The sequence below is a fragment of the Clarias gariepinus genome, chromosome 10, assembly GCF_024256425.1.
Source record: "Clarias gariepinus isolate MV-2021 ecotype Netherlands chromosome 10, CGAR_prim_01v2, whole genome shotgun sequence".
NCBI lineage: Eukaryota > Metazoa > Chordata > Actinopteri > Siluriformes > Clariidae > Clarias > Clarias gariepinus.
In genome coordinates this window covers 3985126-4056833 of record NC_071109.1, presented here as the reverse complement: position 1 = coordinate 4056833, position 71708 = coordinate 3985126, and the positions used below count along the sequence as shown (strand labels likewise).

At 36.0% G+C, this 71708-nt stretch overlaps 7 protein-coding genes across 7 annotated transcripts; 1 reads left to right on the top strand and 6 right to left on the bottom strand.

Annotated features, from left to right (window-relative positions):
* Positions 1–2277: 2277 nt before the first annotated feature.
* LOC128531430 (uncharacterized) lies at positions 2278–4924 on the bottom strand. The gene is made up of 6 exons (XM_053505262.1): positions 4855–4924; positions 4429–4773; positions 3341–3676; positions 3089–3205; positions 2774–2817; positions 2278–2680 (listed from the first exon to the last, which is right to left on the bottom strand). The coding sequence occupies exons 1-6, from the start codon at positions 4907–4909 to the stop codon at positions 2549–2551; spliced, it is 1029 nt and encodes a 342-aa protein (XP_053361237.1). The 5' UTR covers positions 4910–4924; the 3' UTR covers positions 2278–2548.
* A 16247-nt stretch (positions 4925–21171) lies between these two features.
* LOC128531787 (uncharacterized) lies at positions 21172–23471 on the bottom strand. Its single transcript, XM_053505936.1, has 5 exons — positions 23465–23471; positions 22121–22456; positions 21873–21986; positions 21630–21661; positions 21172–21542 (listed from the first exon to the last, which is right to left on the bottom strand). The coding sequence occupies exons 1-5, from the start codon at positions 23469–23471 to the stop codon at positions 21411–21413; spliced, it is 621 nt and encodes a 206-aa protein (XP_053361911.1). The 3' UTR covers positions 21172–21410.
* A 7155-nt stretch (positions 23472–30626) lies between these two features.
* LOC128531786 (uncharacterized) lies at positions 30627–34062 on the bottom strand. Its single transcript, XM_053505935.1, has 6 exons — positions 33921–34062; positions 33191–33535; positions 31956–32291; positions 31704–31820; positions 31393–31436; positions 30627–31299 (listed from the first exon to the last, which is right to left on the bottom strand). Exons 1-6 carry the CDS (start codon positions 34060–34062, stop codon positions 31168–31170), a joined length of 1116 nt encoding a protein of 371 aa, XP_053361910.1. The 3' UTR covers positions 30627–31167.
* Positions 34063–38966: 4904 nt separating this feature from the next.
* On the top strand, positions 38967–45720 carry LOC128531785 (uncharacterized). Its single transcript, XM_053505934.1, has 5 exons — positions 38967–39033; positions 43011–43379; positions 43463–43579; positions 43713–43802; positions 45521–45720. The coding sequence occupies exons 1-5, from the start codon at positions 38967–38969 to the stop codon at positions 45718–45720; spliced, it is 843 nt and encodes a 280-aa protein (XP_053361909.1).
* Positions 45721–50527: 4807 nt separating this feature from the next.
* Positions 50528–55368, bottom strand: LOC128531783 (uncharacterized). Its single transcript, XM_053505933.1, has 9 exons — positions 55254–55368; positions 54987–55030; positions 54442–54504; positions 53137–53506; positions 52706–53053; positions 51292–51627; positions 51044–51157; positions 50755–50798; positions 50528–50659 (listed from the first exon to the last, which is right to left on the bottom strand). Exons 4-9 carry the CDS (start codon positions 53189–53191, stop codon positions 50528–50530), a joined length of 1029 nt encoding a protein of 342 aa, XP_053361908.1. The 5' UTR covers positions 53192–53506; positions 54442–54504; positions 54987–55030; positions 55254–55368.
* A 129-nt stretch (positions 55369–55497) lies between these two features.
* LOC128531782 (uncharacterized) lies at positions 55498–61070 on the bottom strand. The gene is made up of 3 exons (XM_053505932.1): positions 60869–61070; positions 57508–57855; positions 55498–55856 (listed from the first exon to the last, which is right to left on the bottom strand). Exons 1-3 carry the CDS (start codon positions 61068–61070, stop codon positions 55498–55500), a joined length of 909 nt encoding a protein of 302 aa, XP_053361907.1.
* Positions 61071–62848: 1778 nt separating this feature from the next.
* On the bottom strand, positions 62849–68411 carry LOC128531781 (uncharacterized). The gene is made up of 6 exons (XM_053505931.1): positions 68339–68411; positions 65851–66198; positions 63823–64176; positions 63605–63718; positions 63444–63490; positions 62849–63202 (listed from the first exon to the last, which is right to left on the bottom strand). Exons 1-6 carry the CDS (start codon positions 68409–68411, stop codon positions 63071–63073), a joined length of 1068 nt encoding a protein of 355 aa, XP_053361906.1. The 3' UTR covers positions 62849–63070.
* Between the last annotated feature and the right edge of the window lie 3297 nt (positions 68412–71708).

Genomic DNA, 71708 nt, shown 5'->3' with positions numbered 1-71708 from the left:
ATAATAATAATACATGTTATAGTGTTACTGTGCAAAGATTGATTCAATTTTAGTACAACTATTTGCTTTTACATGTAAGGCCTCCAGTATAAGGCATTTATTCAGCCTTAATACAATAATGCAAGTTCTTAATATATGACACTACATACTTTTTTCATGTTTACATTAAAGGTTTTTAAATGAGTTGACGTTTGCTTACACATTTATCTGGAAATGGCACAGTGTAGTTATGCTGTACTTACAATTGCCATTTTATCACATGCAATTCTACTATAAACAGCACCAAACAGTGCCAAGATGCTGAACCATCTACAAACTTACATATTTGTCTACAAAATACAGACAACACCTCAGAATTTCCCATAAATGCTTAAGACTTATAATAGCTGTAAAAAGCTGCTATGATTTCTCACCTGTTAACAACAACCTCCATAACTGAACTGTGTAGTTATACTGTAGATAGATAGATCTTACATATAGTCAGAATAATGTGAAAACTGACTTAAAGTTACCTGGATACTTGTGACTACAGAAACTTATCACTTATACTACAGAACATATTAAATGTCACTATATGCAGAGTGCTAACTAAAAGAGGGCACTATTTAGTAGTTCAGTTGGTCTGTATACGATGCCACAGCCTTTATCTCCTCCGCCTCAATGTTTACATAAGATCTGCTCTCAGCCTCAGACCACAGGATGCTTCTACTCACAGCCACAACTTTGTTGACTTTGTCACTTCAGTAAACCCTTGTGAAAAAAATAATATTTTAGTGTATTACAAATATATTGAAATCCTCGATAATACACTGCAAATATACTAACAAAAAAAGTCAGTTAATATATAAAACGTATAGTAACATCATACTTTTACCAAATTTTGGAATTAAACTTAAAATATACTTCAAAATAATTGTATTATAGTACACTTTCAAAAAATATGATTGGAAAATATACTTTAAGTGAAAGGTTGGTCTAATTTCCAAAGTATACTCATTTAAACTTTGTTTTTCTATGTATTTTTGATATATTTAAAAATAAATATGCTCGAAATAATCATTGTACACATGTACAGAGAGTATACATTAGAATACAATTTTTAATATTCGGTAGTCTCAGTATATTATCAGTTAAATTTAAATGTACTTATATTTAGTGCACTACTCTCTCGTGTGTGCGCGCTTTTAGACTCGTTTTTGCACACTGAATCTCTCTCCCTCGCGTTCTCAAACTTGTTTTTGTGCGCTAAAAATCGTTTTTGCCCGTTCAAGATCATTTATGTTTGCACTCTCTCACTCTTCTGTGCGCTCACTGTCATAAAGCAGGAGACACAGAGCAGGGACTCAAAAACCAAGTGAGTAAGAGGGGAGAAAATAAACAGCTTAAATACACTGGGAGGAAACAATACACAGGTGATCTGAGTAACTAATGAGGAAACACAAGGAAGAACTTAGGCTAAGGGAAACACAACTGACCTCTAGAGGCCTGGAGACAAATTACAGGAGGAACACAAGGCTGACAATTTCTGCATATTACTGAGAGTTCAGGACATTAAACGATTACTGCAATTACTGTATAACCTCTGAATTAGCTCCACTGGCATGCTACTGTCTAAAAGCTATTATGTCTTGTACTAAATGTGACTAGTTCAGAAATTTTTGTGCACATTATTCTATTCATATTCAAGCTTCAACATTTGTCCAATACGTTCCACTTTTATTACATTGTCTTAAATGGTTTAACACCAGTGTGTGTTGCTGCCTCCCTATTAATGATATACTACAGTATAACAAAATTGTTATACAAGCTTGTAAATTAATACATCACACCGCTCAACACAGCAACTGGCGACTCTTTCATTCCTCTGCTGCCAAACTTACCTGTGGCTTTGGAAAACAAATAATGAGTATTTCATTTATTTATTATTTTTATTTTATTTAAGTTCATTAGTTTTTTAAAGGTAGTTATGAATTTGAAGATCATGGTAATCTTGTAATATTAAATTAATATATATTTTTTTGTTATTCAAAATATGCATCACTACCGCCAATGTACGCTTTTTTTTTAGTTCAAAATGATTTTTTGGAGAAATGGTTTTTCTTATTTTTTCTGTAGCAGTTCATTTATTTCATAAATGCAAAACACTATACTTTTTGCATACAGTACATAGCATAAACATAAAAACAATACATTCAGTGTTATCTTTTAGATTTTAAAGGGTTTTGCAGCTCCCAGTGTTTTCTTCACTGTGGGAAACGACTCCAAATGGCTCTTTGATTGAGGTTGCCGACCCCTGGACTAGGTTAAAAAAGGACAGTCTATCAGGTGAAAATAGTAGTTTCAGGTATCATTACAGCAGAATGAATCATAATGTATTTTTTTCATATCATAATAATCATTCAAGCAAGTCAGATCTGTCCCATATGTAATTTAAGTTTATAATTTTTCATTCTCAATTGATTTTACGAGGGGGTCAAAAGTTTCAGTCAAACATTGCTTTAAAAAAACAATAATCTGTTATATAAGTTAGGGATAAAGTAACGGTGATCTAAGTATCAGGAGTAAATATGACTTCAGAATAAACGCTATGATGAGGTTGTCCTCTGTTTGTTCTTCCACTTTTAGTTTTCATCTCGTTGAAACTCAGAGCCGCATAATTCAGATCCACAGCATTTTGATCCTTAAAGGAACAGATATAAAAAGTTACCCGGAGGTTAGACAATTAGTGCACATTTTTATGTACCGTACGTATACACAGTTCCTGATTAGTTACCTGAATGTGTGGTGTCCCTATCAAAGAACCATGTGGTCGTTTCACTATAGAAGAAAACAAAAAAAAAAGCTGTGTCCTAAACTGTACATGAACTTGCAGTTATTTTTACATGTTTTAACTTGCACTAGATTATGTACAGGAAAAATGCATTGACTTAACAATTTTGTCCCAAATTTATTATATGATAAGTTTATTTTTATTTTTTAGCTGAACTACTGTACATGGCTAGATTTATCAATATTTTGTAATATTTTCAAATTTATACTTTTCTCATTTTAAATGAATGCTTACATTAGATATGATGTAAAAACTTACCTGAGTTTAGCTTTTTACAGTATAAAACTGCTTGTGTAAAATTCACCACGACACACACTGCCAACACCACAACCAGGCAGATCACTACAGGATCAGGTCTGTCTCTCTGTCTGTCTGCTGAAACATGAATATTACTGTATGACAATTGCTGTTTACTTACAAACACAACTGTTTCAGTACTTACAACAAAAAAACAAGCAAACAGGTCTGTGCAAAGTTTATTAAAATGTTGGTGAGAAAATTCATTCTTACCCAGTTGTACTCGTGTCCCGTTCCCAATAACGATCTTCCCACACGTGGCCACAGCGCAGTAGTAAGTCCCAGTATCATTGAGGCTGAGGATGTTCTTGGAGAAGTTGTACACACAGGTGTGTGTAGAAGAGCTGCTCTCACACTGATGGCTGCTGTTGTGATGAGTGTAAATGATTTGAGGATGGGATTGTGGTGGAGCAGCTCTGAACCAGAGCACTTGGAGTTCTGCTGCTCTGCTCTCAGAGAGAACCGAGCACTGCAGAGTCACTGACGCTCCTGCAGGAACCGAGTCCAACACACTGCTCTGTGATACTGAGACTTTTACAGTGCTGTCATCTAGTGGGTATAATATAAAGAGTGTAAAGTTTGTTTGCATTTACTAATACACTGATCTAACATTTTTCTTTACTAAACACTGAGCAGTTACTTAATAAATTACACTGGAATCTAACAGTAACTAGAGCTTACAGTGCTTTACCAGGGGGAAAAGCATTCGCAATATAGGCAGTGTAAAGTATATCTGGGAATAAATGGTAACTACTTCTAAAACTCCTGCTACTCCTGCTAGGAATCAAAAGTCTAAGAATAAATAAACATTTTGCATTGAATGTCAAACCATTTAACAGTAAAACTTTTTTGTATAAATAAATTAATAAATAATGTATCCAAAATATCTTTAGCACTTTTAATAATAATAATAATAATAATAATAATAATAATAATAAATAAATAAATAAATAAAAAATTGGGGACACATATACTACAACTTTTCTTTTTCCACCTTTAGGAAATACATTGAGGAACTTTAATATGCACAAAGCTTCAAAAGCCTGTGCTGTTCTGAACACGGCAAAATATTCAGAACAATGTTTTCAATAGCTGCAGTGGTTCTTGCTTAATGTTATATAATGAAGAAAAAAAAAAATTGAAAATTCACTAAAGATTTTTTGTTTTTATTCACATGCTGGCTGATTTCTTCTTTTTTAAAATACTTTTTTGCTCTTGTATATTGGATGAAGCTTGTAAAGAGAATTTTGAACACTCTAATGATATAAATGTATAAATATCTGTGTATGTCAGGGATTTACCTGTCACAGCTACAAATGTTCCATTAGAAAATTCAACTTTGCTCCAGAAAGAAATTCCACAGAAATACAGTCCTTCGTCAGATTTTTTTGTTTGTAGAATTGATAAAGAAATACCATTCATGATGTTCTCTATTTTAAATCCAGATCTAAACTCGAGTGACATTTCAGTATCTTTATGTGCTATCATTTTTCCCACTTCCACAGGCATCTCTCCAAACTGTTGCTTGTACCAAACAAGAAGGTCTTTATTGTGTTCATCACGAAATGTGCAGTTCAGAGTCACACGTTCTCCAGACTTCACCGAGACAAATGATGATCCGTGAAAATTCACAGCATGGCCTGGAACTAGAAAATCAATTCATGTCACGTCCAATGCAGAAAATTAAGTTTGGATGACTTTTTTAGGTAAAGCAAAAAAATACTTACTTAAGGTGAGAGATAAAATAAGAGTCCAAAGTGGAGCCATCCTCATAAATGTCATGATACTTGGGTGGAGGTGTTTAAAAGAATTTAGAGAATGAGTATTGTGTATTGGAGACTTTCATCTCGTTAGCTGCTACAAGTCACATGATCATTTTAAATTTCCACTCCACCCACGTATGTTTGAACAGTAAGTCAGGCCAAGAGAAGTCAGAGGTGAAAAGTGCACATGGTACACATGATACAGTATATAATGTGTTTGTATGCTAATTTATGTTTTACCTAAATAGTAGAACCGAATTGACTGTATGTCTAAAGAGTGTATTTGACTAAAATACAAATATCAGCCTTAACAGTAAAACATTAACATTATAACCACCTAAGATTTGGGTTCCCCCTGTGCCCTCAGGAGATCTTTGAAAACCTCAGGGTCTCTGGGGGTGTGCTTTGGGGACTGGCACCAGGAGGTTCGCAGCAGACCCTTTGGGTGCTGTGGGTTTGAGGGTGGAGCCTCTGTATCCATTGGACGTATTTGGTGCAGTGGGTGTTCTGGTGCCTTTCTATCATGGATGGCATTCACTTTTGGTAATTTGTTCTGCCCTGATTTTTTAAGACTGACCTTTGTTATGTAGTTTTAATATTAATTAAGTCTGTAGCTTATTTTAACCGTTCATGTACACAGTCCTTGTCAAACACATAGATATTACAACAACTGCATGGGTTTCTATCTTGGTAATATCAAAAATAATGTTTAGAATGTTGAAAATAGAAAATAAATTATTGCCAATGTATTTACTGTCAGGCCAATAAAAAGTCCTGCATAAGGCAAAAAAATGTTGGGGTAAATATTGTTAAACACATTATTGAAACCTGAATGAATGATGTTTAACTGTCAACTTCACAGAAGTAATTTAACATGAATAAACACATTAAGTATATTGTTAAAAATATATATATATAATAAATAAGTTAGTTAGTCATTAGTTAACTGTATTATTATTATTATTATTATTATTATTATTATTATTTTATTATTATTATGAAGGAACATAATTATTATGAAGGAACAAATTTAGCCAATCTAAGGCAGTGAATTGGAAACATTAATATGGATATTATTAATGTAGAAAACCTTCTGTCCTGAACACTGCAAAATATACAGATTAATGTTTTAAATGGCAGCAGTGGTTCTTGCCTAACATTATATAATGAAGATCAGCGGTATACTGTACATCAGTGGTGTATGCAAGCACATTATGGCACGTTATCAAAGTCGTATTAATGATGGAATATACTGTAGGCCTGTTTAAGAGTTTAATTTAATTTTATATCAGAACTAATAGAGTGACTTTTAATTAGCCTATTTCATAATGTAACTAATGTATTAAAATTGGCAATCACTTTTAATATTGAACAGATGGCAAACAATTTGGCTCTAAATGGCTAAGATCGCATAAATGGGTGGCGTCCAGAAAGCAACAGATATGGCAGCGATACAGCGTTTATAAGATCGGAAGGGGGGTGCAAATTGTTTTCAAGAAATAACAGAGACAATGCATTATTTGGGCACTGGGTGTATTTTATTGCATTTCATTTTATTGCATGTAGAATACATATGGAAAAATGGAAAAACCCTGCTTGATTTGGAAGAAAACATTCTCAGCTTGGATAAATTCATTACACGTACGAAAAGGAGTTGTGACAATGCGTCGTCAGCTCCTACTGCTAAGAAGTGTAAAATACGAAAGTATGACATTAGCTATCTTCAGCTTGGCTTTACGGTGGCTGAGACAGATGTTGAACCGCTGCCCCAGTGTGGCATTTGCACAGATCTGCTGGCAAATGTTAGAATGAAGCCATGCAAGCTGAAGCGCTATTTAGAAACTAAACATCCAACACTTAAAGACAAACCTTTAGATTTTTTTTAATTAAAGTTATTTGGCCTTGAACAGCAGAAACGCAACCTCAGCAAACAGACATCAGTGTTCAACAGGTGTCTAGAAGCATCATACTACATCTCTTAACGTGTGGCTAAATTAGGAAAACCTCACACAATCGCGGAGAGGCTAATCTTACCTGCTGCCAAAGATATCTTCTGTCAGATTATGTTTGGAGAAACGTTAGCCGCCGCATATCTGACATGGCAAGTGACGTTAAAGAGCAATTGCTAGTTAACATCATGCAAAGCCAGTACTATGCCCTACAGCTTGATGATACAACTGATGTTGCAGGGCTAGCACAGTTGCTTACCTATGTCAGATATGTAAAAAATGCTAATATTTGGGAGGACATTCTTTTCTGTTGCCCCCTTCCAGAGCACACAACCGGCGAGGCATTGTTTGAAGTTCTGGATAAATATTTATGAGATGCAAGCATGTCATGGGATAAATGTGTTGGCATTTGCACGAACTGGGCTCGCTTAATGGCTGGGAGGATTATTGTAGCAGCCTTGTCACTCGTGTCCAGAATTTAGCTCCATTAGCCAAGTGGACCCACTGTATGATTTATTATGAATCTCTCGCATCAAAGAAAATGCCTGAGTGTCTTGAGACAGTTTTTAATCAGGCAGTGCAAATTGTCAATTTCATTAAAGCACGCACATTAAACACACACTCGTTTTCCTTTTGGGAAATTGGGAGCTGAACATGAGCAGCTCCTTTTTTATACTGAGGTTCGCTGGCTCTCCAGAGGTCAGGTTTTACATCGCCTCTACGAATTACGTCCCGAAGTGAAGACATTTCTTGTAAATGTAAGTCCGACCTTGCTGGATGACCCTCTTTGGTTAGCGCAGTTGTCATACCTTGTAGACATTTTCGATAGGCCGAATTCGCTGATCACATCTATGCAAGGGAGAGATGCCAACATCTTGCTTTTTTCAGAAAAAGTCAGTGCATTTGTTGGCAAACTGGATCTTTGGCGTAATCGTTTGATTCATAAAAATGTTGACATGTTTCCCAACTTCGCTGACTGTGTGCAAGAGACAGGGATAAATACTGTATCTGTCCTTTGATTGATACAGTCGCTCAGCATGTAGAGAGACTAAAACAACAATTCGGCCATTATTCTGCTGAGAATTTCAGTTCATTTGCTTGGATCAAAGATCCCAGGGAAGACCTTCCAGTGCGACACGAGACTGTGAGACTTATACAGCTCTGCCTCTCTGCCGTCATTTTGGTTGAGCATGATACCTGAATATCCCCAGTTTTGGTTCCAAAAAGTTGAGAACATCTGGGTTAAAGGGATCATTACCCTCATCGTCTCTATATTAGAGTTGTCCTATAATTGGTAAAAATCATCTTTTTTTTTTTTTTTTTTAACAGCTCTGTCCTTTAGTGCAAATATTGTAGATTCTCATCTGCACATTTAGTAACATACTTCAGTTAACTGCATTCTAATGATTATATCTATAGAATACTTTTTTCCTGTAAAACAGTGACATCATAATATTTTGTATTAACCACACTACAGAAGTAAAATTGAGAATGTACGGTGAGAAAAAGTAGGTGAGATGTGGGTGGATGAGAATATTGCACTGGGCCTCACATTTTTCCCCCCTAAAAGACATGTGACCCCTACAACCAATCACATGTTTCATTTTGGAGCATGCTCAGTAAAGACTGCCTGTATTATAAATGCAAACCTTGGATCATATACATTCTGTTACATGTGAGTACCTGAGATGGCTGGTTTCTTTGTTTTCTTCTGTATCTTCTGCACTTTATGTAAGTAATAAGGATTTAATATACTGTATAGTTTGTCTGCAATCCAAGGTTTAATGACTCTAATTCATTTTTTTATATATTCATCTTATACCTTAAAAAAATATTTGTCCACATTTCTCCTGCTACAGCTTTATAATAATGATTTATTAACTCAATAAAATAGATGCATTAATTTACCTAATTAATCAATTCCTTTTCTAGATGCAGTCCAAACTCTTAAGAGGAGTTCATTTTCCCCTGCAGAGATAGAAGTTTATCAGCCCGATAAAGTACTCTGTGTGAATATCTGTGACTCGGCGACTCTACACTGCTGTGTTTCTGGTTCAGATGTCGGACTAATTTTCTGGTATAAACAACCAATAGGAAAACAGCCTCGGATTATGAGCAGAGTGCAAAAATCTGAAGCCATTCTTTATAATCAATTCCAAAATCATCGGTTTCAAGTAAACAGATCTTCACACTGCTCCAGTATGATGATTTCTAACATCATCCAGTCTGATGAAGCCATGTACTACTGTGCAGTGTTATTACCATACAGTGTGTTTGGAGGTGGAACATATTTAAAAATTAAAGGTAGAATTTGCATTAATACTAGTAGTGATATTTTCCCCCAGGACCTTTAGCTTGTTTAACCTGAAATACAAATAATTATGAAGTACAATAATGAAAACAGTGTTTTCTTTAACAACACTTACATACAGACATTTTAGTAAGAGAATGATAATACATGTTTGTAGGTGAACATCTTACCAATACATCAGAAACATCTACACCAGCTCTGTGGGAGAATTCAGTGGTGTGTGAACCAACCCTGCGTGAAAACTACACTAACACACAAGAGACAACTGGTAAGATGTATAATTTAACAATAATTAATTACATTTAATTCATAAAGCATCATTTGCCTACAAAATCAGTTATACTAATGTAAATAATTACATGGATTAACAACAGAAGCAGAAATGATCAGATCTCTTACATTTAACAGTAATGATTTTAGGAACGACTTTGGGCTCGTGTGCACTTCTGATTGTCTGTCTCACTTATTTCATATTAAAAAAAAGTAAGTGCTTTTTATTATCCAATTATACTTACTGCAGTGCAATAATATAAATAATAATAATAATAATAATAATAATAATAATAATAATAATAATAATAAATGCTTATGTCTATTTTATTAGTGAAGCCTTCTATAGAACATTTGTCAGTAATGAGGCAGGTATGTGTGCATATTTATAAGTACTCTGTGCTTTACTTTTTCTGTGTGAATTAAGTAAAATATAAATTTATGCCCTGTGTTAATGCTTAACAATAATTTTATATATATATATATATATATATATATATATATATATATATATATATATACAATCATACTCAGTACTACATACCTCATAAATCATACTACTGTATATACAGTACAGCATGTAATGTATACAATAAAACAAACTTAATCAGCTTTACTGGTAATGACATATTTATTTTCACCAGGAAACTGAAGCTGAACATCTCCGTTATGTAGCGTTGCAATTCTCCAAAAGGAAAACGAAACCTGACAGTAGCAGCACTGAGGTTATATATAACTATATTCCAGATGAATGTGTGTACCCGAGTGTGAAAAAATGTAATATGTATTGAACAGTAAGATAAGCTGCCATGCCACATTAACTCCCTTTGTAGATAACTTAAAGTGATTGTTTTTTTTAATTATGTATCAATAATACAATGAATAATTAAATAATACAGTAAATAAATAAATAAATAAATAAATAAAAATACATTAATAAACACTGATCTTCTCAGTATTGATTTGATTTTGGGACATTTAATTTGGTTTATAATGAACCCCCCCCCCCCACCTCCCCCCCAAATAAAAAAAAAATATATATATATATATAATAGACAAGCTTATTTAAAACTAGAGAGGTACATTTCCTGAAGAAAATGTGAGTGGTGCTTGCCGTGGCGAAACTCTGGCCCTCCAGATCTCTACGACAATGGGATCTTGATAGCAATATGCTAATATAGCTAGCATCAAGCTAGCACCATGCTAATCAGCTAAACATCATGCTAATTACACTAGCATGATGCTAGGAACATTCTATACATGTTATTAGCGAAAAGTTAGCATAATGCTAGCGACATGCTAATAGCGTTAGCATCATGCTAGCGATGTGCTGATGAAATTAGCATACCGCTAGCAAGATGCTAATTTTGTTAGCATCATGCTAGCAAAATGCTATTTGCGTTAGCATCATGCTAACAGCATGCTAATGAGGGTGCTAGGGGGCGTGGCTTATGAGCATGATGATATATGCAAAAGAGTGTCTCTACGACAGTCGGTTCCACAGTTAAATCAATGTTAAGTGTGTGTGTGGTTAATTGCCCCCTGCGGGGGCAATTAACCACCCACCCCTTAGAAAAGTCACAGCACCCCGTTCCCGAAGATGGGCCGCACGGTTTGACACCTCACTCATGGGACTCAGTCAAAGTTGGTCTCAATGTTAAGTCTGCGGGTGGTTAATTGCCCCCTGCGGGGGCAATTAACCACCCACCCCTTCAAACAGTCAAAGCAGCCTACTCCCGAATAAGCCGCACAGTTTGACACCTCATTCATGGGTCTACGACAAACGGTGCAAGACTCAGTCAAAGTTGTTCTCAGTGTTAAGTCTGTGGGCGGTTAATTGCCCCCGCAGGGGGCAATTAACCACCCACCCCTCAGAAAAGTCACAGCACCCTGTTCCCGAAAATGGGCCGCACAGTTTGACACCTCACTCATGGTACTCGGTCAAAGTTGGTCTCAATGTTAAGTTTGTGGGTGGTTAATTGCCCCCTGCGGGGGCAATTAACCACCCACCCCTTCAAACAGTCAGAGCACCCTACTCCCGAGTAAGCCGCACGGTTTGACACCTCATTCATGTGTCTACGACGAACGGTGCGGGACTCAGTCAAATTTGTTGTCAGTGTTAAGTCTGTGGGTGGTTAATTGCCCCCTGCGGGGGCAATTAACCACCCACCCCTTCAAACAGTCAAAGCACCCTACTCCCGAATAAGCCGCACGGGTTGACACCTCATTCATGGGTCTACGACGAACGGTGCGGCACTAGTAATTTTTTTAAATTCCCATTATAAGTCAATGGGCAAAGTTGCCAAAATCCCCATTCAAATTCTATGGGGCAACTTTGGGGACCCCTCTTGCCCCGGGGGTCGAACGTATCCCCTTGTGCGGGGTATCTTCTGACACAGGTTGCAAACCTCTTCAAATGTTGTAAATTTCACGTTTCTACAAAATCCCCTCTCTGCGCTACAAGCCGTCAAAGTTGGCCTCAATGTTAAGTCTATGGGACTTTTCGGGGCGGTTAATTGCCCCCTGCGGGGGCAATTAACCACCCACCCCTTAGAAAAGTCATAGCACCCCATTCCCGATTAGGCCGCACGATTTGACACCTCATTCATGGGTCTACGACAAACGGTGCGGGACTAGTTACGCGCCGAACTTTTGTCCGGAAGAATAATAATAATAAAAATAAAAATAATAAGTTCGCAAGAGAATAGTAGTGATGCTTTGCAAGCACCACTAACTAGAGAGGTACATTTCCTGAAGAAAATGTGAGTGGTGCTTGCCGTGGCGAAACTCTGGCCGTCCATATCTCCACGACAATGGGATCTTGATAGCAACATGCTAATATAGCTAGCATCAAGCTAGCACCATGCTAATCAGCTAAACATCATGCTAATTACACTAGCATGATGCTAGGAACATTCTATACATGTTATTAGCGAAAAGTTAGCATAATGCTAGCGACATGCTAATAGCGTTAGCATCATGCTAGCGATGTGCTGATGAAATTAGCATACCGCTAGCAAGATGCTAATTTTGTTAGCATCATGCTAGCAAAATGCTATTTGCGTTAGCATCATGCTAACAGCATGCTAATGAGGGTGCTAGGGGGCGTGGCTTATGAGCATGATGATATATGCAAAAGAGTGTCTCTACGACAGTCGGTTCCACAGTTAAATCAATGTTAAGTGTGTGTGTGGTTAATTGCCCCCTGCGGGGGCAATTAACCACCCACCCCTTAGAAAAGTCACAGCACCCCGTTCCCGAAGATGGGCCGCACGGTTTGACACCTCACTCATGGGACTCAGTCAAAGTTGGTCTCAATGTTAAGTCTGCGGGTGGTTAATTGCCCCCTGCGGGGGCAATTAACCACCCACCCCTTCAAACAGTCAAAGCAGCCTACTCCCGAATAAGCCGCACAGTTTGACACCTCATTCATGGGTCTACGACAAACGGTGCAAGACTCAGTCAAAGTTGTTCTCAGTGTTAAGTCTGTGGGCGGTTAATTGCCCCCGCAGGGGGCAATTAACCACCCACCCCTCAGAAAAGTCACAGCACCCTGTTCCCGAAAATGGGCCGCACAGTTTGACACCTCACTCATGGTACTCGGTCAAAGTTGGTCTCAATGTTAAGTTTGTGGGTGGTTAATTGCCCCCTGCGGGGGCAATTAACCACCCACCCCTTCAAACAGTCAGAGCACCCTACTCCCGAGTAAGCCGCACGGTTTGACACCTCATTCATGTGTCTACGACGAACGGTGCGGGACTCAGTCAAATTTGTTGTCAGTGTTAAGTCTGTGGGTGGTTAATTGCCCCCTGCGGGGGCAATTAACCACCCACCCCTTCAAACAGTCAAAGCACCCTACTCCCGAATAAGCCGCACGGGTTGACACCTCATTCATGGGTCTACGACGAACGGTGCGGCACTAGTAATTTTTTTAAATTCCCATTATAAGTCAATGGGCAAAGTTGCCAAAATCCCCATTCAAATTCTATGGGGCAACTTTGGGGAGCCCTCTTGCCCCGGGGGTCGAACGTATCCCCTTGTGCGGGGTATCTTCTGACACAGGTTGCAAACCTTTTCAAATGTTGTAAATTTCACGTTTCTACAAAATCCCCTCTCTGCGCTACAAGCCGTCAAAGTTGGCCTCAATGTTAAGTCTATGGGACTTTTCGGGGCGGTTAATTGCCCCCTGCGGGGGCAATTAACCACCCACCCCTTAGAAAAGTCATAGCACCCCATTCCCGATTAGGCCGCACGATTTGACACCTCATTCATGGGTCTACGACAAACGGTGCGGGACTAGTTACGCGCCGAACTTTTGTCCGGAAGAATAATAATAATAAAAATAAAAATAATAAGTTCGCAAGAGAATAGTAGTGATGCTTTGCAAGCACCACTAACTAGAGAGGTACATTTCCTGAAGAAAATGTGAGTGGTGCTTGCCGTGGCGAAACTCTGACCCTCCATATCTCTACGACAATGGGATCTTGATAGCAACATGCTAATATAGCTAGCATCAAGCTAGCACCATGCTAATCAGCTAAACATCATGCTAATTACACTAGCATGATGCTAGGACCATTCTATACATGTGATTAGCGAAAAGTTAGCATAATGCTAGCGACATGCTAATAGCGTTAGCATCATGCTAGCGATGTGCTGATGAAATTAGCATAAAGCTAGAAACATGCTAATTTTGTTAGCATCATGCTAGCAAAATGCTAATCGCGTTAGCATCATGCTAACAGCATGCTAATGAGGGTGCTAGGGGGCGTGGCTCATGAGCATGATGATAAATGCAAAAGAGTGTCTCTACGACAGTCAGATCCACAGTTAAATCAATGTTAAGTCTGTGGGTGGTTAATTGCCCCCGCAGGGGGCAATTAACCACCCACCCCTTAGAAAAGTCACAGCACCCCGTTCCCGAAGATGGGCCGCACGGTTTGACACCTCACTCATGGGACTCAGTCAAAGTTGGTCTCAATGTTAAGTCTGTGGGTGGTTAATTGCCCCCTGCTGGGCAATTAACCACCCACCCCTTCAAACAGTCAGAGCACCCTACTCCCGAATAAGCCGCACGGTTTGACACCTCATTCGTGGGTCTACGACGAACGGTGCGGGACTCAGTCAAAGTTGTTGTCAGTGTTAAGTCTGTGGGTGGTTAATTGCCCCCTGCGGGGGCAATTAACCACCCACCCCTTCAAACAGTCAAAGCAACCTACTCCCGAATAAGCCGCACAGGTTGACACCTCATTCATGGGTCTACGACGAACGGTGCGGCACTAGTAATTTTTTTAAATTCCCATTATAAGTCAATGGGCAAAGTCGCCAAAATCCCCATTCAAATTCTATGGGGCAACTTTGGGGACCTCTCTTGCCCCGGGGGTCGAACTTATTCCCCTGTGCGGGGTATCATCTGACACAGGCTGCAATCCTCTTCAAATGTGGTAAATCTGACGTCTCTACAAATTTCACTCTCTGCACTACAATCTGTCAAAGTTGGCCTCAATGTTAAGTCTATGGGATTTTTTGGCCGGTTAATTGCCCCCTGCGGGGGCAATTAACCGCCCACCCCTTATAAAAGTCATAGCACCCCATTCCCGTATAAGCCGCACGATTTGACACCTCACTCATGGGTCTATGACAAACGGTGCGGGACTAGTTACGCGCCAAACTTTTGTACGGAAGAATTTTGCAAGATAACAATAGTGATGCTTTGCAAGCACCACTAATAATAAAAATAATAAGCCTGCAAGATAACAATAGTGATGCTTTGCAAGCACCACTAATTATGTTGTAAATATTTTGTTTATGCTATCTCTATATAATAATAATAATAATAATAATAATAATACTTTTTTTTATATTCTTATATTGCCCCATGGGGATAAATAAAGTTTTTTTTTTTTTTTTTTGCTTTTTGCTTTTTGCTGAGTTGGCTAATGGTTTCACATTTATCCGGAAATGGCACAGTGTATGTACTTATGCTGTACTTATGAATGCCAATTTATCACATGCAAACTCATGCTGAACCATTTACAAACTTACAAATGTGTCTACAAAATACAGACTACACCTCAAAATTTCCCATAAATGCGTAAGACCTGTAATAGCTGTAAAAAGCTGCTATGATTTCTCACCTGTTAACAACAACCTCCATAACTGAACTGTGTAGTTATACTGTAGATAGATAGATCTTACATATAGCCAGAATAATGTGAAAACTGACTTAAAGTTACATGGATACTTGTGACTACAGAAACTTAGCACTTATACTACAGAACATATTAAATGTCACTATATGCAGAGTGCTAACTAAAAAGACGGCACTATTTAGTAGTTCAGTTGGTCTGTATACGATGCCACAGCCTTTATCTCCCCCGCCTCAATGTTTACATAAGATCTGCTCTCAGCCTCAGACCACAGGATGCTTCTACTCACAGCCACAACTTTGTTGACTTTGTCACTCCAGTATACAGATTGTACAATCTTGAGGTTCCTTTTTCTTTCTTCTCATGCTTTTATTGAAATGTAAGTCAATATGATTAGTTTATGGTCAATATGACAATGTTGGTCGGTGGTCTTGGCCTCTTTGCCTGAGGCGCCCCATGCGTGGCAGGTTTTGGTGCACTGGGTGTCACTTTCCTATCATGGCCAGCATTGACTTTCTCCCATCATTTCCTTTTTACATAATTTCCTTTTGTGTGGTACTGGACTGGATGGGCTGGCCTTTAGTCTCCACAGAAGGTAATGAGCTTTAGGTGCGCATGATCCCGTCACCAGGTTATTGGTATTATATACTGATAAATATATCTGATAATCAAAGGTAAAGTTTTAATTGTTATGTGATGGTAACGTTATGGGTGATCTGTGTGTATGGAGATCAGTCCAGACTATGCAACAAACAACAACAACAACAACAACAACAACAAAAGCTTCACAAGCTTTGAAATTTAAAACCATTCTTCTAGTAAATTATTGCCAAAATACATACCGGTATTGAGCTCTAAGACTGCGGAAAGTAAGGTTGCTGACTCCAGTGTAGCATTTCTAAAAACAATCTGTTATTTGAGAAATTGAGTAAAAAATATTGGTATCATCTCTGCATATTACTGAGAGTTCAGGACATCACTGTATGCGATTACTGTATAACCTCTGAATTGGCTCATTTTATTCCACTGGCATGTTACTGTCTAAAAGCTTCATTATCTCTTGTTCTAAAGTAGTTCAGAAATTTAACCTGGATAAGAAATTCAGTGCACATTATTTTATTCATATTTAACCTACAACATTTGTCTAATAAGTTTCACTTTTATAACATTGTCTTTGTTTTAACGTTTAATATTGTGTTTGAAAGAAATTAGCGACCAAACAACTGATTATTGTGTATTGGAGACTTTCATCTCATTAGCTGCTACAAGTCACATGATCACTTTAAATTTCCACTCCACTTACGTATGTTTGAACAGTAATTCAGGCCAAGAGAAGTCAGAGGTGAAAAGTGCACAAACACATACTGTACAGTATATAATGTGTTTGTACTGTATGTTTTACCTAAATTACTAGAACTAAATGTATGTCTAAGGAGTGTATTTGACTAAAATACAAAGATCAGCCATAATAGTAAAACATAAACATTATAACCACCTAAGATTTGGGTTCCCCCTGTGCCCTTAGGGCAGCGTTGGATCCTCAGGGTCTCTGGGGGTGTGCTTTGGGGCCTGGCACCAGGAGGTTCGCAGCAGACCCTTTGGGTGCTGTGGGTTTAAGGGTGGAGCCTCTGTATCCATTGGACGTATTTGGTGCAGTGGGTGTTCTGATGCCTTTCTATCATGGACAGCATTTACTTTTGGTAATTTGTCCTGCACTGACTTTTCTGAGACTGGCCTATGTTATGTAGTTTTAATATTAATTAAGTCTGTAGCTTGTTTTAACAGTTCATGACAAACACATAGAATTTACATCCACTGCACGGGTTTCTGTCCTGGTGATATCAAAAAAATTGTTTAAAATGTTGAAAGTAGAAAATCTTTTATTGCCAATGTAAACACTGTCAGTCCAATAAAAAGTCCTGCATAAAGCAAAGAAATGTTGGGGTAAATACTGTATTGTTCAACACATTATTGAAACCTGAATGGATGATGTTAAACTGTAACCTTTACAGAAGTAGTGTGACATAAATGAGCGTGATCACCTAAATTCTTAGTAATATTTGTTAAAATAATAATAATAATAATAATAATAAATAAAAATATGTATGTATACACGGTTTTTGCAGTGCTCATAACATTTTTGTGTTTAGTGCTCATTTTTATTAGTTAAAAGATTAGAGAGGCCTGTAATTTTTATCATAGGTATACCTCAAATATGAGAGACAAAAACAAAACAAAAAATCCAGAAAATTACAGTACATTGTAGGATTTTTAAAGAACTAATTGGTAAATTCCTGAGTAAAATACTGTAAGTATTATCACCTACAAACAAGCAAGATTTCTGGTATAGACCTGTAATTTCTTAATTAAGAGCCTCCTCTGTCCTCCACTCTTCACCTGTAGTAATGGCATCTGTTTGAACTCGTTATCGGTATAAAATACTCCTGTCCACAACCTCAAACAGTCACACTCCAAACTTCACTATGGCCAAGACCAAAGAGCTGTCAAAGGACACCAGAAACAGAATTGTAGACCTGCACCAGGCTGGGAAGACTGCAGTATGTAAGCAGCTTGGTTTGAACCAGGGGTAGCTCAGTGGTTAAGGCATTGGACTATGGTTCGGAAGATCCCAGGTTTAAACCCCACAACCACCAAGTTGCCACTGTTGGGCTGTTGGGCCCTTGAGCAAGGCCCTTAACCCTCAACTGCTCAGATGTGTAATGAGATAAAAATGTAAGTCGCTCTGGATAAGAGCGTCTGCCAAATGCCTAAATGTAAATGTAAATGAATAAATCAACTGTGGGAGCAATTATTACAAAAGACGTACAAGACCACTGATAATCCCCCTTGATCTGGGGCTCCATGCAAGATCTCAACCAGTGGGGTCAAAATGATCACAAGAACTGTGAGCAAATACCCCAGAACCACATGGAGGACCTAGTAAATGACCTGCAGAGAGCTGGGACCAAAATAACAAAGGCTACCATCAGTAACACACTGGCCGCCAGGGACTCAAATCCTGCAGTGCCAGACGGGTCCACCTGCTTAAGCCAGTACATGTCCAGGCCCATCTGAAGTTTGCTAGAGAGCATTTGGATGATCCAGAAGAGGATTGGGAGAATGTCATATGGTCAGATGAAACCAAAACAGAACTTTTTGGTAAAAACTCAACTTTTATCGTGTTTGGAGGAGAAAGAATGCTGAGTTGCATCTAAAGAACACTATACTACTGTGAAGCATGGGGGTGGAAACATCATGCTTTGGGGCTGTTTTTTTTGCAAAGAGACCAGGACGACTGATCCGTGCAAAGGAACGAATGAATAGGGCCATCTATCATTAGATTTTATGTGAAAACCTCCTTCCATCAGCATGGGCATTGAAGATGAAACATGGCTAAGTCTTTCAGCATGACAATGATCCCAAACACAAAGCCTGGGAACGAAGGAGTGGTTTTGTAAGAAGCATTTCCATTTCCTGGAGTGGCCTAGCCAGTCTCCAGATCTCAACCCCATAAAAAATATTTAGAGGGAGTTAAAAGTCGGTGTTACCCAGCAACAGGCCCAAAACATCACTACTCTACCAGCAACAGTGTGTGAATAGGGTACAGTATATTAAAGTATTGAGATGGAGTCATATTTTACAATGTGATTTTCTGGATTATTTTTTATTTTGTCTCTCATAGTTGAGGTATACCTATGATAAAAATTACAGGCCTCTTTCGTCTTTTTAAGTAGGAGAACTTGCACAATTGGTGGCTGAATAAATACTTTTTTCCCCACCGTATGTTACTCAGTGCAGGAGTTGACAAAGTGAATCAATTAAAGCCTTAAAGTTTACTAGAACATCTTACACCATTTTAAATTCACTTACTGTATGATGTATTTCACATAATTTACAGTGTTTAAAAAAAAAGTATTTGCACCCTTTTGAATTTTTTTTTTTTTCTTACACTTTTTGATTCAGATCATGAAAAAAAAAAATTATATGACACAAAGCGAACCTGAGTAAATACAGAATGTAGTTTTTAAAAGATGATTTCATTTACAGGAACAATAAGCTGGCCCTAACCTGTCTGACAAAGTGAGGGTTCTAAAAATTCTCACATTATGCCGCAGTCTTCATTGTGGATGAATAAAAAAAATAATAAATCTTGAACGAAGAGTGGACCAAAATTCCTCCTCCTCCCCCAGTTATCACAAATCCCCAAATGCAGTTGTTGCTGCCAAGGGTGGCACAACCATATATTAGCTTTAGGGGGCAATTACTTTTTCACATATGGTCAGATGTCACTATTTGCTTTTATTTCTCCCTACTTTCTGAGACAACTCACCAAATATTTGCTGAAACCAAACAATAAGATCTTTATATACAGTAACCAGTATTGTGCAGTTCAGAGTACCACAATCATTACGTTTAACCAAAGCAACCAATGAGACAGTTACTGAGAATTTGTAGACAGTTGAACAGTTAATATTTTATTATTTATTATTTCAAATGAAACCCTCAAAATAAATGTTAAGTTGAGAGAATCCAGGGTTGAGAGAATTCCTCCTCCATAAATGTCAGGACACTTAAGTTGTGATGTTTTAACATATACATGAACCAAACCACTTAGAATTTTGTATTGGAGACTTTCATCTTATTGGCTGCAACAAGTTCATGATCACTTTACGTTTTCATTTTAGCTACATATGTGTTTGTAACTCAGGTTGTCCTGCAAAAGTCTCTGGTGAAAAATGCACAAACACTTATTCACATAAAAGGGTTAAACTTATCAAATTATTAGCTATGAATAAAAAAAGGATGTTTATTTTACTTACTAAATATGCATAATATATTGTTTAATTAGGAACTGTGTTATTTCAATGTTATTAATAAAATGAAAAAACAATGAATTGATACATTTTAGTAAAATTTAAAAACCTCAAGAATAAAACAAGTATTTAGTGTTAAACTCATTATTAATGATTTAAATCTTAATTCTACTGTATGTAAAAGCTCTAAGATGGAGAGAACTTAAGGTTTCCCGGAAATGTTCAAAATTTTAGAGTTGTAAAAATATACAGTATTAAAAATATGTTGCAAATTCATAATTTGTTTTGTTTTTTAGTACAAGGTCACACAATAGTCCAATGAAATGTCACAATATTCAACATTTGAAACAGTAAAACCTCGTATTGCGAGTAACGCGGTTTGCGAGTGTTCCACAAGATGAGCTTTTTAATAAATTTAGACTTAAAAAAACAAATAAGTCTTGGTTTACGAGTCCCGAGTATCATGTATCATGCATGCGCTTCTTGTTTTGATGCCGAGCGTCACATGATCACAACTTGTGTAAGACAAGAAGAAGGAAAAAGGGAGGGTCTGATTCCTCCTCTCCCCTTACTTCAGCTTTACACACATACACAAACACACACACACATACAATACACACACATACACACATACAGCGCCCGTGATCTGGAAAAACACGGATCTGTCGGGATTTATTTTTACTATTTTTTAAGGTAAAGTGCAGGTTAATTTGTTTAATTTTCACTTTATATCTTGTGTAATTATTTTCATGTATTAATTTTTGGGGGCTGTGGAATGAATAATTTAGGTTTCCATTATTTCTTATGGGAAAATTCGCTTTGGTTTACAAGTGTTTTGAAATACGAGCTCACTTCAGAAATGAAACATGTTCATAAATTAAGGTTCCACTATACAAGCCGCAGTTTGTATATTTAAATCATAAGAAAGTTATCCGAGTGAGTAGATTTTTTCACTTTTATGATTAGTATTAACAGTTACAAAAAGGAGACAGACTTTTGTTACAAAAAGTAAAGACTTTTAGAGAATCTAAGTACTAGGAAACTTTAGCACTTCAGTATAAACAGTATCTTGATATTGATCCCTTTTTGTTCTTTCACTTTTGGTTTTCGTTTTGTTGAAATTGACGGCAGCATAATTTATCTCCGTGACTTCAGGGTTCTACAAGAACAAATATAAAGTTGTTAATAAATAAAATATGTATTGTTGGGACTAAACTTAATGTCATGTATGGACCTGTTTAGTTACCTGATTATTTGCTTTTCTTATTGGAGGCTGCACTGTAGTAAAAAAAAAAGTAGCATTTACAATTCAACTGCACTGCAAGTGTAATGATGGGGTTATTATTTTTTTTCTTTATAAATGTGTGAGATTGGTTATATATATATATATATATATATATATATATATATATATATATATATATATATATATTTTTTTTTTTTTTTTTTTTTTTTTTTTTTGTTTTACAGCAATATAACAAAAACCTACCTATGCATTGCTCAGAGTTTTGTTTTTTACAGTATAAAATAGCTTGAGCACAGTTCACTACCACACATACTGCCAGCGCTACAGCAAAGTAGATCACTATAGAATCAGATTCCCCTGGAAAAAAAAATAAATCTTAATGATTAATATGTACACATTGGTAAACTATATTTACAATATTTACAACTAAACCAAAGCGAACAGGTAATCACTCCAATTACATACTACATGGTGAGCAAATTCATTCTTACCCAGTTGTACTCGTGTTCCGTTCCCAAAAATGATCTTCCCACACGCGACCACAGCGCAGTAGTAAGTCCCAGTATCATTGTGAGTGAGGATGTTCTTGGAGAAGTTGTACACACAGGTGTGTTTAGAAGAGGTGCTCTCACACTGATGGCTGCTGTTGTGATGAGTGTAAATGATTTGAGGATGGGATTGTGGTGGAGCAGCTCTGAACCAGAGCACTTGGAGTTCTGCTGCTCTGCTCTCAGAGAGAACCGAGCACTGCAGAGTCACTGACGCTCCTGCAGGAACCGAGTCCAACACACTGCTCTGGAACACTGAGAGTTTTACATCGCTGTCATCTAGTCAGTATAATACAAAGAGTGTGCAGTTGGTTACTAACATTTTTCTCACTAAATACCCAGCAGTTACTTAATGACCTCATAAAAGATATATGAAAATATCACTATTCAAATTTAAATTTAATATTATTTGTCAAATCCACAACAATACACAGTATGGTATGCATTGAAAAGCTTATACAAATGCCCAAGACGTTACAAAAAGAAAAGAAAAAAAAAAGGTGTCTCTAGGATGAAATGAATTGCCCCTACATTTAAACTAAATATATTTTTTCAATAAAAGTAAAATAAAATAACTGATCATTTTTAAAACAGAAATTATTTTTCTAAATTATAAAAAGCATAGTAAATGAACATTAAAATGTACAATATGTACAAAAGTTACCAAAATAAAATTTAATTAAAATAAAAAGGTATGAATAATGCAGGATTTAACTGTGGCTGGTGAAAAATACAAAGTTCCTTCCCGTGCTTTAATTAAACATTAACTACAGCTTTCAGTGCTTTATAAAGAGGAAAAGTGTTGGTAATAAAAGCAGTGTAAAGTATATGTGACAATACACAATAACTTCTACCATAGTCCTACTGCTAAAACTACTACTACTGAAGGAAACTTAAAAAATGTTAATATTGGTTTTAGAATAAAGTGAAACTAAAAAACAGTTATAAAAATAATAATCTTAGCAACTAAAAAATTATTTATGGAATACCAAATAATATGATTAAAAATTGGATTCGCTTTTCTTTTTTGTGTATTTTTGGAAACATTTTTGTACAAATAAAAAATAGATAGATGGATAGATAATAATAATAATAACAACAACAACAACAATAATAATAAAAATTATAATAATAAGTGGACAAAATTATGAAGGAACAAATTTAGACACGCTAAGGCAGTGAATTTAAAACATTATTATGGACATTATTAGTTATGTGCAAAACTTTCTGTTTTGAACACTGCAACATATAAAGACCAATCTGTTCAATAGCAGCAGTGATTCTTGCCTAACATGATATAATAAAGATAATTAAAAAAAAAAAAAAAATTCTAAGAAGTATTAACATGTTCCCCTATAAAATGGAATAATCCTAATTTCTCTACCTGTCCTGGCTGACTTTTTTATTACTGGATAAACATGTCTAAATACACTAATTTATAAATTGGAAACTCTATTTATAAATGTATGTCTGTGTGTGTCAGTGATTTACCTGTCACAGCTACGAATGTTCCATTGGAAAATTCAAATTTAGCCCAGTAATAAATTCCGCAGAAATACAGTCCTTCATCAGCTTTTTTTGTTTGTAGAATTGATAAAGAAATGCCGTTAATAATATTTTCTATTTTAAATCCAGAGCTAAACTCAGGTGAAATGTCAGTGTCTTTATGTTCTATCGTTTTTCCCACTTCCACAGGCATCTCTCCAAACCGTTGCTTGTACCAAACAATAAGGTCCTTATTGTGTTCATCACGAAATGTGCAGTTCAGAGTCACACGTTCTCCAGACTTCACCGAGACAAATGATGATCCGTGAAAATCTACAGCCTGGCCTGGAACTAAAAAAACAATTCAGGTCAGGTCCAGTGCAAAAATGACTTTTTACATAAGGGGAAAAAAGTACTTACAAATGTTTAGAGATAAAATAAGAGTCCAAAGTGGAGCCATCTTCATAAATGTCATGTACTTGGGTGGAGGTGTTTGAAAGAATTTACAAACCAAACCACTGAGACTTTTTGTATTGAAGACTTTTATCTTACTGGCTGCTACAAGTCACATGATCACTTTGAATTTCCACTCCACCCACGTATGTTTGTACATTAAATTGGGCCAGCAGAAGTCAGTGGTGAAAAATACACAAACACATGGTACATAAGTATCTGTAGGTAAATGTATATTTTAATTAAATTACTAGAGCTAAATGTATGTCTCAGGAGTGTAATTCACTAAAATACACAGAACAACCATAACAGTAAAACATTCTAACCACCTGGGACTTGGGGTCCCCATGGCTCCATAGCCCGTCTAGGGGAGTTCTGGAGTGTCTGGCACCAGGATGCGGGCAGTAAACTCTTTGGGTGCTGTGAGTTAAAGGGTGCGGTATCTGACCATTGGACTTGTTGGTCCATTCGGATTGGGAGCTGGGAAGTTCGGAGGTCAGATCAGTAGCTCTGGGCTCTTAGTCTGCAGGGCCATGTGTGGGGTGGACTGAACTACACTGGGTGTTCTGGTGCCTTTATATTGTGGACAGTATTTACTATTTAGGTGATTTATCCTACATTGACTTTTCTGGTACTGGCCTTTAATATGTAGTTCTAATATTATGGCTGACTGGTCTGTAACTTATTTTAACATTTTATGTACAAAGTCCTTGTCAAATTACACCAGTTGCTTGGGTTTCTGTCAATGTTATAAATGTTGAAAGTATAAAATCTTGTCTTGCCAATTTATACACTGTCTGGCCAAAAGGTCTCTTAGATCACTTAAACACTTGATGTTACATAAATGAGATCATCAAACATATTTTATTATTACACAATTTTTAAAAAGCTGAATTAAATTTTTATTTAATTTAACTTGCCACACTCAGCCCTGATCACTACCAGACCTGTTGAATTAGAAAATCACTTAAATACAACCTGTTTGACAAAGTGAGGCATGCTAAAAAATCTCACAAGTACTTGACACGTGCCAGTGTGGAAAGGATTACAAAGTCCTTTCCTAAGCTTTGGGACTCCATTGAACCACAATGAGGGCCATCATCCACAAATGGAGAAAACTTGGAACAGTGGGTCACAAGACTGGCCAGCCTATCAAAATTACTCCAATAGCAAAATGACAACTTATCCAGGAGTTCAGTAAAAGAACACAGAACAACATCCAAAGAACTGCAGGCCTCACTTGCCTTGGTTAAAGGTCAGTGTTTATGATTTAACAATAAGAGGAAGATTAGGCCAAAATGGCATCAATGGAAAAATCCCCATGCAAAAGCCACCGCTGACCAAAAAGAATACAAAGGCTCACCTTAAATTTGCCAAAATCCTGATTATCCCCAAGACTTTTAGTTAAATAATATGTGGACTGACGAGAAAAAAGTTTACAAGTTTACATCTGGCATAAAAATAACACATCATAAAAAGGACATCATACCAAGAGTCTACAATGGTGGTGGTAGTGTGTGAGGTCTGTTGCTACTTTGCAGCTTCCAGACCTGGACGACTTGTTATACATAATTGATGAAACCATGAATTTTGTGCTCCGCCAGAAAGTCCTGAAGGAGAATGACCAGCTATCAGTTTGTGATTTGTGAGCCTAAGATTAAGCGCACTTTGATTATAAAGCGTGGAGACCGATGAGATCCATGCCTATCTGCTTAAACGGCATGCTGATGATTGGCAGTGAAATCAGCATGGTGGGCTTTGTCGGCACTGTTTGCTGACACTCTGGGCAGCGCTGACAGAAGCTATGGTTGTGTTTTACTGGGAAGTATGAGATGGCCCGGGGCTGTGTGGGTCTATCTTCTTCACCCTCTATTTGTAATACCTGTTTCTACCAGCGTTTTAAGCAGGGATTATCTTTTTGTAACTGTCCAAAGCTGCCATTGAGTTTAACCTGCGGAGTCAGGGACACAAAAGGGTTAGAGGGATCATTAACCTCATCTTCTCCTCATGGTAGCTGGGCTATAATTGGGAAGACCTGGCTATTGTTTGTTTGTATGTGTGTCTGTCTGTTTGTGTGTCTTTGCACATGTTTTACTTCTCTTTTTTTAACAGCTCTGTTCCTAACTGCAAATAGTGTGGATTCTTATCTGCACATTTAGTAACGTACTTCAGTTAAGTATATTCAGATAAGAATATTGCACTGGGCCTCACATTTTTTTCCCCCAAAAAGACATGTGACCCCTACAACCAATCACATGTCTCATTTTGGAGCATGCTCAGTAAAGACTGCCTGTATTATAAATGCAAACCTTGCGTCATATTATATTCTGTTACATGTGAGTACCTGAGATGGCTGGTTTCTTTGTTTTCTTTTGGATCTTCTGCACTATATGTAAGTAATAAGGATTTAATATATAGTTTGTTTGCGATCCAAGTTTTTAATGACTCTAAATCATTTTGTAATATATTCAACCCATAACTCTTAAAATATTTTTGCACATTTCTTTTGCTACAGCTTTATAATAATGATTTATTAACTCAATAAAAATAGATACATTAATTTAACTAATTAATTCCTTTGCTTTTCTAGATGCAGTCCAAACTCTTAAGAGGATTCCACTTTCCCCTGTAGAGATAGAAGTTTATCAGCCCGATAAAGTACTCTGTGTGAATATCTGTGACTCGGCGATTCTACACTGCTGTATTTCTGGTTCAGATGTCGGAGTAATTTTCTGGTATAAACAACCAACAGGAAAACAGCCTCGGATTATGAGCAGAGTGCAAAAACGTGATGCCATTCTTTACAATCAATTCACAAATGATCGGTTTCAAGTGACAAGATCTTCGAACTGTTCTAATATGACGATTTCTAACATCATCCAGTCTGATGAAGCCATGTACTACTGTGCAGTGATATTACCATACAGTGTGTTTGGAGGTGGAACATATTTAAAAATTAAAGGTAAAGGTTCCCCCAGTTTAACCTGGAAGGCAAATAATTATGAAGTACAATAATGCAAACCGTGTTTACTTCAACAACAGTTACATACAGACATTTTAATAAGAAGAAAATCATAATACATGTTTGTAGGTGAACATCTTACCAATACATCAGAAACATCTACACCAGCTCTGTGGGACAATTTAGTGGTGTGTGAACAAACCCTGCATGGAAACTACACTAACATAAGCACACAAGAGACAACTGGTAAGATGTATAATTTAAAAATAATTTATTACATTTAATTTATAAAGCATAATTTGCCTACAAAATCAGTTATACTAATGTAAATAATCACATGGATTAATAACAGAAGCAGAAATGATCAGATCTCTTACGTTCAACAGTGATGATTTTAGGAACGGCTTTGGGCTCGTGTGCACTTCTGATTGTCTGTCTCACTTATTTCATATTGAAGGGAAGTGAATGTTCTAAAAGTAAGTGCTTTTTATTATCTGATTATACTTACTGCAGTGAAATAATAATAATAATAATAATAATAATAATAATAATAATGTTTATGTCTGTTTTATTAGTGAAGCCTTCTATAGAACATTCGTCAGTAATGAGGCAGGTATGTGTGCATATTTACTTATTCTGTGTGAATTAAGTAAAATATATTTTATCCCCTGTATGCTTAACAATATATATATATATATATATATATATATATATATATATATATATATATATATATATATATATATATATAGTCCCTCATATAGTCTAATCGTACTACTGTATATACAGTATGTAATGTATACAATAAACTTATGTCTTAATAAGCTTTACTAGTAATGACATATTTATTTTCACCAGGAAACTGAAGCTAAAAATCTCAGTTACGCAGCCTTGCAATTTTCCAAAAGGAATCCCAAACCTGACAGTAGCAGCACTGAGGTTATATATAACAATAGACGAGATGAATGTGTGTACTCCAGTGTGAAAAAAAATTAATATGTATCGTGAGATAAGCTGCCATGCCACATTAACCTCTTCTGTAGATAATTTGAAGAAGTGCTTGTTTGTTATTATTTTATTATGTATAAATAATACAGTGAATAAATAAATTAATAAATAAAAATACATAAATAAACACTAACCCTATCAGTATTGATTTGATTTTGGCATAATCAATATTAAATATACACACACACACACACACACACACACACACACACACACACACACACACAGTATGGTGGTCTAAAATAATCAAATTGTGAGATTATTTGAAAGCCAAATGTTTATTTTTGCTTTATTATTTGCAATCAGGCCTACATTTGTTAACTCATAAGTTGGGACATTCAATTTGGTTTATAATGACCACCCCCTCACACACACACTCATCCCAATAAATAAATAAATAAATAAATAATAGACAAATATAGTAAAATTAATTAGTAAATACTTAGTTTACTTTGCATATAATAGTAATAATAATAATAATAATAATAATAATAATAAAACGAAGAAAAAGAATAGTAATACATGTTATAAAGTTTTAGCACAAATAATGATATAATTTTAGTACAATGATATTGTACTATGATATAATTTTATGTAGTTTTACCCGTAAGGCCCTTCAGTATTGTTTCAGCCTTAACACAATAATACAAATTCTTGATATATGACACTTTATACTTTTTTCATATTCTTATATTGCCCCATGGGGATAAATAAAGTTTTTTTTTTTTTTTTTTAGCTGAGTTGACGTTTGGTTTCACATTTATCCGGAAATGGCACGCTGTACCTATGCTGTACTTACGATTGCCAATTTATCACATGCAATTCTACTATAAACAGCGCCAAACTTATGCTGAACCATCTACAAACTTACATATTTGTCTACAAAGTACAGACAACACAATTTCCCATGAATGCTTAAGACTTATAATAGCTGTCAAAAGCTGCTATGATTTCTCACCTGTTAACAACAACCTCCATAACTGAACTGTGTAGTTATACTGTAGATAGATAGATCTTACATATAGTCAGAATAATGTAAAAACTGACTTAAAGTTACCTGGATACTTGTGACTACAGAAACGTATCACTTATACTACAGAACATATTAAATGTCACTATATGCAGAGTGCTAACTAAAAGAGGGCACTATTTAGTAGTTCAGTTGGTCTGTATACGATGCCACAGCCTTTATCTCCTCCGCCTCAATGTTTACATAAGATCTGCTCTCAGCCTCAGACCACAGGATGCTTCTACTCACAGCCACAACTTTGTTGACTTTGTCACTTCAGTATACAAATGTGGCTATTAAGAATGTGTGTGTTTTTTTTCCGCGAGATGCCACAATTTGGTGAGCGGCGTGCAGCCTGTACAATGTTGAGATTCATCTTTCTTTCTTCTCATACTTTTTATTCTTCTCTAATTAAAATGTAAGTTAATATGATTAGTTTATGGTCAATTTGACCATATTGAAATTGTCCTCTTTGCCTGAGGCGCCCCATGCGTGGCAGGTTGAGGTGCACTGGGTGTCGCATTCCTATCGTATATTCCTATTCCTATATTGTCATGTGATGTTAATGTTATGGATGATCTGTTTGTATGAAAATCAATTCTGATTGCGCAACAAACAACAACAACAACAACAAATCTGCTAAAGCTTTAAAACTGAAAACCATCCTAGTAAATTATTACTATTAATACTGGTATTGAGCTCCAAGACTGCGGGAAGTAAGGTTGCTGACTCCAGTGTAGCATTTCTAAAAACAATCTGTTATTTGAGACATTAAGCCAAAAATATGGATATCATCTGCATATTACTGAGAGTTCAGGACATCACTGTATGTGATTACTGTATAACCTCTGAATTGGCTTCACTGGCATGTTACTGTCTAAAAGCTTCTTATATCTTCTACTAAATGTGAACTAGTTCAGAAATTTAACCTGTATAAGAAATCCAGTGCACATTATTCTATTCATATTCAAGCTTCAACATTTGTCCAATACGTTCCACGTTTATAACATTGTCTTAAATGGTTTAACGCTAGTGTGTGTTGCTGCCTCCTTATTGATGCAATTACTATAACAAAATAGTTATACAAGCTTGTAAATTAACACATCCCACCACTTTATCAACTTAGTATAGGTCAGGTGTCAGTAACCAGCAACTCTTTCATTCCTCTGCTGCCAAACTTACCTGTGGCTTTGGTAAAACAAATAATGAGTATTTTAATTTTTAATTTATTTTATAGTAGTTCATTGGTTTTTTAAATGTAGTTATAAATTTGAAGATTATGGTGATCTTGTAACATTAAAGTAAATTAATAAAAAAAAAAATGTTATTCAAAATATGCATCACTACCGCCAATGTACGACCCCTGCCGGCACGCGATTTATATACTGTAAATAGTTGACGGCTGACTGCACACTCCAGTAGACGCAATAAAAAGATGACGACACAAATAACCAGATGCCAATTTTTGATTTTGATGCAGGTGAATAATTTAAGTTCGGCTTTTTATTTCATAAATACAAGGAGGACCCTAATAGACATTGAGTATTGTGTTTAAAAGTAACCTTCAATCCAGCGTCTTTTTTTCCGCAAAAAAATTTAAAATGTTTTTGTTGCAGAAGTATTTTTTTTCTTGTTTTCTCTGTAGCAGTTCATTGATTTCATAAATGCAAATTTGTGCAATTTATAGAGTACATAGCATAAACATAAAAACAATACATGCAGTGTCATTTTAGATTTCAAAGAGTTTTGTGGCTCCCTGTGTTTTCTTCACTGTGGAAAACGACTCCAAATGGCTCTTTGATTGAGGTTGCCGACCCCTGGACTAGGTTAAAAAATATATAGTATATCAGGTGAAAATAGTAGTTTCAGGTATCATTACAGCAGAATGAATCATAATGTTTTTTTTTCATATCATAATAATCATTCAAGCAAGTCAGATCTGTACCATATGTAACTTAAGTTAATAATTTTTCATTCTTCATTGATTTTACGAAAGGGTTAAATGTTTCAGTCAAACATTGCTTTAAAAAAACAATAATCTGTTATATAAGTTAGAAATAAAGTAACGGTGATCTAAGTATCAGGAGTAAATATGACTTCAGAATAAACGCTATGATGAGGTTGTCCTCTGTTTGTTCTTCCACTTTTAGTTTTCATCTCGTTGAAACTCAGAGCCGCATAATTCAGATCCACAGCATTTTGGTCCTTAAAGGAACAGATATAAAAAGTTAGCCAGAGCTTAGAAAATTAGTGTACATTTTCATGTACCGTACGTATACACAGTTCCTGATTAGTTACCTGAATGTGCGGTGTCCCTATCAAAGAACCATGTGGTCGTTTCACTATAGAAGAAAACAAAACTGCCATGTCCTAAACTGTACATGAACTTGCAGTTATTTTTACATGTTTTAACTTGCACTAGATTATGTACAGCAAAAATGCATTGACTTAAAGATTTTGTCTCAAATTTATTTTATAATAAGTTTCTTTTTATTTTTTAGCTGAACTACTGTACATGGCTAGATTTATCAATATTTTGTAATATTTTCAAATTTATACTTTTCTCATTTTGAATGAATGCTTACATTAGATACGATGTAAAGACTTACCAAAGTTAAGCTTTTTACAGTATAAAACTGCTTGTGTAAAATTCACCACGACACACACTACCAACACCACAACCAGGCAGATCACTATAGAATCAGGTCTGTCTCTCTGTCTGTCTGCTGAAACATGAATATTACTGTATGACAATTGCTGTTTACTTACAAACAAAACTGTTTCAGTACTTACAACAAAAAAACAAGCAAACAGGTCTGTGTAAAGTTTATTAAAATGTTGGTGAGAAAATTCATTCTTACCCAGTTGTACTTGTGTCCCGTTCCCAAAAATGATCTTCCCACACGCGGCCACAGCGCAGTAGTAAGTCCCAGTATCATTAAGGCTGAGGATGTTCTTGGAGAAGTTGTACACACAGGTGTGTGTAGAAGAGCCGCTCTCACACTGATGGCTGCTGTTGTGATGAGTGTAAATGATTTGAGGATGGGATTGTGGTGGAGCAGCTCTGAACCAGAGCACTTGGAGTTCTGCTGCTCTGCTCTCAGAGAGAACCGAGCACTGCAGAGTCACTGACGCTCCTGCAGGAACCGAGTCCAACCCGCCGCTCTGTGATACTGACACTTTTTTATTACTGTCATCTAGTCAATATAAGAGTGTGCAGTTGGTTAATCAACATTCTAAATACCCAGCAGTTACTTAATAAAAATGAAATTGAATTAAAATAAAAAGGTATAAATGATGTAGGATTTATAGATTGTACAGAGAAAAAAGTTAAATCAGAGGTAAACTGTTTATGGTGATGAATACAAATTTCCTTCCCATGCTTTAATTGAACATTTACTACAGCCTTCAGTGCTTTATTAGGAGGAAAAGTGTTAGCAATATAAGCAGTGTAATGTATATTTAGGAATACACAAACTTCTATCATAGTCCTACTGCTAAAACTAATACTACTGAAGGAAGCTTAAAATATGTTATTATTGGTTTTAAAATAAAATGAAACCAATAAACTGTTATTTAAAAAAAAAAAAAAAAAAAACAATTAAACAATCATTCATGGAATGCCGAATAATATGAAGAAAAATATTAATTAGTTTTTTTTTTTTTTTTTTTTGGAAACATTTTTGTACAAATAAAAAAACAGATAGATGGATAGATAATAATAACACTAATAAGGAGAATAAGAAGACAAAATAGCGAAAGGAACAAATTTAGACACTTTAATGTAGTGAAGTGGAAACATTAATATGAACACTATTAGTGATGTACAAAACTTTCTGTCTTGAACACTGCAACATACAGCATACAAAACAGTGTTTCTATTAGCAGCAGTGATTCTTGCCTAACATTATATAATGAGGATAAAAAAAGTAGTGCTAAAAAGTAGTAACATGTTCCTTTATTAAATTAAATAATCCTAAAATTTCTACATGCCCTGGCTGACTATTTTAATATTGCATAAACATGACAAAAGACATTAATTAATAAATTGAAAACTTTATTGATAAATGTATGTCTGTGTGTGTCAGTGATTTACCTGTCACAGCTACGAATGTTCCATTGGAAAATTCAAATTTAGCCCAGTAATAAATTCCGCAGAAATACAGTCCTTCATCAGCTTTTTTTGGTTGTAGAATTGATAAAGAAATGCCGTTATTAATATTCTCTATTTTAAATCCAGAGCTAAAGTCAGGTGAAATTTGAGTATCTTTATGTAATATCGTTTTTCCCACTTCCACAGGCATCTCTCCAAACCGTTGCTTGTACCAAACAATAAGGTCTCTATTGTGTTCATCATGAAATGTGCAGTTCAGAGTCACACGTTCTCCAGACTTCACCGAGACAAATGATGATCCGTGAAAATCTACTGCATGGCCTGGAACTAGAAAAACAATTCAGGTCAGGTCCAGTGCAACAAATAAAGGAGGACATTTTACATAAGGGGAAAAAAAGTACTTACAAATGTTTAGAGATAAAATAAGAGTACAAAGTGGAGCCATCTTCATAAATGTCATGGTACTTGGGTGGAGGTGTTTGAAAGAATTTACAGACCAAACCACTGAGACTTTTTGTATTGAAGATTTTTATCTTATTGGCTGCTACAAGTCACATGATCACTTTAAATTTCCACTCCACCCACGTAAGTATGTTTGTACAGTAAGTTGGGCCAACAGAAGTCAGTGGTGAAAAATGCACATAGTACACACTGTATATATGTCTGGGGAGTTTATTTCACTAAAATTCTCAGACCAGTAAAACATTCTAACCACCTGGGACTTGGAGTCCCCATGGCTCCATAGGCCCTCTGCGGTAGTTCTGGAGTGTCTGGCACCAGGATGTTGGCAGCAGACCCTTTGGGTGCTGTAAGTTAAAGGGTGTGGTATCTGTCCATTGGACTTGTTGGTCCATTCGGATTGGGAGCTGGGGAGTTCGGAGGCCAGGTCGGCAGCTCTGGGCTCTTAGTCTGCAGGGCCATGTATGGGGTGGACTGAAATACACTGGTTGTTCTGGTTCCTTTATATTGTGGACAGTATTTACTTTTTAGATGATTTGTCCTGCATTGACTTTTCTGGTACTGGCCTTTAATATGTAGTTCTAATATTATGGCTGACTGCTCTGTAACTTATTTTAACAGTTTGTGTACAAAGTCCTTGTCAAATTACACCAGTTGCTTGGGTTTCTGTCTTGGTGAAATCAAAAGCAATGTTCTAAATGTTGAAAGTATAAACTCCTATTTTCCCAATCTCTTCCCAATTATCTCTTAAATCTCTTAGATCACTTAAACACTTGATTACATAACTGAAATCATCAAACACATTTTATTATTACACAATTTTTAAAAAGCTGAATTAAATTTTATTTACCACACTCTGATCCCTGATCCCAACCAGACCTGTTGAGTTAGGCAATCATTTAAATAGAACTTGCTTGACAAAGTGAGACATGCTAAAAGATCTCACATTATGCCAGAATCTAATGAAATTCAAAAACAGATGCGAAACAAAGTAATTGACGTGCCAGTATGGAAACGGTTACAAAGTGATTTTTAAAGCTTCTGGACTCCATTGAACCACAATGAGGGCCATCATCCACAAATGGAGAAAACTTGAAACAGTGGTTCACAATTGGCCAGCCTATCAAAATTACTCCAATCGCACAATGACAACTTATCCGGGAGTTCAGAAAAGAACACAGAACAACATCTAAAGAACTGCAGGTCTCACCAGGTCTCGCCGTATTTAAAGGTCAGTATTTATAATTTAACAATAAGAGGAAGATTAGGCAAAAATGGCATCAATGGAAAAATCCCCATGCAAAAGCTACTGCTGCCCAAAAAGAATACAAAGGCTCACCTCAATTTTGCCAAAAAAAAAAAAAAAACATATTGATTATCCACAAGATTTTCAGTCAAATATTCTGTGGACTGATGAGAAAAAAGTTTAACATTTTGTAAAGTGTGCATCCCATTACACCTGACATAAAGTAACACAGCATTTCATAAAAAATACAAGTCAGCATTAAAAGTTATTAAACCAATAATTAAGAAGTCTGAACTTGATCAGCTGTCCAATTATAGGCCGATATCAAACCTCCTATGCTCACTATGCTTGTGTTTCTCGACCTTAGTGCAGATTTTGACACCATTAATCATAGTATTCTCCTTCACAGATTAGAAAAAAAGGGATTTAAGGGAACACCCCTCTCCTGGCTCAGATCCTATTTAACCGATCTTTATTAGTATGTAGATTTAAATGGTGATTATTCTGCATGTTCTCTAGTGGAGTTTGGTGTTCCACAGGGTTTGGTTTTAGGGCCACTGCTTTTTTCTCCTTTACATGCTTTCTTTGCACAACATAATCCGTAAGCATGGTATTAGTTTTCATTGTTATGCTGACGACACACAGAAACCAGATAAGAAAAAAACAGCTTGCTGAAATTGAGCAATGCTAAAAGATATAAGAGCCTAGATGCTAATTAACTTCCTTCTGCTTAATCCTATTAAGACTAAAAGTTACTAGTCATACTGCATGCAGCTACTGTAGAATCAAGACAGCATGCAGCTAGAAGCAAGCTTTTAGATCACACTGTAATTTTAGATTGTGTGTGCAATAGTGAAAGATGTTCGGTAATCGGACACAGTCTCAGTGCTTAAGTTTGGGCTAAAAACCTATTTATTTAGCCAAGCATTTTTGTAAACAGATTTGCCTTAGTTAAAGGAGCAGATCTGGGGGACTCATGAACGTAGAGTATTATGGTGATGTTTAGATGCTGTCTTTCCCACTCTCACTGATCACGCAGGTTTGTTTTTATTTTACCATGAAGACGGTTCTGGCATTGACTGATGTTGACAGCTGTTTCACTGAGGACTTGACTTGTCTGCAGTCGCTTGATAGTTCAGGACTGGAATTTCCTACAAGTCTACCTGAGGCTCTAATAACTACCTGTCCTTCATATTAACATTAATTAACATTAACTGTTATGCTAAACTGCCTGCCACCTAACACACTGTATGAATTCAGATCAATTCCTGCTTTCTGTTTTATCCAAATGAGGATGGGTTACCTGTTGAGTCTGGTTCCTCCCAAGGTTTCTTCCTATTGGCATCTCAGGGGGTTTTCCTTGCCACTGTCGCCCTTGGCTTGCTCATCGCTTGTGGGAGTAGCAAGTGATCGTGTGTTCTACCAGAAAGTACTAAATGGGCCGGGGCTGTGTGGGTGTATTAGCTTTACTGTCTATTTCTAATACCTGTTCCTACCAGCGTTTTAAGCGGTGATCATCTTTTTGTAACTATGCGAAGCTGCCATTGCGTTTAACCTGCTGAGTCAGGAACACAAAAGGGTTAGAGGAATTATTAACCTCATCTTCTCCTCAGCGTAGCTGTGCTATAATTGGGGAGAACTGGCTGTTGTTTGTTTGTCTGTGTGTCAGCTCTGTTCTTTAGGGCAAATAGTGTAGATTCTCATTTGCACATTAAGTTATGTCCTTCATTTAACTGCATTCTAATAATTATATATATAGAATACTTTTTTCCTATAACAACAGTGACATCATAATATTTTGTATTAACCACACTACAGAAGTAAAATTGAGAATATACGGTGAGAAAATGTGGGTGGGATGTGGGTGGATGAGAACATTGCACTGGGCCTCACATTTTTTCCCCCAAAAAGACATGTGACCCCTACAACCAATCACATGTCTCATTTTGGAGCATGCTCAGTAAAGACTGCCTGAATTATAAATGCAAACCTTTGATCATATACATTCTGTTACATGTGAGTACCTGAAATGGCTGGTTTCTGGGTTTTCTTTTGGATCTTCTGCAATATGTGTAAGTAATAAGGATTTTTAAAATTCTTTTTTAATATATTGTTTGTTTGTGATCAAAGTTTTTAATGACTCTAACTATTTTGTAATCTATTCAACTTATACATTTTTTTACATTTCTCCTGCTACAGCTTTATAATAATGATTTATTAACTCAATAAAATAGATGCATTAATTTACCCAATTAATTATTTCCTTTTCTAGATGCAGTCCAAACTCTTAAGAGGAGTCCACTTTCCCCTGTAGAGATAGAAGTTTATCAGCCCGATAAAGTACTCTGTGTGAATATCTGTGACTCGGCGACTCTACACTGCTGTATTTCTGGTTCAGATGTCGGAGTAATTTTCTGGTATAAACAGCCAATGGGAAAACAGCCTGAGATTATCAGCAGAGTTCAAAAATCTGAAGTCATGCTTTATAATCAATTCCAAAATCATCGGTTTTAAGTAAACAGATCTTCACACTGCTCCAGTATGACGATTTCTAACATCATCCAGTCTGATGAAGCCATGTACTACTGTGCAGTAATATTACCATACAGTGTGTTTGGAGGTGGAACATATTTAAAAATTCAAGGTAGAATTTGCATTAACATTAGTAGTGATATTTTCCCCCAGGAACTTTAGCTTGTTTAACAAATAATTATGAAGTACAATAATGAAAACAGTGTTTTCCTTAACAACAGTTACATACAGACATTTTAGTAAAAGAATCATAATACATGTTTGTAGGTGAACATCTTACCAATACATCAGAAACGTCTACACCAGCTCTGTGGGACAATTCAGTGGTGTGTGAACCAACCCTGGGTGGAAACTACACTAACATGAGCACACAAGAGACAACTGGTAAGATGTATAATTTAACAATAATTAATTACACTTAATTCATAAAGCATAATTTGTCTACAAAATCAGTTATACTAATGTAAATAATCACATGGATTAATAACAGAAGCAGAAATGATCAGATCTCTTACATTCAACAGTGATGATTTTAGGAACGGCTTTGGGCTCGTGTGCACTTCTGATTGTCTGTCTCACTTATTTCATATTGAAGGGAAATGAATGTTCTAAAAGTAAGTGCTTTTTATACTTACTGCAGTGCAATAAAAATGAATAATAATAATAATAATAATAATAATAATAATAATAATAATAATAATAATAAAAAAATAATAATGGATGTTTGTATTAACAGTAAACGCTTCTACAGAAGATTATTCAGGAATAAAGCAGGTATGTGTGAGTATTCATAAGTACTCTGTGCTATAACCTGTAATAATAAAAAATTTTGTCCCTCATAAATCTGACTTATTTATATACAGGTACTGTATGTAATGAACAGTATATAGTCAGCTTAACATATCTTACTAACTAATAGAAAACTAACTTACACAGCTTTATTAATAAAGACAGTTTTATTTTTTCTTTACTTTTTTCTACAAATTGTATGAACTAAGTACAACATAATTTATGTACTATATACTTTATATTTAAGTACATTGAAACCTCGGATTGTGACTAACGCGGTTTGTGAGTGTTCCGCAAGACAAGCAAAGATTTTTAATACATTTTGACTAGAAAAAACAAGTTTTGGTTTGTATCATGAGTATCATGTATCACACATGCGCTTCTTGATTTAACACCCAGTGTCACGTGATCAGAACTGAGCCAATGTTTTTTCTATTTCTTGCGCTGCAGACTTGCAGGTCTCCCCTGCTGGGTGCGCGCTTCTTACTGGTATAATCAACATCCGTGAACGCGTGTACTGTTTATTATAACACTGTGACCAGGTGTGTGCGCGTGAAACATATTTTAATTTGTGTTTGTAAGAGTGTGTGTACAGTGTGCGTGTACTGTTACTTATAACACACGTGTGCGTGCATGTGTAAAGCTAAAGAAAGTCTCATTAGAGAGGTTAAAGTTAATTTTTTTCCCTCTCAGCCCAGCCTGTCATTATGTGTGCGCGTGTAATTTGACACCATGCCTATTCGCACACACACCTTCGCCTTTACCCGCCCACCTGTCTCTGTCGCAATTCTTTTCAAAGGTAAAATGCAGGTTAATTTTTTGTTTTACTTTACAACAGTGATTGCATTAGTATGCGCTCAAATGAGAGTTATTAGCGATGTTCCGATAAAACAGTCTTTCCGTTAATGTGTGTGTGCGTGTGAAACTCAAATAAGAGAGAATAAAGGTTTACTGTGTAAGATGAAAAGGGGGAGACGGAAGGGACAGATTCCTCCTGTCCTCTTACTTTAGCTTCACACACATACACACACACATTTACATTTACATTTAGGCATTTGGCAGACGCTCTTATCCAGAGCGACTTACAAAAAGTGCTTTAATGTTTACAACATTGGATACATGCTTACACTGGGTTAACTAGGTTAATAACTAAGTACCATTAGTCCAACACATCTGAGTTTGTTTTTTTTTTTTGTTTTTTTTCACACAGCGCCTTTGCGCATAAACGGAAACACGTATCTGTCGGGATTTATTTTTTATTTTTTTAAATGTAAACTGCCGGTTAATTTGTTTTATTTTTACTTTATATTTTGTATTAATTATTTTATGTATTTAATTTTTTTGGGCTGTGGAACGAATAATTTGAGTTTCCATTATTTCTTATAGGAAAATAAATTATTTTTCTTTTATAGGAAAGAATTATGCTTGTAATCCAAGGTTTCACTGTAATAATGTAATTTCTTCCCTGATAAATCTAACGACTGTGTATGACTGTAAAATTTATATGCAGCTTAATGTAACTTAATGTATGCAGCTTTGCTGGTATTGATTTTTTTTTTTTTCATCTAGGAATCTGAAGCTGAAATGCTCAATTATGCAGCTTTGCAATTCTCCAGGAGAAATCCCAAACCTGACAGAGTAAATACTGATGAACGTGTGTACTCCAGTGTGAAAAAAATATAATATGCATTATAAAATAAGCCACCATGCCACATCAACTGATTCTGTAAATAGTTTAAATAAATGTCTATGTTTTTCTTTTAATATGTATAAATAAATAAATAAATAAATAAATAAGTTGATGACTTTTTTGTATTGATTTGATTTTGGTGTAATCAATATAAAAAATAATTAGCAAATATAATAATAATAATAATAATAATAATAATAATAATAATAATAAATATTAGTTTGTCTGGCAATTTATTTGGTACTATAACATCTGCTCTTTATGCATTAATAAATTCAATAAATATTAATATAAATTAAAATACATTTGAATATGTGCCCCTCACCCCATTTTTTAAAAAAAAGAAGTAGAAAAAGAAGAAGAAAAAGAAGTGACATCTCTCAGTACATAAATTTATTAGTTTATATGATCCTAAAAACATTATATTCAAAATTAACTAATAAAGATTGTGACTATAATAATAATAATAATAAGAAGAAGAAGAAGAAGAAGAAAAAGAAATAATAATACTAATAATATTTTTTATAAATAAAATAATAATAAAATAATAATAATAATAATAATATTTATTATTATTATTATTATTATTATTATTATTATTATAATAATAATAATAATTATTATTATTATTATTAGTAGTAGTAGTAGTAGTAGTAGTAGTATAATAATAACAATGGCACAGTGTACCAGGGCTGGATTGGGAGACAGAATTTCAGACCGGGAAAATCCCACACCACCCCAGGCCATCCTGCAGTATGCAACAAAATAAATTTAGAAACCACAGACAGCCTTATGTTTTCCCCTATACAGCTCTAAAAAAAATAATATAAAAATATTATTTAAAGAATTCTTACAGGTGCATGTGTTGGTGAGATGAACAGTTTTGTTTAATTTTTGTGAGCTGCTCACAATATTTCTCCTAAATTCAAAATAAACTATTGTTATTTCGTGTGTATATTTAAAGCAAAGGATATCACATCACATCAAAATAACCCAATATTACAGTATGCAGTATTTGCACAGGCTTTTTACCTATATAAAAGAATGTGATATTTTGTGTCTGATAAAATACTTAATAAATAATATTATGTGTTATCTAGTATTCTATAATGTCTTATCTAGTATAATTTCTTATCTAGTATTCTAGGTGATGAGAGTATGGTGGTACATCTTATATTTATTTGCAGTTCAACTGAAAAAAACTTGCAAAGAAAAACCTACAGTCATTTACAGATGAAACTGACTGCACTTGAAGCCCTGCATAAATCTAAAATTTCGCTGCTTCTTCTTAAAGTGCTTCCTTACTGCGTGCCCTTTTCCATCCCACTTCACCTGGCCGCTTTCTCTCCATTCTAGCATGTCTGTTTAAACACTTTGCCTCTCTGGGGAGACGCCGAGGCGCACAGTGGACATAACATAACGATGCCAGTCAAGAGGTAAGGGCCAGGGGTAGCTTAGTGTATAATGAGATAAAAATGGAAGTCTGCCAAATGCCTAAATGTAAGAGTAACAGAATCAGATTATTAAACAGATTAATATTGTTATTGATATTTAATTAGCTAATTGAATGACAATTTTAAAAAATCATCACTTTAGTCCACAGGGTGGACAAAAATATATATTAGTTATAATAATCTGTCACTAAGACAAATGATGATCCATAAAAATCTACCGCAATTCAGCTCAGGTCCAATACAATAAAGAAAATATTTACATATATTTGATAAAATAAGAAACTAAAGTAAAGAAACAAAAATGTTCTGGTCCCTGGGTGGAGGTGATTGAATGACTAAAGCACTGATGAATTTATACTGGGGACCTTCATCTTATTGGCTGCTACAAGACACATCATCACTTTAAATGTCTCCACCCACGTGTATTTGTAAGTCAGTTTGACCAGCAGAAGTCAGTGATGAAAAGTGCACGAACACATGGTATATAAATGTTCGTAGGTAAATTTATATGTCACTTGAATTACTCTAACTAAATGTATGTCGAAGGAGCGTATTGGACTAAATTATGTGAACCAGCCATGAAATTAAATCATTATCATTATAACCCCGTTGGACTTGGAGTTCACATGTGGCACCAGGCCATGGCTCCACAGGGCCTCCCAGGGTGTACTGTGGTATCTGACTCCAGTATGTTGGCAACAACTCCCTGGGTGCTGTGGGTTAAAGGGTGGGGAAATCTGAATGGATAATGTTAAACTGTGAACGTCACAGAAGAAATGTGACATAAATGAGCGTGGGTGGAAATCAAATAAACACTCGTGAAATAAATAAAATAAAAAAGCTCAGTAAAATTCATCATTATGTTTAATAAATAAGGTAAAAATGATGGGTGTATGTAAGAGCCATTATTAATAAATGGATAAAAACTGGAACATTGGTGAACCTTCCCAAGAATGGCCAGCTCGCCAAAATGACTCCAACAACACAACAATGGCCGTGTGTGTGTGTGTTTCTTTGGATTTCTCTCACTTATTTTATTTACAGCTCTGTTTTTAAAGTCAAATGATGTAGATTCTCTGAGTAGGAATTTGCATGAACATTGTTAATTGGACTATAAATGATTGCATGTAGTATATAATCCTTTTTTTTTCTTATCATGACAATGACATCATGATATTTTGCAGCACTGGCAGCACTGCAGAAGTATGAAAATGTGGGTGAGATGGGGGTGGTTGAGAATATTGCATAGGGCCTCAAAAATTTTCCCCATGTACATTAAAACCAATCACATGTCTCCTTTTGGAGCATGCTCAGTAAAGACCAACTATATTATAAATGCAAGCCTTGCTTCCTATACAGTCTGTTGCGTGTGACTATGTGAGATGGCTGGTTTCTGGGTTTTCTTTTGGATCTTGTGCACTATGTGTAAGTAATAAGTGCATTTGTTATAATTAACATATTGCTTGTTTTCAATGTAAGGTTTAAATTACTCTAAATTATTTTGTAATAAATTTAACTTATACCTTAAAATAAATACTTCTCATATTCTTACGACACTGCTTTACAGTAATAATTTGTTAACTCATTAATACATTCATTTTACTAATTAATTAATTAATTTGATCTTTTTAGGTACTGTAGAAACTCTTAAAAGGATTTCACATCCCTTTAAAGAGCCAACAGTTTTTCAGCCCGATAAAGAAATTTGTGCGAATATCAATGACTCGGCGACTCTACAGTGCTGTATTTTTGGAACAATTGAGGTATTTTTCTGGTATAAGCAACCAACGCAAAAACAGCCTCGCATTATGAGCAGAGTGCAAAAATCTGAAGTTATATTTTACAATGAATTCCAAAATGATCGGTTTCAAGCTAAAAGTTCTTTAAACTGCTCCAACATGACGATTTCTAACATCATCCAGTCTGATGAAGCCATGTACTACTGTTCAATCACAACACCATACGATGTGTTTGGAGGTGGAACATATATAACAATTAAAGGTACCATTTGCACTAAAATTGATTAATGTACAGTAGTGACATTTTCCACCACAACCTCCAATAAATCCTGATAAATGTTTTAGATGAACATCTTACTAATACATCAGAAACATCTACACCAGCTCTGTGGGACAATTCAGTGGTGTGTGAACCAACCCTGCACGGAAACTGCACTAACATGAACGAACAAGTTAAAAATAGTAAGACATATTAATTAATAATAATTTGTTATATTTAATTCACAAAGCATGCACTATCTACACAATCCATCATATTAATGTAAGTAATAATGTGAAACAATAACAGAAATGATTTGACCTAAATATTGGACAGTGCTGATTTTAGGAACGGCTTTGAGCTCATGTGCACTTCTGATTCTCTGTCTCACTTATTTCATATTGAGGAAAAGTAAATGTGTTAAAAGTAAGTGCTTTTTATTATCTCATTATGCTTCTTACAGTGCAATTATTATTATTATTATTATTATTATTATTATTATTATTATAAGTGTATGTCTGTATTAATAGTGAATACTTTTATTGAAGATTCTTCAGGTATGAGGCAGGTATGTGTGCGTATTCATAAGTATAAATTTTATGAATTAAATACAATATATATTTTATGTAGCCTACTGTATACTTAATGTTGTAAGTAATGATTGTTTTCCCCCCATAAACCTAATGACATATACAGCTATGTAATGTATACCATCAGCTCAACTTAACTTAAATTAATATATGCAGCTTTGCTGGTAATGAGAGATTTTATTTATTTATTTATTTTTTTATCCAGGAATCTGAAGCTGAAAATCTCAGTTATGCGGCTTTGCAATTCTCCAAAAGGAATCCCAAACCTGACAGAAGCAATACTAGGTCATCAGATAAATGTGTGTACTCTAGTGTGAAAAAATTGTAATACAGTACTGACGATAGGCTCCCATTTAAAAAAAAAATAAAAATGAATTCTCTGTTTTTTGTTTATTATTAAAAAAAAAGTTAAATAATAAGTGAACTGTTTATGACATGCTGTGAATATGATTGCTCTAATGACCCGTGTTTTATCTCACATTGGCACTTTACGGTACTGCTTTGCATTAAATATACTGTATGAGAGAAACTAATTTTAAACTTTCCCGCAGGTTGAATAAACATACATTATTCTCTCTATTTATCTTTAATGGTTTAATGTTCTTGGTGTACTTTGCTTTATTGAAGTAAGCCATGTTGTGCCATGTGTGTTGGTGTTTTGTGAGGATTCTGACACTTTACAGGTGCAAAACTGTTGTGTCTTCCGCATATGCTGTGTATACACCGTAAACTATTGCATTAATTGGCGCTGTTGAGTGATACATATAGCCCCACTCATCTTGAGGAAAAAAGTGGTATATTCGTTCAAAAAGGTGCTTCATGCTGTGATGTAATTTGGTACATAACTGCTCACAACATCCCTTCTACTACACATATTAATTTTATTTATGGTGCAAGTTTAATTTCACGCAAATGCAAAGACCAGTGTTGCAAAGTTTTATTAAATTCCCCCAAAAAACCCATGGTATACAGTTCCGCACAATGCAGCTAAAGGGAAAAAAAATTAAAGTGCACCTCCCTCATGACAATGCGCCAGCCCATTTAGCTCACAATAAGGTGAAACTTGCGGGCGACTTGGAGTACAAAATTCTGCCTTATCCCCCTACTCCCCCAAGCTTGCACCCATTGACATCTTCCATCTTCCATCCTCTGGGGCATCTCTTAAAAAAAAAACATTCAACAACAGGTGCTTCTCTCTCATAAGGTCTGCAGGCGACAACAGTCGAGCTCTAACAAATCCAACATCAAGAAGAGATGCGCAGTACCTGTTCATAAAGCCCATGCCACATGACAACATGTGCATACTTCTATCTCTTCAACAAAGTTATGCTGAAAGTTACGATCTAGATAAAGCTTAAATTCCCGCTTGCTATGGCCTTTCAAGCCATGCTCGAATTCAACAAGTGCACATATGCCTGACAAACTGCACCAAGAGCCCAGCTGCACTGCCTGACCCAAATTGCAATTCAGTGGCTCCAGCCTGAGCATCTCACTTCATTTAAAGTTGCTGAGAAAGTCGCAAAGGATTGTGTGTTCTTCTCCCTCCTGAACCAGCTATGCATGATCTGATGCACACACTGGAGTGTGCTCTAGATATTCTGTCACTCGTTAATGAGAGGCAGCATCCGTGGGAGAAAAGCCTTCCAGCTTCTTTCCTCTGCTTTGCAAAGAACTGCTCCAAAACCTCCACGGCTGAAGTCACCCCGCAATGCACCAATCCTGTTGGAACCAGAAATCGATCAGGCGACCACTAGAAGCCTTTTGGCAGACAACAAATGCATCAAAGAACCTGTTGCAGCACCCATAACTGGCCTTGTTTACCGCTGGCAAAGATGAACCACATGCCAAGAAAGTGTGTGACATATCCGCCTAGGTGGTGAAGACCTGCATCAACACACTCAGTGTGGCTGGTGCAATCCCCGGGTGATGACATAAACACCTAAAGACATAAAGACAGAAGGTGAGGCTAATGATCCCTCTACTTGACAGGTGAAAAATTATGGTAGCTTGGGGCAACTACAAAAACACTGCAGGAAACAGGTTCTGAAGATTAAGGAAGAAGCCGACATGTCCCTGCAGCCCCAGCCCGTCTTCTACTTCCTGGTGCGGAACGATTTGTTATATTACCACACACTGAGTAGCAAGCCGAGCATCCTCCTTAAGGTTGCACGGTTAAGGTTCCCTAAGGTTGTAGTGCCACAAGCCAAAGAGTTATGCATCTGGCACACTTCACATCTTTTGGAGGACACCTGTGGGCCAACAATACAATCAAAAAAGTCCATAATTACTTCCACTGGCTGGGGCAGCACACTGAGCTGAAAACTTCATCCAGCTGAGATTAGCTTATTTCACATTTGCTCTTTACAGTAAGAGAAACTCCTTGAGCCCCAAGGGTTTCATCCCATTTGAACTGCTATTTCACCCGGCAAGGACCCTTCACTATAGTGACCATGCGCAAGCCTGATGGGTTGATTCATGTATGCACTGATTTTTGGCGACTTAACCAAATATGCAACTTTTATATATTTCCGCATATCCACTCCCCTGTGTGGATGATATTGTGGACTGGCTGGGAAAGACCTAATACATTTCAATCTTAGATCTCACTAAGGGTTATTTGCTGGTCACCCTTACACCTGAGGATAAAAAAAAAAGATCCTGTTTAACACCGATCAGGGCCACTGACAATACTGTGTCCTCTCCTTTATTCTGCACAGTGCCCCAGCTACTTTCCAGCAGTTTAATGACATTGTCTCATCCTGTGCCGCCATTGCCCCTATGCTACTACTTATCTCAACATTATCATTCCCTCAAGCATCTGGAAGCACCCAGCATGCTTACATTTTCAAAATCACACCAGTAAAAGCCAGTATATAGCTATTTTGCTCTTATTTACGTGAAATTGCTGACAGCTGCGCGCCACTCATGCCGTTTCCTGCCTTTTCCAACCTGTGATTCTCATTTCTCTCAGAAGATGGCGATAGGGATCGGCTATGGGTACTAGCTATGCATCATTCAGTGTGTACATGTAACTATCTCAGGTGTCATTCCATATATGCAGTTTATATATATACAATAAACACTGCCTTTTGCAAAGTAAAAGTGAGTTGCGCGTGCGGCGTTTTGATCGAAAGGCAGATAAACGCGTGCGCAGATATAAACAGATTTATTGATAAAACTACAGACATGAAATACAACAAACACAAAAAAAAAATTTATGCTACTCACTGAATGTGAATTTATCGGTAGAAGGATGCTGAGGTTGGAACTGCCGGGCAGGAGGTCTAGAGGAAGACCAAAGAGGAGATTTATGGATGCAGTGAGAGAGGACATGAAGTTAGTTGGTGTGAGAGAAGAGGATGCAGAGGATAGGGTTAGATGGAGGCAGATGATTTGCTGTGGCGACCCCTGAAAGGGAACAGCCGAAAGACAAAGAAGAAGACTGAATACAACGCGACAGCACGCAGAATCCCTGGGCTTTGTCAATTTGAACTGATATTCTATTGTCATTCATATTGCCGTTGTTTTAGAGCCGTTTACTATATATATATATATATAGGCTATATGTGTGTGTGTGTGTGTGTGTGTGTGTATATATATATATATATATATATATATATATATATATATATGTAAGAATACTACGTCATCTTGATTTAATCTGTAATGTTTAAGTGGAATACATTTTGCGTATATGCTTAAATATTCCTTTTTATTTATGGACAGTATTATGTTTGATCTGTATTATTGCGAGAGGTGATGACTTTCTGGTGGAATATGTCTGCATTTTATCGATAAATCGAACGCGTTTATCAGCCTTTTAATAAAAATGCCTTTTGTAAAGTGAAAGTACGAGCCACAGGTTCACGCACGCCGATGAACAGCTGTATTTTAGTCATTAATTCACAATCACAATCCAGCTATTCCAGTGACCTTTTGCCATATACTGTCTGCTATATTCTATATTTAATAAAACTGTATTGAAACAAAATTGTGTATTTTGCTTATTTAATATCGCTTCTGGAACATTGCTATCCATACATTTTATGTATATGGAAAAAGGTGAAATCTAAACACAAACAGAAAGGACGAATAAAGGGATGTACGAAATATTAGCACCTTTACCGTGTTCAAATGAATAAAGAGTTACTGCATTATGTTTCAAGACATCCTTAATTTACATTGTTGTCCTAATTATATTGTTACGGGGTGCGGTGTGGAGAGCCGCATCACGTGATGTTTTACTGATAAGAGCCCAGACGCAGGGCTTTAGAGGGGGTCAGTGAAATAGGAGTTGTGAGTGCTTATGACAGACATGGGAAGACCCTTCAGTTTGGAGATAGTGTGGGATTATTAATTAAGAAACTTTAAAAGGAAACCAAAGGAAAAATGAAAACACAAAATAAACAGAGCTCCGCCGTCTACGTGAGAACAGACGGGGTTCTGGAAACTAAAACAAAAAACTAAATTTCCCTTATGCCCTTACCGAGGATTTATAGGTAGAGGCGAGCTGCGTGATTACATATATGTCAACAAATACTTTGACAACATACACTTATCAACTTATCATAAATAATAAAGCTTTATATCCTCAGGAGGGGTCATTACATTGTTTTAGCGATAAATTCATGTAAGTGAGCTCAGAACTAAATCGCTGCTGCTGCTCCATCTAAAGCACTATTACACTAAAAAAACATCAGAGAAGCTCAGAAGCTTTAGATAGAATGAATAAACTAATAAATTTTCTCAAAACGTTATAAAATAAAGTAGGGCTTTCGTTTTTGTTATAGTACGAAGCCCCTACAGTAGATGGACAAAGGAGGAGAAAAAACGACAGAAAAATGTCAAAAGTTTTAGGTTATAGCGCAAAAGTTGTGGGTTATATTGCAAAACATAACTTGTTTTTTCTTTTCTTCTGCCATTTTTTTCTTTTCCTTTGTCCCCTTATAGACTCTGTAGTAGGTTTTCTCAGTTTAATATGAAAAAAATATCGCTGATTATTAAGGCGGGAATGAATGGCGCATTGCCAAGTACAAGCTAAACTATTTGCTTTGGGTGATCATTGTGTGTCAGCGACAGCTTCCCATTCAAAACAATAGGCGGTCATATGACCGGTGAATCGCGTTAAAAGTAGGTGACACTGTCGCGGCGCTTCTTGTGTTAAGGCCAAATCTAAAAAATGTCACTTGGCCACAGTACCTTGGGGATAAGACCGGATACAGTCTGCTGAAACCACAGGAAAATAAATTGAAAGCTGTCCAATCGTACCCAGGACCCACCACAAAAAGACATGTACATGCCTTTTTGGGCCTTGAAAATTATTATTACAATTTTGTCCCAGGTTTTTCCTCTATGGCAGCACCCCTCTTAGAGCCGCTGAGGAAGGTACTTCCAGAAAAGGTTTGCTAGACAGACAAAGGAAAAAGCAATCCAGAAACTAAAGGCCCATCTCACCAGTTCTCCCATCCTCCAAAACTGTTCCTAGTCCCCATGGGTGCATCTGAGACTGGGCTCTTATAATGAACCACTTATGAGCTCCTACATTCATCTTTAAACAAATCTTGAACTGTTAAATCTTTTTTTTAGTCTGTGTCTACATTTACATCCACATTTTAATGTGTGGCCTTTTTAATAAATATGATTGCTCCCAAACATGGAGGTTTTGTATCAAACTTATATGAAGAAATATAGGTTTGTAAATACTATATAAATAAATAAATAAATAATGGGGGTGATCCTTTTCCAATTCAGTGACTCTGATTTTTTTTTAATATATATATATATATATTTTTTTTTTACATGTTGGTGTTATATCTTTAACTTGGATGTTAAAAGTTACAGTAATTAAATAAAGTCTTTATTACAGGCTGCAAAGCAACAAAATGTGATTTATAGGGAATTGGTTATTTTCTATATTCACTGTAAATGTATGTCTGTATGTCAGTGAGTTACGTGTTCACAGTATGGCCTGAAACTAGAAAATCAATTCAAGTCTAATGCAATGCAATGTTTGTACAGTAAGTCAGTTTGGGTAGCAGAAGTCAGTGGAGAAAAGTGCACAAGCATATGGTATATTGGTATTTTTAGGTTAATTTATGTTTTGCTTAAATTATTAAAATAAAAGTGTACTAAGTAGTGTATTGGACTAAAATACAGGGACCAACCATAACATTTAAATATTAACATTATTAACATTACCATAAATATTAACATATTAAAATTAATTTGAATTTTGGGGTGTGATTGGAGAAAATTGGAGACTTGATGCTTTCTGAAAATGTTATAGTTGAAATAATGTTCCACATTGATCCACAAAGTTGTACAGAAACAAAATTATATAGAGACAATTAAAGAAATACATTTTTATATAAAAAGATGCTAGACTCACAGCTTGATGGAAAATTTACACTATAAATTAAGATATCAGATGTTACATACTAGAAAAAGATAAGAGTTATCCAAGTCGATAGACAAATGGACCTCTCACTTTTATTATTAACAGTTACAATGAGCAGGCAGACATTTTTTTTATTACAAAAAAAAGTAACAATTTTAGAAAATCTATGTACTAGGACCCTTCACCACCTCAGAATAAACAGGATCTTGATATTGATCCCTTTTTGTTCTTCCACTTTTGGTTTTCTTTTCATTAAAATTTAGGGCAGCATAATTCATCTCCATAGCTTCATAGTTCTGCAGGAACAAATAAAAAGAGTTAATAAATAAGAGATGTCATGTTAATTCAGACTAAACTTTATATCATGTATAAACAGTGACCATTTAGCTACCTGATTGTCCTCTTTCTTTATCAATGATTCTGTTGGAGGTCGTGCTGTATAAAAAAAAAGTAGCATTTACAAAACAAATGAAGCTAATTAAAGGGTTTGCCACAAGTACAGTATATGTAATTTGATTAATATTTTTAGTAATATTTACAACTGTGCGGCTTGGTTATAATTATTAAAACAATACAAATCTTTTATAATGGATAAAAGAATGATAGATTGTATTATATTCTATTAGATTAGAGAAATTATTCTTCAGGGTTTTTTTTTACTCAATAAGATGTAAACCTACCTGTGCATTGCTCAGAGTTTTGTTTTTTACAGTATAAAATAGCTTGAGCAAAGTTCACTACCACACACACTGACAACACTACGGCAAGGTAGATCACTAAAGGATCAGATCCCCCTGGAGAAAAACAAAGACCTTAACGAATAATATGTACACTACGGCTAGATTTACAATAATTACCAACAAAATCCAAGCAAACAGCTAAACTTTTCGATACTTACTGAAATGTTGGTGAGCAAATGTGTTCTTACCCAGTTGTACTCGTGTTCCGTTCCCAAAAATGATCTTCCCACACACGGCCACAGCGCAGTAGTAAGTCCCAGTATCATTGAGGCTGAGGATGTTCTTGGAGAAGTTGTACACACAGGTGTGTGTAGAAGAGCCGCTCTCACACTGATGGCTGCTGTTGTGATGAGTGTAAATGATTTGAGGATGGGATTGTGGTGGAGCAGCTCTGAACCAGAGCACTTGGACTTCTGCTGCTCTGCTCTCAGAGAGAACCGAGCACTGCAGAGTCACTGACGCTCCTGCAGGAACCGAGTCCAACCCGCCGCTCTGTGATACTGACACTTTTACATTGCTGTCATCTAGTCAGTATAATACAAAAATTGTAGTTTGGTTACAACTATTTTACTTAGTAAACACTCAGCAGTTACTTAATAAACTTATAAAATATATGAAAATATCACCATTTAAATTCAAATGTAATATTATTGTTTTCATGCAGGGCCTTAAAAACATTCTATATGATGAAATAAATAGCACTAGTGTGTGTGTGTGTGTGTGTATATATATATATATATATATATGAATTTTTCAATTTTTCAATATTTACAAAAAGTTACCATAGTAAAATCCTTTTTTTTTTTTACTGTACTGTAATGAAAGACATTGTAAAATCGGAGGAAACTGTTGGTGATAAGCACAAAGTGACCTAATTATACATTAACTAGAGCCTTCAGTGCTTTACAAAGATAAAAAGTGTTAGCAATATAAGCAGTGTAAAGTATACAGTATGTAAGAATACACAATAACATCTACCATTTGCATAAATTTAGCAAAACAGCAAACTGTAGATCAACATAAAACATTAAAAACTGATAAAATAATATTAATTAAATGATAAAAAGAGTGAAAATATAATTAGTTTAAACTTTTTGTGCAAAAAAATAGATAAGTAGATAGATAGATACTGTAGATAGTTAGATAGATAGATAGAAAGAATTTTAAGTATCTGTACCACTTTTCATGCTTATATTAATAATAATAATAATAATAATAATAATAATACATCAAATTTAGAATCAAACAAATTTAGACCTATTTTTTGCCTCTTTAAGGCAGTGAAGTTTGAAACATGAATGTACTTTATTAGTGATGTACAAAACATCTAAACCCAGTTCTGTACACTGCATCAAGCAAAGGCAACATATTCAGGACGATATTTTCAATAGCAGCAGTAATTCTTGATTAATGTTATATAATAAAGATAAGAAAATTTGCAAAACTGTGCTAAGAAGTAGTAACAGAAAAAAGAATAACCCTTGTATTATTTCTTTATGTCCTGGCAATTTTTTTTTTAAATAAGGCATGAAACATGTAAAGAGACACGCCACTTTGGACAGTTTATTAATATAAATGTATGTCTGTGTGTCAGTGATTTACCTGTCACAGCTACAAATGTTCCATTGGAAAAGTCAAACTTTCCCCAGTAATAAACTCCACAGAAATACAGTCCTTCATCAGATTTTTTTGTTTGTAGAATTGATAAAGAAATGCCGTTAATAATATTCTCTATTTTAAATCCAGAGCTAAACTCAGGTGAAATTTCAGTATCTTTATGTGTTTTTGTTTTTCCCACTTCCTCGGGCATCTCTCCAAACCGTTGCTTGTACCAAACAATAAGTTCTTTACTGTGTTCATCACGAAATGTGCAGTTCAGAGTCACTTGTTCTCCAGACTTCACCGAGACAAATGATGATCCGTGAAAATCTACAGCAACTAGAACTGAAACTAGAAAAAAAATTCAGGTCAGGTTCAATGCTAAAAAAGGAAGTTGCCATAAACCTTTTTAAATAAAGAAGTAAAATACTTACATATATTGAGAGATAAAATTAAAACCCAAAGTGGAGCCATCCTCATAAATGTCATGATACTTGGGTGAAGGTGTTTGAGATCAAGCCACTGATAAATTTATACTGAAGACTTTAATCTCGTTGGCTGCATCTAGTCACATGATCATTTAAAATTTCCATTCCACCCACATGTGTTACAGTATGCACGACCACATACTGTACAAGTGTTACATGCAGGTGTATGCACATTTAAATTATGCATACAGTACAATATGTTTAGTAAAATAATGGATTAAATTAAGTCTGTAGTGTATGTTCATGGTCTTACTGATTTCTCAGGAACAGGGGTTCATTTGACATTGGGAGCATTGTCAAACACAGTGTTTCAAATCTTTAGAGTAGAAAATTATATCCTGTTAATTCATAAACTGCCTGGACAAAAAAGTTCCCGTTGCAAAAAAAGTAAATTGGTCTGCATCAAGCAAAGGAAACATTAATATGATACATTTTATCTGGTAAAAAAAAAAAAAAAAAAAAAAAAAATATATATATATATATATATATATATATATATATATATATAGATTACTGCCTTTTCATTTCATAAGGTGATGTTAATGTACTTTCTGAGATGCTGAGAGGCTACAGTAACTGTACAGTAGCTATTAAGATGGAATGTTTTCTTGCATGTTACTCAGTGCAGGAAATGACATTATGAATCAGTCAACACATTAAATCTTCCTCTTCTTCTTCTTCTTCTTATTATTATTATTATTAATAATCCATCAAATTTCACCCACATACTGTAAATTTGGTTGAATGTGGACTTTAAGTCATTTCTTTTGGAATTTTTATTGAATTGTCTTTTCCACAGAATCAATTTCTAAATATGTTTTGTCTGTCTGTTGCTTTAGCTGGTAAAGCAGAATTTTGTTTTTAATGCAAGTCTTTAGCTTTCATTTTGTCATAGCAAGAAGCTACTGTATAATCCTACATGCATGTGAAAATAGGTTGTTTAATGTGAGGACTATTTTTACCCTCAAACCACAGAATTCTCCCACTTACAGACAGAAAGAAGACAACAGCACATGCAATGTCTATTTCTGATTTATTACTGAGGGTTCTAGAAAAGAAACTAAATGAACACACATGAAGACACATTTGTGATGTGAAGTTTAGCAGAAATTCACTTTTTTCATGACAAGGAGAACTTATAAAAGTGTAGATTATTATTTTATTAGGACATTACTAAACTGAACTAGTTTAAGTAATACTAGAAAATTTTACTTGAGAGTACACACTGTCATGAATTTGATTTTTTCTCACTTGTTTAGTTTTCCTTTTATTGAAGTGTAGGGAAGAGTAATTCAGCTCCACAGGGTCATTGTTCTAAATTATAAGGAATAAATGAATTAATTATTAAACAACAACAACAACAACAACAACAATAATAATATAATAATAATAATAATAATAATAATAATAATAATAATAATAATAATAACAAGCATTATTCAATTAATTACTTAAGTTATTATATAATAAAAAGCTATATTCTTATTACTATTATTATCATCCTTAAAATATTTGTGATGTATTGTTACATTGTATTATCAATCAATCAATCAATCAATTAATTAATCAATCATTCATTTATATATCTAAATAACAAATAGAGAAGATAAAGAAAGAAAAAAATTAAATCAACACAAACTGTTAAAATAAGAATAAACACAAAATTAAAAAAATTAAGAATATTAAAGAATGAATAGACATTATATAAAACAGAATATTAAGAATATGGATCAACATAGATAATAATAATAATAATAATAATAATCTAAGGCATTTCCTAGATGGTCCTCAAGTACCTGAGTTTTCTTGTTTTCTGTCTCTGTTTGATGTGGAATTCTCTCTGTCAAAAAAAAAAAAAAACTAAATGAAAAAAATTGAACAGAATTCCTTCTAATTATATCCTGACTCATTATAACTAATGGTCTGGCATTGCTTTGCAACATTGCAACATCATTTGCTTCTTGCATTTTTAAAGAAAACATTCCAATTGAATCTGAATTGCAGGAACAAAATGTTCAGGTCAATTTTAAAACATAAAATTAATTCATACTTTAAACACATACCTCTGCATTGTTCACAGATTTTCCTTCTGCAGAGTAAAAAAGCCTGAACAGAGATTAGAATCACACACAATACCAATGCTGATCCCAGGCAGATCACTACAGGATTCAAAGTTTCTTTGGGAGAAATAAATGTGATATTACAAAGAAAAAAATAAAAATGTTAAATGTTAAATTTATTGCCAAATTATGTAGAATAATTAACTGATTCTAATAAAATATAAACAAACAACAAGATATTTCCTTACTAACCAAATTCTAGAACTTTTTCAAATTGTACTCGAGTCCCATTCCCAAAAATGATCTTCCCACATGCGGCCACAGCGCAGTAGTAAGTCCCAGTATCATTGAGGCTGAGGATGTTCTTGGAGAAGTTGTACACACAGGTGTGTGTAGAAGAGCCGCTCTCACACTGATGGCTGCTGTTGTGATGAGTGTAAATGATTTGAGGATGGGATTGTGGTGAAGCAGCTCTGAACCAGAGCACTTGGAGTTCTGCTGCTCTGCTCTCAGAGAGAACCGAGCACTGCAGAGTCACTGACGCTCCTGCAGGAACCGAGTCCAACACACTGCTCTGGAACACTGAGATGTTTAACTCTCTTTCACCTGGTCAGAAAAATAAAAGGAGCATACAGTAATAGCTTTTTTTAATAACTACGGTTTGTAAATTGTTCTACACAGTTTTTTTAAATCTTTGGATCACAGTGGAATAAAGCTTCAGGTCATCTCAGAGACACTCAGTCACACCTTTGATTTGGTGAGAGGAAGCTGAGGTACAGAAAAGACAATCAACACAGCCACAAGGCCAACATGTGAAACCTCAACACAGACAGTAACTTGATCAGAGGATTCAAATTCGCACCGTGACACATGCTACTGTTCGATATCACCAAATATACAGTGTTTATCTTATTTAATATCAAAACCTCTAAATTGTCAAAACAATTCAGACACACTAATTTTAGATTAGAGATCTTTCAGTTTTGAAGTTACTGTAAGTGCAATTTAGAGCTGTCATTTTCACCTTAGTTTTCACACCTATTCACCTATATCAGATTGTTGTATTCTTTCAGAATCTTGGTAGATCCAGAGTCTTTCCAGGGAAACTGGACACTAGACTTTAATTTACAGTTGAATGTACAGTACAGTATACTTTGTACACGGATTAAATTAAACCTACAGTATGGGTGATTTAGCCTATGGGTGAATTATTTCACCCTGGTGTAATAGATTTCTTTGAATGTTAAATCTTGAATTAATAAAAACATTTTGAGTTTGGAAGGTGCAAGGAAAAAGGGAGAACCCAAAACTTAAGAACACAGTTAGATCATAGAAAACTCACGAGCCTACTTACCGAGCAAAAAAACTAGCCACATTGTGCCAATAAATTTTAAAATTTAAATAGATAATTTTGCCATGAACAGGATAAAGTATAGCAAATTTACAGTGAATTATATCGTTTTTTATGTAAGCAAGTTTTTATACAGTTCATCCAAGAAATAAGCATTACTATTCACAACTACTAAACTTGACATAACAATGTTAATTAAATGAGCAGTTACATAGTAAAAATTGCTTAAATCTAGTGCATAGTCACTTAGTTTAGTTACATATGTAAGGAGAATTTTATAGCTATAATGGTTTGTTCACATAATATGGATAGAATTTAATTTATTTTGGATTTATTAGTGTATGTGTATATGTATGTATGTGTGTATATATATATATATATATATATATATATATATATATATATATATATATAATTTTTTATTTATTTATTTATTTAAAAAAAATAATTTGTAAGTTATTTACTGTTTTTGCTTAAAATATTTCTTAAAATCTTTTATTTTTATGAGTTTCCCCACTTCCCCAAAAGGCTCAGCCAGGCCACAGTTGTAAATAAGAAACCTGTTCTTAATCTGTCTTGCCTGCTTAAATAAAGGTAAAAAAAAATAATAATTGTAGTCACTAAACCATGTGCTTGAAGAATTTTGTCTTAAGAAAATGTAAAGGTATAAAACAATATTTGTTATATTTTTGAAGGCTATTTTAACTAAATAGACCTTTGAACAATTTCCATATTGGCTCCTTTTTAAGTGGAGAAAATATTATTTCCAGACTGCGTTTTAAGCGCAATGAGACTAAAAGCATAGTCATATTAAAGTACTCTGTAAATTCCAAAATGCATGCAAATAAGTCCACAAACATATGTACTGTATATCTGTGTGCAAACAAATTTCATTTACTTAGTTACCTGTTACTGCCAAAAACGTTCCATTTGATAGATTAATGTTCTCCCAGCTTAATGTCTCACAGTAGTAAAGTCCTCCATCATCTCTTTTTACGTGTGGAATGGTCAGAGATATGGCTTTATCAGTCGTCTCCATTTTATATCCCAAAGTCTCAAACTCTGGGGAAATTTGTATTTCTCCATATGTTCTTTTTTCTCCCACTTTGTGAGGCAGCTCTCCCAATATTTGTTTGTACCAAATGACACGATCTAAACTATTAATCTTCCCAAACGGGCAGTTAAGAGAAACGCTTTCTCCAGACTTCACAGAAACAAATGCTATTTCAGGAAAATCCATAGATTGGGCGGGAGCTAGAAAATAAGTAAAATGTCATAGAATTCAACAATAAAAGTCTAATTTAACAAAATGATTAAATAATTGGAAATGCAACATGTAGTTAAAAAGTAGAAAAATAGTCTAATATATAATCTTTTGAGATAAGATTCTTTAAAAACTTACATATTAAGCAAAAAGGTAAAACAAGGAACCAGAATGCAAACATTGAGAGAGAGGATGTAAACCTCTGCTTGAGAATCACAAAGAAGCCAGAAGACAAAAGCACCATGCGTTTTATACTGGAAACTGTCATATGATTGGCTGGTACAGGTCACAAGTTTACTATGTATAGTATGTAGGGATTTCCTTTCCATCTATAGGTTTCTATTTTGGTAACTCAGGTAAATCAGGCCAGCAGACGTTGGAGGTAAAAATGTTTGTTAAGTGTTTCTTTGCATTGTTTTACCCAACAACAGAACAAGATTTCATAAAATTAGTTAAAAACACTATAGTAAAAAGACACAGTAGTAAAAAGACTACTCTAAAGGAGATGCAGAACGCAGAAACTTATTCCTTTGATTTAAATTTATCTCACATACATACTGTAACTATACACACTTGGATATGCAGTTAAATGTTTATATAAATGTCTGTGACCTAAAAGTAGACACATTACACTACAAATAAAGATTTTGCACTAGAAAATACAATTAAATTAAAAATTGCAATATTTATTTTTTTTTAAATAGAGATTTAAATTACACAGGAGCAGAATTTACAAAACGAACATATAAACTGTGAAGTATGGAATTATTAAAAAATATAAGTTTACAAATGTGAGAACTGTGAAATGTGAGAAATATGATTTGAGACAGAGACTATGGAAGGATATGAGATGTGTGTCAGCAGATGTGTTGAAAGCTAAAGCTTGCTTTGAATCTGACATCAAAGTAGTATCTTTTTTTTTTACTTTCTTAAAATCTTATTTTCTGTGCTAATGTTGGAGAGAAAGACGGGGACAATGTGCAATTGGTATCTTACTTTCATAAATATGTACTGTATACACCATCCTTTCACTTGGTCACTTATGTTTAAGTCTAAAGTGCACCAGTTTTCAAGCAAAACATCCCCATAGCATGATGCCACCACCCCTAGTCTTCACTGTCAGTCACACACTTAGATTTCATTTAGCCATCTTTAACTTTTTTTGTGCATATATTCTTTGAACTATAGTTAGTAGTGGAGTTGTAATACTGTAGGTAAATGTGTACATGTGCACAGCAACATCTATATTTTTTGAGCTGCTAAAAGGCTACTTGCAGCTTTTAAGGTGAAATGTTTTTTTTTTGCATGTTACCCAGTGCAGGAAATGACCTTGTGAATCAAACAACATATTCTATTTTGTAATACACCAGTTAGTTTTGGCAAAGCAATTGGATTGGACGAAAGCCATTCCTTGAGTGGTGATAATAAAAAAACAGCACTGGGACATTTAACCATATGTATCACTTCATATCACAAGTGTTCTAATAAATGTTAATTACAACTCTTATACCAGAATGGGTGAAAGTAGGTCACTGCCTGCCATAACCCACATTCAAAACCAGAGACTGTAGCACTTTCAGCAAGAAAACAAATCTGATAACGTTATGTCATCTTTAAAAAGTATATCTTATATTAATAATCAATTCCGAATCGCCTCAAAAGAATCATTTCATGGTGTTCCTTTTTTTACAGCTGTGGTTCTCAAAGTGTGGGGCGCGCCCCACTAGTGGGAAATACAGACATGACAGGTGGGGCGCAATGAACGGGAGGGAATAAGTGGAAAATAATAGAAAAGTACCTATTCTAATTCATGCTTTTCTTTATTGACAATAAAGATCGGACACTCAAAACTAATCAATCACACGCAAAGAAATGGATCATTAATACAAGTAAATTAAAATAACATCAGAGAAAAAGTAGAACCATAGTGCAACAATAACGGAACAATATATAAGGAAACATTTGGTATTATATATGTAATTTCATTTATTCCAATGTTTGCTGATGTTTCTGTATTTTTGTTAAAAATTAATATTTCATCAGGCAGTACTAGTCTGGCATTTCTAGTTTCCAGTGTGGCAACAAAGTTGCTTTTTGATCCTTTAGGCGCTGAACAGAAGGGAAGATCAATATCGTTCTACGCTTTTTGTTGGTGTGCGGCGTTTAGCGATGATCACTAAATCATTCGTTGCGCCGTAGAGAATAATGGTGTTTGTGCTTTTAAACATGTATAATTTAAGGCGGATGGAGCTTAAAGACAATGTAGAGAGGAAATATATCTGGGTATCTTATTCACGGGTTTATTTACGCAGCTATTGAATTCGGAGATGCGAATATTAAACTAACTTTACTGCCGTCACAAACCAGGTCATTAGCGTACTGTATGTAGTGAGTATAATAACGTCAATGGGTACATTTGTTACATGGACCACAAATAAGCAGGTGATTCAGTATCATCAGCCTAATCAACCAAAAAGCCAGCCGAAAAGACAACATCATGAAGCCTGTGTTGCACTTGGATTCATGGTGGGGATGGTGAGGGCAGAGGAGAGACCTCTGTGTGTTTTGTGTCTTAAACCGCTGGCAGCAGACAGCATGAGACCCAACAAAGTAGAAAGACACTTAGAGACAACACACCCCAGTCACGTTAATAAGCCACTCGACTTCTTTGAAAGAAAGTTCTAGATAAGTGATGAAGTAAGCCTGTTATAACAATTGCACGTGTATTTTATCTGTTTTGAACTTGGTTTTATTTGATCTTATTGGTTTATAAATGGATATTACAATAAAAAGTAAACTTGGCCGATTTCGTTATCATTTTGTTGACAAGTGGGGCTTGAAAATTCGCCCACCGCCTTAAGTGGGGAACGACAGAAAATGTTTAAGAACCACTGATTTACAGCAACAAAGCTAACTACAAGGCTGAATTCCGAATCCCTCTCTAACTCCTGATCAAGGGTACTACTTGGTGTGTGAGACAAGGGATTGTACACCCTGTCATACTTTTTACAACCCGCAACATGTTGCTCACGGTGTGTGTGTGTGTTTTGCGTCTGTGTTTCTGTGCTACGTAGCATGTGTATATTGTGTCCAGGTCGCGCGCCGCTCCGGACTCCACCCCAGGTTTTTCGACTGTCACTACACCAGCGGCTGCCTGACCTTCCACACGTGCGCTTCCGCCCTGAGTGACGTCATCAACCACCATTTATAAACCAGAAAGACGCGGGAACGGGGTGGCGTGTAGGCGAGGTGTTGATTGATTTGAAGAGAGATTTTGTGATTGACATTTTTGATATTGACTTGTGTATTCTGGTTTTGTCTTTTTGCTTCCCTTTGACTTTGATTATATAAATATATACCCTGAAGCTGATCCTGGTGTGGTGTCTGTATCTTTATTTGCATTTGTTTTGTGTAAAGCAATACAAACCTCATCTTTTTGTCAGCTGAAGTATCTGTCTATTTCCTTCTGTTATATTACACAATTATATTTCACCTTCTTCATACAGTTAAAATAGAACCCTGAACCGATCATTTGCTGTACGGCCCGACCCTAGACTGGGACGTAACTTACAGTACCAGCTTTTTATTAAACACTATTTGGGATTTAACCCGAGAAGTAAAATCGGAAGTTAACAGAGCTGATATTCTAAAGCAGAATAAGTGAAAAGATAAAATAAATACACTAAGTTTCTCAGGATTGTCCAACAGCTCCATGGTTTATTCTCCTCACCTTTTGGCTGCATAGTACCAGTAAGAATTAAAAACTCCTTTAACTCTATACTATAACAAAATAATTAGTTTGTTAAACTGTTGTATGCTGCTATTCATCAGAACAGTTCTCCCTCCCATGTTATATTGCTTTATTACAACATCTTCGACTATTTTCATCGTTTTAAAATTTCTCTTGTGTCACATACACTTTACTGATAACTGCATTGTGACAGTACTGCTTCTGCAAATATGCTCATTAACAAAGGAAACACTGCACATACAAATTCCTAACAAAACAAATCATTTGATTTTATATGAAAATGTGTGTCTCCATCAGCACCAGAAATTCAAAATTTAGACGACATTGACAATGATGTAGAGTCAATACCGGCCCATGATATGACTTCTTCACACATCCAGCAAGTACTTCTGCAGCTACACACTGAACAGTCTGACAAATTATCATGTGTAATACCGGCAATAGTAGGTGCATTTTCCATACAATTGTCTTTTTTTGGTCTTGGCCTTCCAAACCCAGAGCAATCAGCTGTGGAACCAGTTATTTGGAATCTGTTTTACAGTCTGGAAATGATATTCCATGTCTGCTGAAACTGCACCAAGCTGAAGCGTTATGATGTTCCTTTTTGTATTAGCTAATGTTTAAATGCCAAATCAGAATGTTTTCCTGACTTTTCACACAAGACGAGCACAAACTACCTTATAAATATTATAAATATGTGAGTTTCCTAAAATATACTGTATATATATATATATATACTGTATATATTTCACAGCTTATACATACAGGTTTGTTTTATATTTAATATAAAACAATATAGGAATTATTTCAGATCAAGAGATATGTCAAAAAGATCAAGAGCACAAGTCTGAAAGACATGTTTTTTTATACTGATTATGAGTATCATGTCATCCCAGCAGGCTTTACCAACATGCCTTCGTTCCAGATATGTATGAAGTTCACATTGGTTCTTTTAAAAACCAGTAGCATGACCAGAAGCTGTTAAATGAGTTTGCTACATCTAAATCATTTCTACTTTAACAGTTTCATGTTAAAGTTAGTTGCTAAAGCATGCCAAAGCTGACTTTGTATACATAAATGAAAATATAAAAATTTTCAATATATGCATAAGAACCTTTTGAAAGAAATCTTTTGTTGGTTTATTTTAACGTTAACGGGCTGTTCTTACCGTCAAACCACAGACTTTTTCCAGTTACAAACAGAAAAAAGACAACAGCACATGCAGTGTGAATTTCTGTTTTATTACTGAGGAATATGTAGGCTTTATTAAAATGACACTGAACACACGTGCTGTAATACTGGGTTCCGGAAAACAAGCTTAGAGGACAAAAATCATTTGTGATTTAAAGCTTAACTGAAATATTCAGTACTAAAAAAACAAACCTTTCATTTAAGCTTTTGTGACTGTGGATAATTTTATTAGCACATTACTAAACTAAACTGCAAAAAAAATATTAAGTAATGCTGGAATATTTCACTTCAGAGTACATACTGTCTTGAGATTTAACTTGATTGTCTCCCATTCGTGTAGTTTTCCTTTCACTGAAGTGTAGGGAAGAGTAATTCAACTCCACAGAGTCATGATCCTAATTTATTATAAATAAATAAATAAATAAATAATAGGAATAATAATAATAAATATAATAATAAATATAATAATAATAATAAACATAATAATAATAATAAACATAATAATAATAATAATAATAATAATAATAATAATCATAATCATAATAAAAATAATAATAATAATAAATATAATAATAATAATAATAATAATAATTTTGAACATTGAACTAATGTATCTTGTACCAGGTGGACAAGTACCTGAGTGTTTCTGGTTTCTGTCTTTAAAATTTCATGCGTAATTTTTTCTGTGGGAAGGATAGATACACAATTTTAACCATTTAAATTGAATCTGAATTGCAGGAGAAATAATGTTTTGTCAATTTTATGTTAACTTAAACATTAAACACTTAAACACTTACCTCTGCATTGTTTACAGATTTTCCTTCTGCAGAGATAAAAAGCTTGAACAGAGATCAGAATCACACACAGTACCAATGCTGATCCCAGGCAGATCACTACAGGATTAAACGTTTCTTTGGGAAAAAATAAATGTGATATAATTTGTTTATTTCTTTATTTAAAATTGACAAAATCATGATAAAACACAAACATATGAACAAGCTGTTTGCTCACTAACCAAATTCTGGACTCCTCTCTAATTGGACTTGAGTCCCGTTCCCAAAAATGATCTTCCCACACGCGGCCACAGCGCAGTAGTAAGTCCCAGTATCACTGAGGCTGAGGATGTTCTTGGAGAAGTTGTACACACAGGTGTGTGTAGAAGAGCCGCTCTCACACTGATGGCTGCTGTTGTGATGAGTGTAAATGATTTGAGGATGGGATTGTGGTGGAGCAGCTCTGAACCAGAGCACTTGGAGTTCTGCTGCTCTGCTCTCAGAGAGAACCGAGCACTGCAGAGTCACTGACGCTCCTGCAGGAACCGAGTCCAACCCACTGCTCTGGAACACGGAGATGCTTAACTGTCTTTCACCTGGTCAGGAAAATAAAGGGAGCGTAATATCTTTCGTAATATTTCTTTTACGGTATGTAAAGTGTTCTACTGATTTCTTTAGTTTTTGAATTGGTAACAGCCACAATTCCAACACAGACAGTAACCTGATCTGAGGATTTAAATTCACACTGTAACACATTCTACTGTTCAATATCACCAAATATACAGTGTTTATCTCAGTGAATAGCTTAGACACACTATAACATTACTTAGAATCTTTTAGTTCTGATGCTTGTGTGTCTTTTATAGCTTGAATTGTCACCATAGTTTCAGAGGCAATGATGAGCTACAAATTAATGTTAATTCGTTAATTAACTACAGTATATTAAATGCTGTATTCTTTCAGAATCATGGTTGATCCAGATTTTCTTTCAGGCAAACTGGGGACAATATACCTTGGAAATGATGGCAATATATATATATACACTAAATGATGGCAGCATGCCAGACCCAGCGATGTATGGGGGAGTAATTTCAAATTGGGTTCATAAGATTTTTTGAATATTGGATTAATGCAATGTTTTTGGGAGGTGGTAGGGAACTAAAAAACCCAAAACAAAAAAACAATGTGGTGAACGTGAGAAAAGGCAAAACTCTTAACATTCAGTAGTAACCTAAAGTCAAGGCATTTTGTAAAAACAAGCCAAACATAATGTATTCTTACTATTGGCAATAAATTATAATAAAATTTTATTTGATAATGAACATGATAATGTATAGCAATTTTACAATTATTCCATTTTTTATTTACTATACAGTATAAAATGTAGGATAATTTAGATACTGCGCATCCAATATACATCACTATATAGAGTACCATATAAAAAGTTTTTGCCCCTTCCTGCTTTTTTTGGCATATTTGTTACTCTTAAATAACTGAGCTTAATAAAATTACTTTTTTACACAAAACTAATTTGAGGAAATACTAAATGCAGTTCTTAAATGATTATGAGGCTGATTGGTGTTCCCAAATTACCGGTAGTGTGTGAATGGAGCGAGTGTGTGTATGTGTGTGCCCTACGCTGGATTGGCACCCTGTCTAGGGTGTACCCTGCCTCGTGCCCTAAGCCTAATGGGATAGGCTCCAAGTATAGACGACGCGAGAGTGACAACCAGCTATTAGGTTTAGAAGGTAATTACTTTTTTACAGAGGGCCAAGTTTGGGCATTTTTTCCCCACCTTAATAAATTAAATTTATTTTTTTTTAAAAAGACTATTATTTTGATTTAAGTGATTGAGGAAGGGATGAAAATTCTTTTTGACAAAACTGTACAACTACTAAACGTGACATAAGAATGTAACAAGCATTGTCATAGCAAAAAACCCTTAAATTTAGTATATAGTCACTTTGTTTAATTGCACATTTAAAAGCATTTTATAGCCATTGTGGTTTGTTCACATAAAATGGATAATTTTTTATTCATATTTAGTCAATAAACATATGTATATTTATGTAGTCAATGAATATACTGTATGTTTAAAAGGCTTTTTTTAATGTGACAGAATAACACAATATTTCTTATATCATTGTAGACTATTTAAATTGTACCAAATTAAAGTACAATTTAAATTCCAAATTAACACAATTGGATGCGCAAACATACAGTATGCATATCTACATACTGTACAAACAGATTACATGTATTTTATTACCTGTTACTGCCAAAAAAGTTCCATTTGATAGAGTAAGATTCTCCCAGCTTAATATCTCACAGTAGTAAAGTCCTCCATCATCTCTTTTCACATGTGGAATGGTCAGAGATATGGCTTTATCATTCGTCTCCATTTTATATCCCAAAGTCTCAAACTCAGCGGACATTTTGATGTCCTTATATGTTGCACTTTCTCCCACTTTGTGAGGCATCTCTCCAAATATTTGTTTGAACCAAACCATACGAGCTATATTATGAGACTTCACAACTGGGCAGTTAAAAGAAACACTTTCTCCAGACTTCACAGAAATAAATGATATTTCGGGAAAATCCATAGATTGTGCTGGAGCTAGAAAATAAATACAATTTCATGATACAACAAAAAATTTAAAATGACTAAATAGTTATATACAACAAGTAGTTAAGACGAGAAACTGTTCATAATGTATATGTTTAATGATGTATAATGTATAACTTTTTTGAAAAAACAATTCTTTAAAAACTTACATATAAAGCAAAACAGTAAAACAAGAATCCAGAATGCAAACATCGTCAGGAATGAAGTGTAACTGAAGAAGTGAAGATGCTTGAGCATCTCAAAGGAGGCAAAAGACCAAAGCACCATGTGTTTTATACTGGAAACTTTCATCTGATTGGTTGGTGAAAGTCACAAGTTTACTATGTACTGTACTTAGGGATTTCCTTTCCATTTACAGGTTTCTATTTTGGTAACACAGGTTTGGCCACCAGAAGTCAGTGGTAAACTGTACACTTTAAGTGTTGTTATTTTGCCTTGTTGATTATGCAATAACAGAAATAAAACAAAATCAGGACAAATTTTATAAAGAAAAAATAGAAAAGGTAAACACACACACACACACACACACACACACACATATATATATATATATATATATATATATATATATATATATATATATATATATATATACATATGTCCTCTGACTTTCAACTGTTTTTACTTTCAGTAAACTTAATGTGTAAATATTTGTATGAACACTAAAAGAGTCAACACCATAAGACATAAACTAAAAATGTTTCACAATGTGTCCCTGAATGAAGGGAGGCTCAAAATCAAAAGTACCAGTCAGTATCTGGTGTGGCCACCAGCTGCTTGAAGTACTGCAGTGCATCTCCTTCTCATGGACTGCCTATTGCGGACAGTCTGAGCACTGATGGAGGGATTGTGTGTTCCTGGTGTGACTCGGGCAGTTGTTGTGGCCATCCTGTACCTGTCACGCAGGTGTGATATTCGGATGTACCGATCCTGTGCAGGTGTTGTTACACGTGGTCTTCCACTGTGAGGATGATCAGCTGTCCTTCCTGTCTCCCTGTAGTGCGGTCTTAGGCATCTCACAGTGCGGACATGGCGATTTATTGCCCTAGCCACATGAGCAGTCCTCATGCCTCCCTGCAGCATGCCAAATGCACGTTCACGCAGATGAGCAGGGACCCTGGGCATCTTTCTTTGGGTGTTTTTCACAGTCGGTAGACAAGTCTCTTTAGTGTCCTGGGTTTTTAGCACTGTGACCTTAAATGCCTGTTAAGTTCTTAACGACCATTCCACAGGTCCATGTTAATTAATAGATTATGGTTAATTGAACATGCATGGAAAACATTGTTTAAACCCTTTACAATGAAGATCTGTAAAGTTATTTGGATTTTTACAACATTATTGTTAAAATACACAGTCCTGAAAAAGGGACGTTTCTTTTTTTGCTGAGTATATATATATATATATATATATATATATATATATATATATATATATATATAAATGTAATGCACTCTCAATCCGCGACCGGCACTAGGACCAGGAAGTAATGCGGTCGCGAACCAGGAAGTATAAAAGAGGTAAACAAAGCATGGAACATCGCTCAGTCATTGAGTTCGCCCATGTCGGTTCAGGCTGTTCGTCTACCAATTTATGAGTACTCACCTTCTTGGGTTTTGCTTTCTGATTTAAGTGTGTGTTTAAAGGACGCGGGTTAAATTTGTGTTCTTCCCTTGCTCCCCTTTTGTGAGAGTCCTTAGACTAATTTGCGTGGTTATCCTGCCTACTCGTTTGCTTCCGCGTTTGGATTTACCATCCACGCTACAAAGGGCTAACTGCTAAGTTACGTCTTCTGGTCACTTCAGGTTAGTTCGCTTTGACAGAATGACTGACTGCGTATCAGTAAACCCAGCGGAACACACGTGCCTCTGCGACGTGGTGGATCAGCTAACCGGAGAGATTGCTAATCTGCGCTGGGGCCTCCAAGACGTCAGGAGAACGCGGATCTCCGTGCGGCTGTTGCTAGCGCGGCTAGCCAGCCTCCTGTTGCGCCAACCCGCTCCAGTTTCACCTCACCTCCATCTCATCACCACCCATCATACTCGTATACCCTTGGCTTCTACAACATGACCCGTTGATCTCCTGGACCCAAAACCGGATCTTACAATGGGGGCCGACCTGTTTCGAACTTTGCCTGCGGGCTCCGGCTGGGAAGTGCTCTGGCTGAAGCCTTTTGTAAGCGACGCGCTACCCACCTGCCGCCTCATCGACCTTACGACCTGGCAAAAGATCTTCAGCCGGGTTCTGATGAGTGGAAGACTGCCTTCTTCACCCCGACAGGACACTACGAGAGCCTAGTCATACCATTTGGACTTTGCCATGCACCAGCAGCCTTCCAACATTTCATCAATGATGTTCTCAGAGACATGCTTGGCTGGTGGGTATTCGTCTACCTAGACGATATACTCATCTAATCACGCACCTCTACAGAACATATCCAACACGTCAGAGCGGTGCTGAAGAGATTGATCGCCCACCAACTGTACTGTAAGTTGGAAAAGTGTGCTTTTCACGAGCACTCCACCACGTTCCTGGGTTTTGTCATCTTGCCCCAGGGTGTGGCCATGGACTCTCAAGCAACTTCAACGGTTCAAACTTATATCATCGCTTTATCTGGTGCTACAGTACAGTTGCGGTCGCTTTAACCGCTCTGACACGACCATCAGCTCATCACTTTCAACTCAACTCTGCTGCCATGCTTTTTACAAGCTTTGCCGCCGAATCATCACCACCCCATTCTCCATCATCCAGATGCAAATCAACCGTTCGTTGTGGATTGGACGCCTCGGATGTGGGCGCCGGGGCCGTCCTATCCTAACAAGGTCCAGATGAGTTCGTCCAGGCATGCCCAGTGAGCGCCCGGGCCATGGACACATACCAACCAACACCCGGGGAACTCCAACCGCTCTCTGTTCCCCGCCGGCCCTGGACGCACATTGCCATCGACTTCATCACGGGCCTGCTGGTTTCGGAAGAGAAGAACACCATCTTAACCATCGTAGATCGTTTCTCCAAAGCTGTGCACTTGGTAGCCCTCTCTGGACTCCCGTCAGCTAAACAGACAGCCGAGCTGATATTAGAGCACGTAGTCCGTCTGCATGGGTTCCCCAAGGACATCGTCTCGGACAGGGGGCCCCAGTTCACTGCCCGGTTCTGGAAGGCCTTCGGCCGTCTGATCAACTCCACCTGCAGTCTCTCATCTGGTTATCATCCCCAGACTAATGGTCAGACGGAGTGGACCAACCAACAACTGGAGCGCTACCTGAGATGCTTTGTAGCTGATCGCCAGCGCTCCTGGGCCCGCCACCTTACTTGGGCGGAACTTTCTCACAATCTTCACGTGTCCACTGCCACCAAGTTAAGCCCATTTTAGGTGTGCCACGGTTTCCAATCTCCAATGTTCGAACATCAAGAACTGAAGGTTGACGTACCTTCGCCCCAACAGTTGGTCCGCAGGTGTCGACGGGTATGGCGCCAAGCCAATACAGCCATTCAACTACATCACTCAACATCGCCGTCGACACCCACCGGGACGATTGTACCATGTAGGTGGCAAAGTTTGGCCATCTACAAGGAATCTGCATCTACGTACAGAATCCAAGAAACTCTCACCCAGATTCATCGGCCCATACCGCATCACCCACCATATCAATCCTGTCACCTACTGGCTCCAGCTGCCTGCGGAGCTCCGGATTCATCCAGTATTTCATACCTCCCAACTCAAACCCTTCATTACATTACCCATGATTACACCCACCCACCCTGCTCCTCCGCCCCATATCATAGAGGGTGGTCCCGCCTACACCGTACGCCAGATCCTTGATTCATGCCCTCGGGGCAGAGGCCTCCAGTACCTGGTCGACTGGGAAGGCTACTGCCCCAAGGAACGGTCTTGGATTCCAACTCGGTTCATACTCGACCCCGAGCTCATACGGGACTACCGTCATTGAGTATCCTCCACCCCAGGACCGTCGGGAGTCGGTCCTGGACAGGGGGTTACTGTTATGCACACTCAATCCGCGACTGGCACTAGGACCCGGAAGTAATGATATGGTGGGTGACCGGCACTAGGACCCTGGACGTGAACCAGGAAGTATAAAAGAGGTAAACAAACCATGGAACATCGCTCAGTCATTGAGTTCGCCCATGTCGGTTCAGGCTGTTCGTCTACCAATTCGTGAGTACTCACTTTCTTGGGTTTTGCTTTCTGATTTAAGTGTGTGTTTTTAGGACGCGGGTTAAATTTGTGTTTTTTCCTTGCTACCCTTTTGTGAGAGTCCTTAGACTAATTCACGTGGTTATCCTGCCTACTCGCTTGCTTCCACGTTTGGGTTTACCATCCATGCTACAAAGGGCTAACTGCTAAGCTACGTCTTCTGGTCACTCCAGGTTAGTTTACTCTGACAATAAATGTTGATAACTAAATCTTACTTTCAATCCGGCATCATGGTTGCATCAGTTTGTTATTACTTGCTATTGTTGGATGGAAAGACAGAGACAATTTGTAATTATTTTTATTCTTATAATGTATAAATATTTAAGCATTTTCACACAGCATCTTATTCTTAGGTCACTGTTATGCCAAAGACACCAGTCATTTTTTCAAACTCAATAGCATGGTGCTGCCACCCCTATGCTTCACGGTTAGTATGGTGTTTTGTGGCTACTTTTATAGATCTAAACATAATGACCAAAACTTTGTTTTTTGAATCACTTTCATTCATGCTGGACTTGAAGTAGAAGCTTGTCTTTGCACAAGTCACACACACACTAAAATTTCATTCAGACATCTTTAGCTTTGATTACAGCACACAGCATGGTGTCCAGTTCATATGTGAAAATCCTGATGCTCCCAGAATCACTCTTTCACACTTGAAAAAGTCTTGGAATATGGCCGTGCCATCAGGGAAACTCCATAGATGTGATAACTTGGTCATTCAGTACATTTAGGTGGTCAGCTGACTTCATGTTATTGCCACAGAATGTCGCTGAGTCTAGACTTGAGCAACTGAAGCAACTGAAGATCATAACACTGTCTCCAGAGGCGCATCGTTTCATGCGCTTCCCTTTTTACCCTGACACGCCCATCACATGGGAATAGGTTCAATTTGGACTCATCAGATCACTAACTTTTCTGATGAGTCTCACTAGTCTTATTTTTTTTAAGTCTAAAAAAACCTGTTTATTTAGCCAGACATATTTGTAAATAGATTTGCCTTAGATAAAGGAGCAGCTCTGGGGAAATCATGGACGTAGAGTATTTTGGTAAACTGGTATGTTTAGATGCTGTCTTCCCCATTCTCATTGATCATTTAGGTTTGTTGACTTTGAAGTGATCACTGTACATCTCAGTATAGAGCTTCTGGTTGGGAATTTGGTCACATGGATGCCCCGTGTGGTCAGCCTGGGATGCTTGTGGTAACTGGGGACAGTTCCACTTTTCCACGAAGACGGTCCTGGTCTCAGCTGATGCTGACAGCTGTTCTCTGAGGACTCATGACTGC

Bases quoted from the DNA above. Each gene is read 5' to 3' on its own strand.
- LOC128531787 (XM_053505936.1), bottom strand. The intron at 21,987-22,120 runs GTAAGAATGAAT...TTTTTTTTCCAG, and splicing joins CGGAACACGAGTACAACTGG to GGGAATCTGATTCTATAGTG. The intron at 21,543-21,629 runs GTAACTAAACAG...TTGTTCTTGTAG, and splicing joins TAAGAAAAGCAAATAATCAG to AACCCTGAAGTCACGGAGAT.
- LOC128531785 (XM_053505934.1), top strand. From the start codon at position 38,967: ATGCCTATTCGCACACACACCTTCGCCTTTACCCGCCCACCTGTCTCT. The intron at 39,034-43,010 runs GTAAAATGCAGG...TGATCTTTTTAG, and splicing joins TGTCGCAATTCTTTTCAAAG to GTACTGTAGAAACTCTTAAA. The intron at 43,380-43,462 runs GTACCATTTGCA...TAAATGTTTTAG, and splicing joins AACATATATAACAATTAAAG to ATGAACATCTTACTAATACA.
- LOC128531781 (XM_053505931.1), bottom strand. From the start codon at position 68,411: ATGAGGCGGCAGGTGGGTAGCGCGTCGCTTACAAAAGGCTTCAGCCAG. The intron at 66,199-68,338 runs GCAAAGTTCGAA...TTTATTTTCTAG, and splicing joins TTCCCAGCCGGAGCCCGCAG to CTCCAGCACAATCTATGGAT. The intron at 63,719-63,822 runs GTTAGTGAGCAA...TTTTTCCCAAAG, and splicing joins AGAGAGGAGTCCAGAATTTG to AAACGTTTAATCCTGTAGTG.
- LOC128531782 (XM_053505932.1), bottom strand. From the start codon at position 61,070: ATGGTGGTTGATGACGTCACTCAGGGCGGAAGCGCACGTGTGGAAGGT. The intron at 57,856-60,868 runs GTATGACAGGGT...CTTATTTTCTAG, and splicing joins CATGTTGCGGGTTGTAAAAA to CTCCCGCCCAATCTATGGAT. The intron at 55,857-57,507 runs GTAACTAAGTAA...TTTTCTGACCAG, and splicing joins AACGTTTTTGGCAGTAACAG to GTGAAAGAGAGTTAAACATC.
- LOC128531786 (XM_053505935.1), bottom strand. From the start codon at position 34,062: ATGGACCAACAAGTCCAATGGACAGATACCACACCCTTTAACTTACAG. The intron at 33,536-33,920 runs GTTAGAATGTTT...TTGTTTTTCTAG, and splicing joins GGGACTCCAAGTCCCAGGTG to TTCCAGGCCATGCAGTAGAT. The intron at 32,292-33,190 runs GTAAATCACTGA...TATATTGACTAG, and splicing joins AACATTCGTAGCTGTGACAG to ATGACAGTAATAAAAAAGTG.
- LOC128531430 (XM_053505262.1), bottom strand. From the start codon at position 4,909: ATGACATTTATGAGGATGGCTCCACTTTGGACTCTTATTTTATCTCTC. The intron at 3,677-4,428 runs GTAAATCCCTGA...TATACCCACTAG, and splicing joins AACATTTGTAGCTGTGACAG to ATGACAGCACTGTAAAAGTC. The intron at 3,206-3,340 runs GTAAGAATGAAT...TTCATGTTTCAG, and splicing joins CGGGACACGAGTACAACTGG to CAGACAGACAGAGAGACAGA.
- LOC128531783 (XM_053505933.1), bottom strand. From the start codon at position 53,191: ATGACATTTATGAGGATGGCTCCACTTTGGGTTTTAATTTTATCTCTC. The intron at 53,054-53,136 runs GTAAGTATTTTA...TTTTTTTTCTAG, and splicing joins AATTTTATCTCTCAATATAT to TTTCAGTTCTAGTTGCTGTA. The intron at 50,660-50,754 runs GTAGCTAAATGG...TTGTTCCTGCAG, and splicing joins TAAAGAAAGAGGACAATCAG to AACTATGAAGCTATGGAGAT.